At 40.4% G+C, this 72,089-nt stretch overlaps 2 protein-coding genes across 4 annotated transcripts; both read right to left on the bottom strand.

Annotated features, from left to right (window-relative positions):
- Positions 1-34,707: 34,707 nt before the first annotated feature.
- Positions 34,708-38,379, bottom strand: LOC131240899 (uncharacterized). Its single transcript, XM_058239424.1, has 3 exons — positions 38,054-38,379; positions 37,562-37,787; positions 34,708-35,285 (listed from the first exon to the last, which is right to left on the bottom strand). The coding sequence occupies exons 1-3, from the start codon at positions 38,309-38,311 to the stop codon at positions 34,864-34,866; spliced, it is 906 nt and encodes a 301-aa protein (XP_058095407.1). The 5' UTR covers positions 38,312-38,379; the 3' UTR covers positions 34,708-34,863.
- A 12,693-nt stretch (positions 38,380-51,072) lies between these two features.
- Positions 51,073-66,116, bottom strand: LOC131240898 (protein SPA1-RELATED 3). 3 transcript variants are annotated; one of them, XM_058239420.1, is made up of 7 exons: positions 64,874-66,099; positions 64,612-64,769; positions 55,827-56,775; positions 55,227-55,373; positions 54,781-55,092; positions 53,451-53,510; positions 51,073-51,923 (listed from the first exon to the last, which is right to left on the bottom strand). In XM_058239420.1, exons 1-7 carry the CDS (start codon positions 65,426-65,428, stop codon positions 51,735-51,737), a joined length of 2,370 nt encoding a protein of 789 aa, XP_058095403.1. In that variant the 5' UTR covers positions 65,429-66,099; the 3' UTR covers positions 51,073-51,734. The 3 variants fall into 3 exon arrangements, with proteins under 3 accessions (XP_058095403.1, XP_058095406.1, XP_058095404.1); XM_058239423.1 differs by having other exon boundaries at positions 64,612-64,752; positions 64,874-65,014; XM_058239421.1 differs by lacking the exons at positions 54,781-55,092; positions 55,227-55,373 and having other exon boundaries at positions 64,874-66,116.
- Positions 66,117-72,089: the final 5,973 nt, after the last annotated feature.

Genomic DNA, 72,089 nt, shown 5'->3' with positions numbered 1-72,089 from the left:
CCAATTGATTCGGCCCATTTGATCGGCTCATTCGATCGGCCCATTTGATGTATATGAGGTTCAATGAGACGTATGTGAGGCCTTTGTGTGGGCCGAGTGTGATGTGAGATTCTACCATGATGTGTATGATGATGTTTTTTTTTTTTTTTTTTTTGCGGTCACGCCTTGGGAGCAATGATGGTTTAACGTCCACATTGTAAGAGTAATGATGGTTAAATGTCCGCATTGTAACTCTCCCGAAGCCCCATTGTTAGGCCCATACTTGTAGTGTGTAGACCGTCTAGGCCCATCTTCGTTGTGAACAGAGTCCATCACCATATATAACATGTTTAGAATAGTTCCATGATTCATGATCATACACATCATATGTATGCTTGATATGAGGAATGACTGATCATAGCATATGCCTTCGGGCAGTTTGTTTATGGGCTCCCGGATAGGCGGTGATGCCCTACATGAGCGCACGATACGCACAGGATTGCTGCATGACTAAATAGTGTGATCCATGCATTTCGCATTGTGTGACATGGTTTCTGTACGCTCTAGTGACATTAGGGCCGTAGCTTCCACCGGAGTATCGTGGTTGGTAGGATTGGATATCAAAAATCTTGTTGTATATGGGGTGCTATAGATATCCCTGGGTGAAAGTCCTTAAACCCTTATGGTACCAAGAGGTTTCTCTAACGTCTAGATCGAGTGAGTGCATGAGCGTCGAGTGCCGATTACTAGAAGGCCGCGCTTTCCACTGTGTCGTGGTTGGTTGGAAGGGGGTGCGGCCTTACCTGCCCAAGAGGAGGGGGCAAAGCTAGGCTGAGTTTGACCAGCTTGAGGAATGGGTCCGCTATCGACGAGTCGAGTCCGATATTGGCAGGTAGATAGTGAGGTCTTTTCCACTCACCTTATTGCACGCGATGGGGCGACAATCTGCCTTGAAGTGTAGTAGACCCCGGTTATATTCCATAGTTGAGCTGTATTGATATGTGGATTTAGATGAAGATTTGTATGCTTGAGTTGCATCTCGCATTGCATGACCTTGGTATGACCGACATCATTCACATCTTGCATCGCATGGCCTTGGTACGGCTTATGGTATTCATGGACTCATCAGCATATTCCGCATTACTCTGATACTGCATAATTGTATTACTATCTTGCACACATACTTTCACCACCCTCTAAGCTTTCTATAAGCTTATGCACGACTGTTGCGTGCAGGTGATGTTGGACCACAGCAGCGCTGAGGCAGGAGCGCATAGCAAATCATCTTAGAGCTTTTTTCCATTATCATTGTAGGGTCACATCATTCCCAAAATTGAAAATTATACTTTAACACCAATACAACTCAATAAAATAAATAGGATTAATTACGAGTATTGAATTGACATTTTATATGACAACAATAACAAGTCATTTAAAATCCTTTTTTGTTTAATCCAGGGTAGAGCACCCGTGTGTGTTGATCCTTTTAGGGAATGACCCTCGACAGAGCACCGGTGTTGATCCTTTTAGGGAATGACCCTCGGCAGAGCACTTGGTGAATAAACTTTTAGGATAAATACCCAGGGTAGATTACCTGTGTGTGTTGATCGTTTTAGGGAATTGCCCAGGGCAGAGCACCCATGCCGATCCTTTCGGGTATGACCCTGGGCAGAGCACCCGTACCATGCTGATCTTTTTGGGAATGACCCTGGGTAGAGCACCCATATCAAAATAACATAATGGTCCTTTCAGGGCAGAGCACCCATAATATAATTAAAAGCATTTAACAATAATCAAATAAATTTATTCCACATATTAGAAATCAAATAAATGCATTCTACATCATGTAAAATCAAAATTAAATGTCTTAAATCAGCAATACGAAATAAATAATTAATGAAATGAAAGTATATAATAATGTAGTCTTTTCAATCGGAAAAATCACCTACCTGATTTAGTGTGACATATCCCATGTATGGCTGGATTAGGCGAGAAGATCTAAAATCGATACAAATGCGGTCCATTTGTCCCAGATAACTTCTGATTTGAATATGAAATAGTGCTTTATGTAGATCATGTGGTGGTTACTTGATAAAGGAGATGTTGTGGTCCTCAATGGCAGATTCTTGTATAAGATAGATCTCAACGTGCCTTTTGTTCTAGATGTCTCAGATGAGTCCTACGGGGCTGAAGGAAGGTAGATTTTGAAGCTTCAATGAACTTGGTTAGTGGTATTGTGGTTGGAAGCTTGCAGATGTAGCACATCTCTCGTCAAGTGTGAAGAAGAGTCGACATTATTTTCGGTTGAAGTCTGATACTGGAGCTAATGGTGGGTTAATGGCCAAAGATGGGTTCGGGTTTGCAGTTGTATTACGGAGAAGAAGGAGAGGAGAGAGAAAATTGGGAGGTGGGATTAGTTTTAGGTGATGTACACAAGCATGTCACTTTTGTTTTGTTTTTTTAAATATTTTTACAAAAAACACGGTGGGCCCCACTCATGATGTTTATGAAAAATCCACTCCATCCATTTATTTTTCCAGATCAAGTTAGGGCATTAGCCCAAAAATGAGGCTGATCTAAGGTTCAAGTGGGCTACACCAAAGGATATGGTGGAACCCACCGTTAAAAAAATGGGATGTTACATTTTTAGTCCCGCCGGGCGTGCCAAAATTGTTGGTGCTCAGTTGGTTTCCTATCACGTGTAATGTGTGTGGGTATGCCAGATTCGATAAAGCGGCTCAATCCAAACCGATCAACTTTGGCCCCAAGTACCGAAATAAGCAAATATGTTCAATATGAACGTATACGACCAAATTATGAGAAAATCGGTCACTTAATCATTCACTTGCAGAATTTTATATTGATAAGGTGATAGTTAGATGGTGGGGTTCTTCCTTCAAAGATAGGTTGCTTTATGCCTTTCATAAGAAATAATTTTTGAGAATAACAGTGTAATTAAACAAAAAGGAAAACTCGCAATCGGTCACTAGGGGTGACTATAAGAAAGCTTCTCTTAAAAGAATTATGTGATATTGGATAAATGACAAATCCAACATATGAGCGTATATTTGGATTTCAATTAAAATTATATCTAAGAATTACCTTTATGGATTATCGCTATTCTAAAGGTAGACTGAGATAAAGTAAATTGATATATTTAATTTAATTGTATGTTAGATATGTATATGATTCTTGCTTCGTGAATTTTTCCTTCTATTTATAGATCTTTGCCATATAACTTATTCTTCCGTGTGCTTCTTTCAATACTCCAGTAGTTACAATAATTAAAAAGTCTCTCTTTTGATTCTTATATCCGTTAAGTTTTTCTTTTGTAACTATTTCTCTTTTGTTAGCCAAGTTTATATTTCTCTATTACTACTTATATTTTAAATTACGTAACCACATTTCTTTCTTTACTCTATTAAACTTTTAGATAATTAAGCCGTATTACTCTATCAACCATCTAATAAAATGTAAAGTTAGATTCATGTCAATTATGACTTCACCAAAAATATTCCAAATATATTAAATTTCTTACTTTCATGGGATTAGCGGCTTTGATCTCGCATATCATTTATATATATATATATAGGTATTATAAATTACTTGCGCTCTAAAGTAGGTTACCATTAGTGCTCAAACTTTGTACGAGTAGGGCTACGTGGTCTGGCTAGTGACCCAAACAAAGTTCCATTGGCGCCACCATGATGTATATGTTTTATCCAAGCTGTCCATCAACTTTGCCCGCTCATTTTGTAGCATGAGCCAAAAATTAAGTGAGGTATGTGGACCACACTACACAAAATGGTGTCCATTGAACGCCCAACATTAAAAACTTCCTAGTATAGGGCACTCTTAATTTTATTTGTCATCGATATGGCTCCCACAATTTTTTAAGAGTTCAATCCCCACCGTTTCCTATGGTGTGGTCCACCTGAGATTTGGATCTACCTTAATTTTGGACTGATGTCCTAAAATGAGTTGGAAAAATAGATAAACGTCCTAGATAAAATATATACATCATGGTGGGGCCCACAGAGCTTTGACATCAGCTCACTGGTGTTAGGGTCACTAGCCAAACCGGCGTCCGTGGTTAATTGACCAAAGTGCTGACATCAGACAATGGAAAGTTTCTCCAGCTATCTGCAGATTCTTCGAATTGTTCTCCAACCGGTCCAAACAATCGGCATCAGACAATAAATATCTCACAAGTCCATTTGTTATTGTGGATTAAAGTTCTTACCAACCAGCGTTGGACGGTCCGAGATACTCGCCCGCGTAAACTTTTCGCACACTCATGCACACAACCATTTCCCGCCAATAAAAGGCCACGTATTCCGTGTACAGGGGAAACGGCTTGGCTACTCCCCCAGCCACCAGGCTGTTGGTCGGTGCTTCGTGGGTCCCACCATGATGTATGTGTTTCATCCATGCCGTCCATCTATTTTTATAGATCATTTTATGGTATGAGACCAAAAATTAGTTATATGCCAATCTCAAGCCGACCACATTACAGGAAACAATGTTGAATGAACGTTGACCATTAAAAACTTTTTGGGGGCAATAAAAGTTTTGGATCAAGCTGATCTTTGTTTTTTCCCTTCATCTGGGACTGTATGACCTAATCAATAGATTGGATGTCAAATAAACAGTACAGTGGGCCTTAGGAGGATTTTAATGGTGGATATCTAATCAGTATTGTTTTCCTGTGGTGTGGTCCACCTGAGATTTATATACCTCTCATTTTTGTAATTAAGCCTAAAATGATCTTTAAAAATGGATGAACGGAACGGATGAAACACATACATCATGGTGGGTCCCAAAGAGCACCGACCACCAGCCACGGGGCTGGTGGCAGGGGGAGTAGTGTTCCAAGTTCCAGCGCGTGGAGCATTGATAGGTCGAATTGGCCCATCAACCGACTTTTTGGACCACTGAATCATGTAGGCCCGCTCGTACAAACTGAAGTCTTTATTAATTTACTAAGGAAAAACCCTCGGCTGATTATTCTATAACGCACCCTTCATATGTGGGGTCCCACTGTGGTTGGGGCTGTCCTTGAAAGCTATACTAATCCAACGGTCCTCTTGCGGATGGGACAACCTTTGAGGATTTATATCACCTGGGACTCCGGGCCTATTTGATCTTCCAGCACTGATAAACCCAAGGTAAAAGAGTAATAATTAATTATCCGTGTATTTACATAATATCCGCTTACTTTTTTATATTGAAACTCAAAACATTACAAAATACATATTAGTCTTACCGTGATGTATTTTGCTTATTCATACCATTCATTTATTATGCCATTTGTATTTACAGTATGAACAAAAAAAATATGATATATTGAAAACTTAAGTAGGTCATACCATACAAAAAAGAGAATCAAATACTTATCGTTAAAAACTTCATGGGACTACTGTATCTCTTGATGTGGGCTACCTAAGTGTTACTTTACCTGTTTGTCATATTATAAGTAAAATAGATGAACGGAAAGGATATATTATATACGGTAATATATCATTCAAAAGTTAAAATTATTTCTTTTGAATTAGTTCCGTGGCATAAATATCTATAAATTTTTAAACACAGTAAATAATAATAATTTCTTATTTCTGTGTATTTACACTGGCAGTGAAAAAACAAACAGACCTCAAAAGTGTGGAGAGTCCTCCGTTCTTTACTGATCCAGATTGGTGTGCTGATCTAAGAGGGCCCCACAGGATGGACCGTAGATCATAAAACTACTCGTGGGAAAATTCCAATCCATCAAAACTTAGTACGACGATGCATACTCGACTCGAGTGATATTTGACCGAGGAAAACTTAATGATGCACGCGCAGAATTTGACAACCCATACACGTAATGTACATGTCGTTCAACCGAAAACCATCCCAGTCGTGGCCTACTTTATATAGGGGCGATGCATCGTCGGCAAATGTTCTTCATATACGATTTTGGGCGGCTTCGATTGGGAAAATGAACGTGGAAAATACAGTTTCTTTATGAATGGCTATGGAAGATGGTACTCCTGCAACCTAATTTAAAAAAAGATAAGAGAATAAAAAAAAACTGAAGACGAAGTGGTCGATTCTCTAATCATTATTACTCTGACGGATGAGATTCTGCCTTCGGCGGTTGCGCGCACGTCGCGCACGTCGACTTGGCTCAACTCCCCGCGCGGACGCGGATTGCCTAATGGCAGCCTGGGCAGCGATGTGGCTACCCACGGTAGGCCTGACAGTGATGTATTTTTATAATCCACGCCGTCTATCCATCTTGAAAGACTATTTTACGGCATGAAAACAAAAACGAGGCAGATCAAAATCAGATATGAACCACGAGCGAATACTTATCCTTAAATATTTCTTAACGGCCACAGAAGTTTTGGATTAAGCTGGTGTTCGCGTTTTATTTATTTATTTATTTATTCAAGCGTGCATGATGTAATCAACAAGTTGAATGACAAATAAAGATTACCATGAGCCTTGGTAAGTTTTCAATGGTGGGCATTCAATTGCTACATTTTTCCTGTGATGTGGTACACTCAAAATTGGATCACCATCATTTTTCGCTCATTTTCTATAATGGTTTTAAAAAAAATAGACAAATGAGGTGGATAAAAAACATACATCGTGATGGGCCCAAAAAGCAATGTACCAGGAAATGCCCACGCAATGGATTACTCATTATATTTGAATGGAGTGAATAAATGTATTAGAAATTTTAATATTATATTTGAATGGAAAAAAACGTGGAATAAGAATACATTGAAGAATTTCAACATATTCATGAGAATGTCTAAGGTATCCTTATCATATATTATATTTAATATAATAATTATAATAAGTCTGTTCAAATATATGCATACAAATGCGCGTGATACAAAACAAATGCTTTTTATCAAAGACGAGACTGAAACCCTGTGAGAGAAGCGTGCGAGATCTGATCCACGGGCTGAGATACGGAAGAGAAGCGTGCGAGATTCTATCCATGTGCTAAGATATAGAATGATGTACCTGCTCGCGCGAGGGGAGATTGAGTTTGAAGAAGTGTAATGTGGAACACATGCCAGCTTGGAAAACACATGCAAGATCTGATCCACGTATCAGGCAGTGTTCAACATGAGCATGGGCTGTCTCTGAAGTCAGTCAGTTCCACTCATCAGACAGGCCACACACGATCCCGCGCGTGAATTTGTAGTTCGTTTTGCCTCTGCCACGACCCAGGAATCAGCTTGTGTGGCCACCACCAACTGGGGCCCACATTCTGAGATGGTCCGGTTATTTGAAATGTACATAGTTTTGTTACTATTGTGAATAAGTTGTTATCTTAGATTTGCGATCTAACCTTTGATTTTTAGCGTTGAAAGTGAGCCATTGAAAATTTTCTTTTCATTGTTTTAAATTCATCCATAAATTGTGATAGCCACAATCATCCATTCTGTGTAATTTTCTTATGGTGGCCTCTACCCATTTGGATACACAACATGTACGGTCCTGATCATCCGACCACATGTTATGTGGGCCTGTTAGGTGGCAAGGCAGAGGCAAAACAGGACAGGGCAAATCTAAATTCGAATGTGCACAGGATTCCCACCCATCGTGACCCACAGATTCACGTTGAATGGGCACATCATCATAAGTAATCCCTTCTGACCGTTCATTTTTTTCTGATACACTTATGGCCCACCTTATGAGCGAACCGGACTTATTTTTGGGCCAGAGCATGTTCATGGTGGGCCTGACCTGATGAATGTCTCGAATCCCTCACGTGTCGTGATCTGCCACGTGTGCCATGAATCGACTCTTCAATATCTATGCCCACACATGACCAATAGTCTCAAAGCCACACGTCCTCCGTCAGCCACTTGCGGTCACGGAAGATCCACGACTTTGGCTTTTATGGCGATTGCCTCAAGATTCCGGAATTCACATTTTCGTGCGAGAGAATTTTTGGACAACTGAGGCAGCTCGGGATTTGCAGTGAGGTGAGATTGAAAGTGCGGTACACGTGCCAACATGACACACGTAGAAGAGATCCAGTTCATTAATTTTATTGGGCCAAATGCCAATCTGCCATGCCTCATGATTGGCCCGGATCTTACGAGGAAAATGGACAGTTACAGAGAAAATCAACAACGCCTTATATTCAACGTACACTTATGGTACACCTGATGAGCCAGTGGCAGAAAGTACTGCATCTATATTAAACTAATGGCCCACCAGATCCTAGTTTTATCCTATTTTTAGGATGTTAGAGCAAGTGGGGCCAGCGTCAATGATACCGGCTATTATTGTTGCATGTGGTCGTACCAGATCTTGGATGGAGTAAAAAGATACCTACTTTGTAATCATCCGTCCATACATGATTATCAAAATTAAATTCTAATGCGTGTTTTTGCAGCACCAAATAATTTCATGATATTTGGTACAACCAAACGCAGCCAACTCAATCCGAAGACTTTGCTTTTGGACATTAAAATCAGGTTTGATGTTCGGGAGTGGATTAGGTGTGGCCCCGGCCTCACTCAACCCCTTGTAATCCTGACCGTGGGCCCACCTCAATGTATGTGTAATATATTTGTTTTTTCAGCTGATTTTAGAGCATGAGTCAAAAAGTAAATCAGAAATTTGCAACGAGCCACCTAGGGCTGTACACGAACAGAATTAGCTCGCTTGGCTTGACTCGAAAAAGCCCAATTAGACTTGGTTTGAAACTGTGTTCAAGTTGACTGTTATTTTGAGCTCGAAAAAATTTCGAACCGAGTTTGAGTTTGTTCGAGCTCGACTCAACTTGAATTGAACTCGGATTGAACCAGTTTAGTGACTCAGTTACTTGGATATTGATGTTGCTCACCAAGTGTTTGATAAAATGAGTGTCGAAGGGTGCAAGGAAAGTACATTTCATCCAACTAATACCTTATTTTCTTGATTTTGATGTTGCATATAAGGTGTTTGATAAATACCTGTAAAACCACTGTTGTTTTACATATAGTGAGAATGTGAAGGTGTAGTTCATGTGTTTGTAAAAATGTTGCATGGGTGAACTTGGCTCGAACTGGCTGACCAAATCGAGCCGAGTTTAAGTTGAGGTCAGCTAGTGGCCAAGCCGAGTCTAGCTGTGCCTAGCTCCACTCAGATTGACTTGTGTACACCTTTAAAGCTAGCATTTGTTTTTTCTCCTCATTCGAGTATGTGTGACGTTATCAATAATTTGAATTACAATTAAATAATTTAATTGTCTTAGGATTTTTTTAATGGTGGGCATTCAATCACTCTTATTTTTTCATGTGCGGTCCATCTAAGATTTGTATCTAGTTAATTTTTGGGCTCATATCCTCAAATAAGCTGACAAAACGGATGAACAATGTGGATATACTACACATACATCAAGGTGGGCCACGGTCTAGGCTGCACCTAATCAGCTCCCTTTTAAGTTTGAGTAAGTTGGGTCCATGGTTTGGTGATCCAATAAATTGATGTGATAGGCCTCACCCTTAATCTTCCAGGCTGCAAAAATCTATTGTGATGGCGTGTGTACAAAGAGAGAAGAGAAAGGCGTGCTCACATGGTATCATGGACGGGTTGGATTTGATGCAAATATCAAGTGGGCCCCACTATAATCCAGTACCATCATAGTGATGCAAGGCATCAGTACCACGTGAGAGCACCTTATGTGTTTGATGTGAACTGATTGTCTATTTTTCTTTTTTAACCGTATGTTTGTTGGGCCACCTATTAAAATATTGTGATTTTTAAATGTGGGAGACTTTGTGGGTGGACCATCTCCTGACTTTGGACAACACATTAATGGCGTCACTTGTACGAACTACAAACTAAAACCTCAAATTGCGTAACACTTCTTTATTTAATTTTAAAAAGAGAAAACAATATAAAATAGGACTTTGGTGAAATGCTATTATGCGTCTCCTGATCAAGGACTTCATATGCAGCTCCCTTCTCATGGTAAATATGGAAAACATAAGTAAAGATCAAAACTGCAGATCTGGTGGGCCACCACATGGATATCCCAACTGCAATTGGATTGGACTTTGGTATCCATACAATCAGTGGAGACTAGCTCAAAATAGAACAATGGTCCCTTATCACTGCATTTTAGTCATAAGCAATAGATGGGATGACCCATTAGATCAATGGTTCCAATTTGATGTAGGGAGGAGTGTGAGGAGAAAGAACTTAGTCTACTTTAGGTATGCAAAACTTTGAATTCACAAGCTTATCCTTGAATTTACAAGATAAAAAGAAAATTTTAAAATTTTATTATTCATTAATGATTAGAGTTCTCGATTTCATCACTTATTTAAAAAAGCAAAAATCTTAATTCAATTAAACTAAAATTTATTTGAAATAATATTTTTTAAAAAAAATAAAAAGTCTTAATTTATTCACTTAATCACACAAATGATTTCTAATGCAATTAGAATCAATAAATAAAAAGGATATATGATAAAACTCTAAATGAAAAGGATACATCTAAATTAAAACTAAGTGCAAATGGTATTGGAAGAAAGTGTTTTCGTTATGAAACAGACCGAAGAATGGCATGTTATACTAAAGTTTTATAAGTGGTGTGTTCCATAATGATACTTAATAAAAAGTTATATATGATTTACGGTTCTCACTTCAAATAATTTTAATTTTAATTTTTTTAATTTTTAAAATTAGGAATGAATTTCTTTGATTTGTATGAGCTTGATGGACCATATTGGCTGAAGCCAGACTTCTTTTGGCCAAGCTATATTAAAGTTGGTATATGGGCTGATCTAAATAACGATTTGACATGCATACAGTGTAGAAAGAGCTGCATAGGTTGGAAGTTGGGTGGGTTCAACCTGGCTGACCTGGCATTGGGTTGGGCTTGGGTAGGACGCATTAGGTTTGGTCTTGAGCTTGGGCTATACAAACATCAACTCGATAAGAAGGAGCGGGTTACTTGGCCTAACCCCATTGATATATAAGTTATAAATTATAATTGAGTGTTGAGTGTCTATGTTAAAGGCACAATTTCATGTCATTTTCAATGTCTAAATCTAGTAAGATACATTAGATGTCTCTCTCAAATGGATTGCGTGCTACGCAATACAACTTTCAAAGGAGGAAATAATTATCTTGTATTTCAGATTGTTTGTTTAGAAAAAAAAATTCTTTACTATAAAAAATTATATATATAATTTTAAAAAATTATAAGTACAAAAAATAAGATGTCTATTAAAAATATAATATACTGATATAATAACGAAAGTATTATCTGACCAACCCAGCCAACTCGACAAGCCCGCTTGGGTTGAGAACTGCGGTATATGGGAACCTTGGGTTGAGCAGCAACCCTAGCCAACCCGCCCGACTTTCAGCCATAGAGCTGCTTACGGAACTGGCCTACTTAGTCCTTTTCATTGCACTTCCAAAATTAAATTTCTAAGTTTCCTTTAAAAGAGTACTTAAAACGTCCGTACTAGGTACGCTTCCCTTCCACCTAGGTACACGTCCAAACCATAGAATTTTGGGATCGCTACCATGGTAGTAGATGCCCATCATTTTCAAAAGGTGGTGATTCGTGTACCATGCACGTTTCATGCATGTGACACAATCAGGACCATCCTAATCTTGGGGCCCATCAATCATACCAAGAAACTTGTAAAGAAAGAAATGATCCTAACCATCCAGCGGCTGTCTATCTATTTGAATATTGAAAACAACATATGCTCAGTGGTACAAATTCAACAGCCAAAATCAGACGGCTAAGATTGGTTATCAGTGTTGTTAGTGGCTGATGCTCTGTAACTGAAGAGACCCATGATCGAGACGGTCAAGATCGCCGTAAATATGTGACACGTGTGTCTATGAGGGATGAATCACCACAATTTTAGAAGAGAATATTTTTGGACCATAAGTTTCTATCCACGTACCTGATAACTTCCAAAATACCACGTGCACAAGAGATGGAACCGTTACAGTAGGTTGGGCCCACCATGAGATCATCTTATACAGAAATCAAGCCCATCCACTAATCACGTGGGCCATACCGTAAGAAACAATGTATAGCCGCTGATAGATATCAGAGTATAAGTTTGGTCCACCTAAAGAGTGGATGTGGCTGATTTTTGCATAAGAAGATCCTCATGATAGAGTAAACCTAATGGATGGGTTAGATGTGGCAAGAACATAAAAGGTTGGAAGTTATTCACCAGGGAAACGAACTTGCAGTCCAATAGGTTGGACTTAGACCTCCTCATTAAAAAAAAAGAAAAAAAAAGAAAAAAAAAAGGAAAAAGATAAAAAGAAATAAAAGAGCCTAAAACCGAACGTGGTTGAGACGAAAGCGTTTCGTTTTCATTGCAAATTGCAATGGAATGAATGTATTTGGTTCATTTAAAATGCTTTGACGCTTCCAAATTAGGCAATACCTTTTATTTATTTTATATTTTATAAAAAAGAATCCAACTAAACCGGTTTTCACGACAGCGGATTAGGTAAGACCCCGGCCTCACCCAAGACGGTGCGGCCCTTACCGTGGGGCCCACCTTGATGTATGTATTATGTATCGGTGCTGTTTATTTATTTTTCAAGATCATTTTAGAGAATTATCCCAAAAATGAAGCAGATCCAATTATCAGATGGCCCATGCCATAAGAAACAGTGGATTGACTGTTCTATCATTAAAAGCTTCTTACAGTGCATTTTAATGCTTCCATAATGTTTATTTACCATCTAATTTATTAATAATAAAGTCATGCAAATTTGGATGAAGGAAAAAACACAAATATCAGCTTGATCCAAAACATTTGTGGCTCATTAATTGTCATTTACTACCGTTTCTTATGGTATGGTCCGTCTAATAGTTAGATCAACTTCATTTTTGTATTAATGCATTAAAATAATCTAGAAAAATTATTGGATGGCGTTGATATATAATACATACATTAAGGTGGCCCCACGATGAACCCATGGTAAGGGATGCACATCCTATCTTGGATGAGGCAGTGGGCTCACCTAATACTAGAGCCTTATACAAGCAAAGTTGAATTGAGTTCAAGCAAGTTTGGTTTGGCTTGTGTATGCAGCACTCTTTGTTCAAGCTTTATACAAGGGAAGCTTTGAGCCTATCTTCATTGCTTGGGCTTGTTTAGTTCAAATTATACGGGTTTGAGTTTGGTTCGATTTAGTCCAAATATTTGAGTCTAGCCAAGTTTGATTAGGGTTTTAATTTTTTTTTTCTTGTTAAATAAATAATATACATAATATGTGTAAACTTTATTCACCCACTATCATGTATATGTATTATCCATACCATCCATCCATTTTTATATATCATTTTAAGACATCTAAAATTAAAATCATATCCAAAACTCAAGTAGACCAAACCATAAGAAATAGTGTGCATTCATGTATATGTGTTATGGTTATATATGTCATCATGTGTATGTATTATCCACGTGTGCATTTATTTTTACATATTATTTTAGAACATGATTCCAAAATTGAATTATATCCAAAGCTCAAGTTGATCACACAGTAAAAAAAAAAATACAAGGTGCATACAATCTACGAGCCGAATCAAATTTAATCAAGCTCAGCTAAATCAAGCCAAGCCAAGCTTGTATTGTTTTGGTTTAAGCTTGATTTGTTTTTTTTAACGAGCTTGACTCCAAGGCTTAGTTTGGTTTTAATTTTTATTTGAACCATTCTAAGCTAAGCTTTTTCAAACTAATCTTAGTTGAGCTTTCAAGCTGGCTTAGTTTGTGTACAACTCTACATAATATGCTCTCAATTTTTACACTAGAGACCATGCTTTCAGAGGTGGATTGCGTCTGACCCTTATCGAACCTTTAAGCACCCAATTAGATTTGTGTAGAGGACCACATTGATGTATCTGTTTATCTATGCCATCCATTCCCTTTATTCAGATCATGTTAAGATATGGGTCAAAAAAGAGGCGGATCCAACACTCTAATGAACCACACCAGAGATAAATCTAGATTTTAATGCTATGTGCATTTAATGCAACCAAAACTTTGTATTTGGTGTGCTCTATTACAGGGTTGGATCTGCCTCATTTTTAGTCCCATAACCTCATATCATTTTAGTACCATAACCTAATCATGATCTTAGAAAACTAATGAGTAGTATGAATAAACAGATACATCAAAGTGAGCTCCTACAAAGATCTGTTCCAGCGCTTAAAAGTCCAACCAGAGTTGAGACGCACACTTGAGTGTTGGATCTACTTCAATTTTAGCTCATAGCTTGAAATGTTCAGAGAAAGTGGATGGACAACATGGATAAACAGATACATCATGGTGGCCCCGTAGGATCTATATTCAGACAACTTATTTTCCGACCGGCGTTCTTACGCAATCCGCTTCCTTCTTTGTCATTTTTAAGGTAAATTACTTACATCATACCCTTTTAGTTGACGTGACCGTACAGCTTGGCTACCTAAAGTACGCATCTGACTCCCTCGTTGGAAGCGGATTGCGTATCGTGCGTTACACCACCGACCTTCTTTTCTTGGTACGCTAACGTCACTGCGTGTTATGTTCCCATGTAGTTGTTATTTCCTAACCATACATACATTTTTTAAAGATCATTTTAGGGCATGTTATTTTCAAATTGTCCATCTGTTTTTTTAAGATAATTTTAATATTTATCTTTTTCATTCATCCAAGTTTACGTGGCTTTATTAACATTTTAGTGAACAAATAAACATCACGATGTGCCTGCGGAAGGTTTTAATGCTGGGTGTCATTGTCCCCACTCTCACTGCTTTTGGTAGTATGCTTCAATTTAAGTCTTAATTTACTTCATTTTTTATTCATGCCCTTAAATAATCTTCCAAAATAGATGGATGGTATATATATATATATATATAGTACATACATTATGGCCGGGCAATATAACTAGGTGAAGTCAATACATCACGGAGGTTGTGGTGCGAGCCACCTCACCCAAGATTGTCATGGTTTTACCATGGGTCAATGTATTTATTTCATATTTATTCCGTCTATCAATTTTTTTAAATTATTTTACGGCACTACCTTCTTAGGAAGGTGGGCCATATTATAGAAAACATAGGTGATTGAACTCCCTACAATTAAACATTCTTTGGGCCCAGTATAATGCTTTTGTAATGTTTATTTGGCATCCAACCTAGTGTTAAGGTCACATAAATCTGGATGAAGTAAAAAAACAATATCAACGTTGTGGCTTATTAATGGCTAATCACCACTGTTTCTCATGGTATAATCTACCTTATAATTGGATATGCTTCCTTTTGCCCCTAAAATGATTTGAAAAATGGATGGAGGGTGTGAATACCTAATACATACATCAAGGTGGGCCCCACAGTAATGGCCACACCTAATCCGCTCCACCAACTGAGGTGTGAGTATATATGAGAAAAACTTTGATACTCTGAGAGTGTGATCGATGATACGCATGCACTTACAAATTGCTTAGTATCTGCATATGTTCAATTCAGGCAATTCAAAATGTGGGTCCCAATTTAGATGCATCACGTATCAGAAATAGGTGTCAACGAATGATTGTTAGACAAACACGATTTTGGGTCTGTCACCCATCGACCGTGAGTGGCACAATTTAGGCAGTTTGATGTGAGTTAGTGGATGCCCTGTATACAATTTCTGAGTGCCTGCGTATCAAGCGTCACATGCAGCCAGAGTATCAAATAACTCCACGGAGTACGGATATCTGTTCTTCGATTCTTGAGAGGAATTTTATTAAAAAAGGAAATTAAAATATGGTTTGGACTACAAAAGGCTTCGTTTACATTACACGCCATTTGCTGGAAATCGAAGCGCTGCTACCCAAGAAAGCATTAGTGGTACGATCTTAATAAATTTTGCTAATCTATGATTATATAAACAGAAAAAGACCCTGAGGTGTCCGTACAACCAAAAAGGTGTACGTGTCCCATTTCACATTGTTAGGCCCACCATAGCTTGGGTACTTGTGTGTGTGTGTCCAGAAATCATTGAAAAAACAAAGTTATATGATGCTCGGGCTGCGAATGAGTCTTGCTGCGCAGGCACCTAGAAATTGCATACAGGGCATATGTTAAACTCAATTTCAACAGAATATGTTAATCAAGGGTGGGCATCCCCCTTCTAACTGTTTCCCTTGGTGTGGTCCAGATGAAACAAGAATCTTCCTGATTTTTGGTACCTGGGCCTAATATGGGTTGACGCACCAGGTGGTCGGAGTGGATTTCAAGTGACTGGAACGGTGGGCCTTGTACCAAATTAAGGGTAGGCATTCCCCTCCCAACTGTTTTGGTTGGTGTGGTCCATATGAATCATGGATCCGCGTGATTGTTTTTCCTCCCACCCAAACTTAGGAGACACACCTTATGGATGGAGTGGATTTCACAAAAACATCACGGTGGGGAACCTCCGTAGGCCATAGCAAGTAGAGGTGGGCAATTGGGCCCGATCCGGTGGATCCGACCCGACCAGACCTGACTCGGTACCGTTCCGAACAGAACCGACGGTTTGATCGGGTTTGATGGATTCTGATCGGCCAGATCCGATTTAATTTCAAATCAGGTTCGGATAACACTCTACCCGGACAAATCCGGTCCGAATACCCGGACCGAATGGGTCCGAACCGACCTGAACAGACCCGACCCGAAAAGGTATACCTATAAATACCCTTTTTTTCTCCAAAACCTAAAACTCTTTTTACCTTACCCGTTTTTTCCCCAAAACTCTCCTGCCCGATAGAGAGAGAGAGAGAGAGAGAGAGAGAGAGAGAGAGAGAGAGAGAGATTTTTTCCCCAAAACTCTCCCGCCCAAGAGAGAGAGAGATTTTTTCTACAAAACTCTCTCGCCTGAGAGAGAGAGAGAGAGAGAGAGAGAGAGAGAGATTTACACATTTCTAGTTGACGCCGACGAAGAACTTTTTGCCCATCTTTTTTCTTCGGTGAGACTCAGAAGAGAAGAAGAAGATGAGAGAGAGAGAGAGAGAGAGAGAGAGAGAGAGAGATCTTTCTCAAAAAGGACCGAAGTGTGATCGGCCGACCAACGCTCGTGTTTTGCCGCTCTGGCGACTCTAGATTCAGCCACTTTGCGGACGCGGTTTGGCGGGTGACCCAACACCCACTAGCAAGGATGGTAATTTGCCGACTATGCCACCTGATGAGTCAAATAGCCTGATTTTTTCTTATAATTTTTAGAAGAAAAAAATTAAAAATTGATAATTTGCTGACCATGCCATAATCTGGCCGTATATTTCTAATAAATTTAATTAATTCATATTCTAAAATTATAATTAATTAGTGCTGTTTTTTTAGTATGTATTTTTATATATTATTTCAATGTTTTTAATATTTGAGAGGTTACAATTTAGTACTCTGAAGGACACACAAATTTATGTGGCCCATCTACCATACATACGGTTTCACAGCTTGATGATCTGGACTGTACATTTGTAGGTCCACATAAATGAACCACTGCAACAGATTGTACCGATTGGATCATCCCAAATGGCAGCTTTCAGCCTAAGGTGTGGTTTGATTTTTGCACAACGGTTCACCAGCCGATGCTGAGAACCACTGAATGGTCCATACCTATCACCAACCAATGAGTACCGTGTCATGGAATTTGCGCGGGACACAATTTTGGTTGGCCTCTCTTGACACATTTGTAGGCAGCAGCTGATGTTAAAGCTCTGTGGGGCCCACCATTAAAATGCAATTGGATCCAAACCTTGCACAATCCGATCCGACTCGGTTTTTCTGACTGAGTCGGACTTGGATCGGTTCAGACCAGCACGTGTTCAGGTCTAACTGAGTCAGCTGACCCAGACTCGGTCCCGATTTTGTTCGAGTTCGGGTTGAGACATATAAAATCCGGACCTGGTCGGGTTGGGCCAAATCCGAGTCGACTCGGTCCGATGGCCACCTCTAATAGCAAGTACTCACAAGAAAACATTTCTCACAAGTAAAATAAAAATTTGGAACAGAGCCGGCCCGACGGGCTTGGCCCAACCAATTACATATCTAGGTCTGAACCAAACTCAGGACATAGCCCCATAATCCGACGGTCCTGCTCATCATGTAGGACCATGTGCATTTTGAATTGGCTTGCTAAAATAAAACTTCCAATTGTCCATAGTCAATGAGTAATGCGGGCGCCTTGTTAAGTGGGCCATTTTTGTTTTTCAGCTTATCGACATCTGAAATCAGGCCCACCTGATGAAAGATCATAATCGTAACTAGTACGGCCATGAGTAAGACCTGGACCTAAAATTTGGGTCGATAGATAAACGGCTGGCCTGGGCCTTAGCCTCAGAAATTGAACTTATGTTTGTCGTAGATCTGGGCCCATTCATTAATTCCAGGCCTGCTAAGTAAATGGGCCAGTCCTGGGCTTTTAAATGTTCTAGGTTGGGTCTGAGCTGAATCCCTGACCCTCTCTAATCAGGCCCATTGCCAATATATCCCAATAATCAAGCCCACAGAACAGCAGGCCAACCAGTGGGCCTAAACCCATTAAGGAAAATCAAAACTTTTGAAATGGGCCATCTCAAACAGTTGAAATCTAGGGTGGACCCGTTCATGCCTGTCCCAATAGAAGGTTGCCATGATCTTTACTGACGCTTTGATGCCCTCATTGGATGCGGTCCACTCCATGGGCTTCAATAGCTGGGGGCATGAATGCCCTAATTCCTCACATGTTAGCTGCCCTACTCCAAGTGAGCCCAAGTTCATTTAAATGTTGATGGATTTGCTAGTGTGGAAACCATCCAAAGGCCTTGGTAATGGGACCAACTCATGTTCAATTTATGGGTCCTATCATATTGGCCAATAGGGGCACGGATGGCCTGCTAGCCATTTTCTTCAAGTTGCAAATAGGTGCTTAATTACTTTTAAGTTGTCTTATTTGAATCTATAGAGGGAGAATCTATAGGTTTTCTTCGACAGTGTAATTCGTACTGATGGATATGGTGATCTTGACGTCCAATCACCACACCACCATATTCGTTTAATGCTAACTTTTCAAAAATACACTTTCACATTAAGGATATGTTTGGTTACTATCAAATAAGTAGCTTTTCTAACTTTGTAAGTTAATTACTTACTTTTTTTAAAAAAAAAATTTAGTTAGTTTAGTTATTAAAATTAAATAAGTAGAGTTTAAGAAAAAGTAACTTATTTTTAGAATATTTGTATTTATTGCTTTTTAACTACGGAAGGGAACTTTTTTTTTTTTTTTTTTTTCATTTTTGTTGGTGACATAACATATTAGGATTTTTTTTAAAAGGGAATATGCTCTAAGTAACCGTGAATCCTTTCGTGAGATTGAATTTTTTTAAGAAGGGAATATGCTCTAAGTAACCATGAATGCCTCTGTGAGATTGAAACCATTCATCCAATGGATGGATAAATGATCAAGTGGGTATATGATCTGGTCGGACTAATTAACCATTTCCTAACAAGGATGGCAACGGTCAAAAGGGCCACTAGATCAGATGCTTGATGCAAATTTCAACGGTCAAAAGGGCCACTATATCAAATACTCTATGAAAATTGAGTGCGGATCCTCTGTTTCCTGGAGTCAGGAACTCCTTGACTCCAGCGTTTCATTGGTCAACATCATTGTAAGTGCCACGTCATCAGATTATTTAAATATATTAAAAAATTATATTTAAGAAAAGTATAACGCCGTTAAATATATTAAAACGGTTTCGCTTGGAAATCGGATTGCATACTGATTACGGCAAGCTCTTGCTCTCACCCTAGTTGGGCCCACCTTGTATGCATGTTATCTATCCAAGTCATCCATCCGTTTTTCCATCTAATTTAAGGGATTGAGCCTAACAGTAAAGTATATCCAAATATCAAGCGGATCATACCGTGGTAAACAGTGGGGATAATGATTTCCACTGTTGAAACCTTGCTAGGCCCCACGGTGATGTTTATTTGTCATCCAACCAGTTCATAAGATCATAAAGGCATGGATGAAGAGAAAACACAAATATAAGCTTGATCCAAAAATTTTGTAGCCCTGAGAAATTTTCAATGGTAAACATGCAATTCAATTGTTTCCTATGGTGTGGTCCACTTGAACATTGTATATGCTTTATTTTTAGTCTGAAGCCCTAAAATTATCTGGTAAAATTTATGGACGGAGCGGATAAAATACATAAAATCATGGTGGACTCCATGGAGTTTACTCAGTACGTTGACGCAGTAAGTTACCACGCAATCAGCCGAAACGAATTGGCTACTCCCCTGCCACCAGGCAATGGCTGGTGGTTGGTGCTCCGTGGGCCCCAACATGATGTTTATGTTTCATCCATGCTGTTCATTTATTTTTCCAGATCATTTTATGGTATGAGAAAAAGAATGAGGTATATCACAATCTCAAGTGGACCACATTACAGGAAACAGTGTTGAATGAGCATCGACCATTAAAAACCTTTTTGGGGCCATAAAAGTTTTGAATCAAGCTGATCTTTGTTTTTTCCTTTCATCTAGGCCTGTATGACCTAATCAAAAGATTGAATGTTAAATAAATAGTACAGTGGGCCTTAGGAGGATTTTAATGGTGGATATTCAATTACTATTGTTTTCCTATGGTGTGGTTCATCTGAGATTTATATACCTCTAATTTTTTGGATAAAGCCCTAAAATTATATGTAAAAATGGATAACCACCAGCCACCGGGCCGGTTGTGGGAGGTCCTTCCCACAATTAGCTACCTTCTATTTGAGGATTCAGCACACGGGTTAAGTAGCGAGATTACTACTAAAGTGATGTCATCTAGTTATGTGGGATCCACCATGTCACGCCCCAGACTCGGTAACCGGACTCACAAGGAACCCGATGGCCGGTTCTGGCCGCAACAGCCTCCGTAGTACTCCATTCTCGGCTCCTGAGGTAGGTTCCGATCCTGGGATCCTACAAGGAGGATTTTCATAACAGTATAATCATTTTCAATACGAGCATACCCAAGATCACAACAAGTATATCTGAGAATAACAAAGGCACACATCGCAAAATCCACTAAAAATTTAAACTTTTACAATCATCCAAAAGGTCCAAAAGGACATACATGAGAATAAAAGGAAAAAAGAGAGAAATCAGCAACACTGGAGTCCTCACTGCTCAACTCTACTCCACGCTCTGCTGCTACGGCGCCTACCTAGAGTCTCCTGCACGCATCAATCGTGCATAAGATTATAGAAGCTTAAAGGGTGGTGTAAGTATGTGACAATGGTGCACAAAAGAATAGTGGGAGGTATAAGGAGAGAAGCATGATCATTGAACATATCATTAGTCTTACCAAGGCTTCACATGAATGCGATGCAATAAGTAATGGGTGCCATACCAAGGCAATGTATGAAGGGGGGCTTGTACAGCCAATGCTAATGCGATGCAAGTAATGTCAGTACTCATATCCAAACCATATGTCAAGTACATTTTCAATCATAAGGAAATCACGGGGGTCCATTACACTACTGAATGACTGCCGCTCTGCAGACCCCGCACAGTCAAACGAGCGTAAGAGACCTCACTACCCGCCTGTGGACAACCAATCACCAATAAGGCATGAAGGTAGCGGACCCATTTACGAGCTGGTCAAACTCAGCTTAGCAATGCCTCCTCACACCAGGCAGGTAAGGCCACAGCCCTATCCAACCGATTACACGATGGTGGGAGTCGCGGCCTAACGGTATAAGGCCTTCGTGCGCTCATGTATTCCACCCGGTCACGGCGTTGGAGCAGATCCTTGGTACCATGGAAGTTTTGAGAATTTCACCCATGGGCATCCTATGCACCCGGTATGCTCAACTAATATTTTCGGTGTCCACACATATGGCCATCCACGAATACCCCTGTGGAGGCAAGGCCCTGATGAAGTAAGGGCGGATATCCACAAGCTATGCAATGCCAGATGCATGAATCACACAATCACCCATGCATCAATTCCAGGCATCCATCTCTTGGGGAGATAGCAACATGTCCTATACAATGACATAGCCATGGCCAATCATACCTCAACCAAGCATGCATATGATGCGTATAGGAGTGGCCCATGAAGATGAATAGGGGTGCCGATGAGGTGAAGATGAACTCTCTACCTAACTATGAAGGGTCTAGGTACTTAACCAATTCCTCATAAGGAATACAACCTCTAGTGGGGGTCCATACACCTGGGGTAGCCCACGAGACTAAGGACCTAGACTAAGAACCACGAGACTAATGGTATAGGCCTATATAGATGAAACGGGCCTAGCAAAGGTCTATGGTGGGCCTTTAACCACCTATAGAAGCCCATGGACCTACCTTAGGGCCACTAATGTGGACATCCAACCACAATTGGTCCCCAAGAGTTAGCCCATCTCTAATTGATCATGGATCAAGGCCCAAGGCCCACGCAACCTCAGAAATAAGAAACGGGCAGCCATAATCATATCACAAATACTCATGTTGGGCTTCAGAAAGGCGGCCCAAGGCCTATCTACAACATGGGTCCAAGGGAAACACACATAGCCCAACCCATATATATCGCTATGGGCCTATAGAGGAAAGGTTAGAGCCCAACATAAAGGCCACTAATCCCATATATTGTGGTGGCCTAGTGGGGAGCCCATTGCTCAAACTACATGGGCAAATGTCATGCTCTTAGTCAAGTAAGTTGGGCCTACAACCCGGCCCAAGTATTAAAGTTGATTTGGTGGGCAACCAAGGGCCCATCTACTTATGTAATCCAGCCCACTAACCCAACACAATAGTATGGTAAAAATGGCCCAAGAGTTCAATGGGCCTATCTGGAAAGTTCTAGCCCAATTGGGCCTAAAGAATTCAACAACCAGCTACATCCATGGACCTGATTAAATTTAACTGTGGTTGGCCTCAAAAGTGCATTTATCAAGCCCAACATTTAAGGAACCAAAGGTACAAATTATTCTCTCTAAGATCTTCACAATGTGGTGGGCCCCACTCCTCAAAATTTCAGCCCAAAGGCCAATCATAATTATAACAAGTTGCTGGATTTTTAACCCAACAGGTTTATGGGCTTATTGGAGTCCAGTTGTTGTTTCATTTGATTAGGACATCAGCCCAAGTGGTCCAGCTATCAAGTCAGAGGGCCCCACCACATAGGGTTACATCATACTACACAAGGGAGTAGGTGGGCCACACTGCTAGACCAAAGTCCAGCAGGTAGCCCACATGGGGCGTCCCATATGGGCCTGGGTATTTGGCCCAAACTGACCTGAATTTGCAGGCCGCACCACAGTCAGCTCGATTGTCCGTTGGGCCTAAAATTTTGTAGAGTGACACTTCTATAGGTGAGTCACATCTTCACAAAATTTCATAATTTTTGAACGCTTAAAAATATTTTAATTTATTTAAATGAAACAGACTGTCTAGAAAATCGGACTGATCTGGACACCATATTGTAATGGGCCGGTCCAGCCACCACCATGGTGTGTACAGGTGTCCATTGGGCCCCAAATTTTGTAGGTGGGTCCTAACATGAGTGAAACACCCCTCTACAAAATTTTATGATTTTTGGATACTCATAAATATTTTAATTAAATTAGGAATTTCAATCTGTCCAGGAAGAGATGTTGCTCTCCATGCATTGTTTACCCAATAAGGTGGGCCCAACCTTCATCCAAGAGGGGGAAAATGGAGATTTAGTATTTTCTTCATAAAATAAAGTAAGGTGGGGTCCATAAAAGTGGCCCATCCTTCAGAGAAACTAAGCTGAAGTGTATGTTTTCCCTCCATACATGTGGGTTGGACAGCCCAATAAGGTGGACCGCCCACCCCTATGGGCCTCCTTTTTGGGTATCATATCATGGACCATCTGAGGTATGACCCATCACACCTCATGGTGGGGTCCACACCTTCTTATTACACCCCATACTTATAAAGAAAATAATGACAATCATGATCCAAAAATCCATGCCAAAGATTGAACATGACAATCCATGCAACAGTCCAGGTTTTTGGACAACAATACATGGCTGGACACATCAGCCTATATTTCAATAATCTCAGCCATAAAAAGGGTGTGTGGCCTTCCTCAGTGGGCCCCACATAAGTCCAGATCACATACTAGGACTAGGACACTTGCATGCATTGATTAAGGTGTCCAATGATCATGGAGTTGGGTGGTAAGGGCATCCAACCTTGCTGGATTTTTATTTTTTATTTATTTTGGGACATCCAAGGCTCACTAAATGGGCCACACACATATTATCATCCATACATCAGAGAAAAGAGAAGAAGAAAAGAGAGTAATCCGGCCATGGGGGTAGGGCCCCGCCACTAGTGGGCCCTCTCAAGAGTGAATCATACCCATACAACTACATTGATTGTACATGCAATATAAAATCACTACATGCATGATCTATAATTGTTATGAATGGTTGGGATGCCATCCCAACATGATCCTTAGGGTCTAAATGGCCTTAAGATGGAGTGGATCATTAAATACATCATGATGGGATCCATGGAGAATGGCCCCATCATGGATCATGACGTGCATGTAGGATGGGCCAAAGGGCCACATCCATGGGATCAAATGGGATCCCCACCATGGATTGGTGGGTCCCACATGATCCATCTAGGAAGAAAAATAAGATCAAAGGGTAGAAAACAAGATTAGAAATTATAATCACCCACCTTAATGGATTCCACTCCAAAGTTACATCAATCTTCTCTTTACGCTCCAAGGGACATGTTTCAATGGGTGAGATGGATTATTGAAGGTTAGATGGGAGGGGATTTGAGGGAGAAGGGAATGGAGAAGAGGAAAAATGGGGCTGAATTTTTTTCTAAGAGAGAAAGAAAGAGAGAAGAGAGTAGAGAGAAAATGAGAGGGAGAGTATGAAAATTGCTAGAAAAGAGAGAGAGAAAAAGTAATCATCACTCTCTCTCCTAGATAAGAGAAAAATCATCATAGCCTATGGTGATATAAATTATGTTGCTAGGCTAGAGTAGGGATGGGTAGTGTGTGGGTGGTGGGTGGTGTAGGATTTGGGCGTTTAGGTAGTGTATGGGTAGTGTGTGTTGGAATTTGCACAAAAGAGGGTGGCCACCTTAAAAAATGTGCCCTCCACACTAGGTGGGCCACATGATCATGCTCAAAGGCTACAAATGAGATGCACATAACTTATGATCCACACATCGGATGGACACACAAGACGCATCATTGGAACCGCGGCGACGATGCGGTCACAATGGCATAGGTCTCAACTCAATCCGAGTTGGGTCTTCACGACTGGGCTCACGGATGACCGTAAATACTATTCAAGGGTTACAGCGCACTGGTAGAGTAGCGAGACTCGCTACTAAAGTGACATGATGTAGTTACGTGGGTCCTACCATGATGTATGTTTTGTATCCACACCGTCCATCCATTTGGAGAGATCATTTTAGGGCATGAGCCATAAAATGAATCGGATCCAAAACTCGAGTGGACCCCGACACAAACTGTGGAGAGAGTCATGCCTGCCATTAAAAACTTCAAAAGGTCACAAAAGTATTCCATCAAGCTGATATTTGTGTTTTCCCTTCTTCAATGTCTATGTTAACTTAAGGTCCACTATGATTTTTATTTAAGTTTTCATTTAGGGATTCAGTGCACAGGTTGAGTAGCGAGACTCGCTACTAAAGTGACGTCACGTAGTTATGTCAGTCCCACCATGATGTATGTTTTGTATCCACACTGGCCATTCATTTGGAGAGATCATTTTAAGACGTGAGCCAAAGAATGAATCAGATCCAAAACTCGAGTGAACCCCACCATAAAAAATAGCGAAGAGAGTACGCTCACCATTAAAAACTTCTAAGGGCCACAAAAGTTTAAGATCAAGCTGATATTTGTGTTTCCGCTTCTTTAATATTTGTGTTAACTTATGAACAGGTTATATCTCAAATAAAAATCACGGTGGACCTTAGGAAGGCTTCAACAGTGGACGTCACTCTCCTCACCATTTTCTATGGTGGGGTTCACTCCAGCTTTGGATCTACCTCATTCTTTTGATCATGCCCTAAAATGATCTCTCTAAATGGATGCACAATGTGGATACAACACGTACATCATGGTGGGCCCCATAGAACTTGGTAGTGTCACTTTAGTAGCGAGTCTAGCTACTCAACGTGCCGGTAGCTAATCCACCTCTAATTTCTTTCTTCTGAAATTTAATTAGGTCATGTCATCTCAGGACAATTTTATAAGATAAAAAAAATATATTTACAAAATCTGCTTGATTAGCAAGGAATATTAGCTGCGGCCCAGGATGAGTGATGTCCGTAGTATCCTCATCGTGGGCCTACCTTGATCTATGCATTGTATATCTACTCCATTAATCCGTTTTCTCATATTATTTTAAGACTTGACTTGAATCGGTACTTGTGATTGGGTCAGATTCAGTCTGAATTAGTCTAGGATAGACCCGGACTTGGATCGGGTTAGGCATGTTGGACTCCATACCGAGTTAGGCCTATTTCAAAACTGAATCGAGTCGGATCGGCCCTAACTCGGTTTGAATCAACTCGATGCCCACCTCTAACATACATTATATAGGGCACAATTCAACATGGGACTTGAATCATGTGAGGCCACCGACAAAATGACGGGATTCATTGGACAAAGTGACGAGGTTATTAGACGAAGTGAGAGAGTTATATTAAACAAAGTGACGAAGTTGCCCGACAAAGCAACATGATTCCACTAAACAAAGTAATAAGGTTAAACAAGACAAAGAAAATAGGGTTTCATTAGATAAAGTTACAGATTCTTGGAAAAAGTGATAGATGTTGCCAGACAAAGTGACCCGGTTCCACTAAACGAAGTGACGAAGCTGGAAGACAAATTGATTGGGTTTTACTAGACAAAGTTTTGAGGTTGCTGGACAAAGTGACGAAGTTGTTGGACGAAGTGACGAGGTTCACTAGACAATGTGATTGAGTTACTGGATAAAGTGATGGGGTTTTACTAGACAAAGAGACTATGTAGTAAGACCAAGTGACAAAGGTCTACTATATCAAGTGACGAAGTTTTACTACACAGAGAGTGACGAGGTTGCTAGAAAAAGTGACAGGATTTCACTAAATAAAGTGAAAGAGGTGCTAGACAAAGTGACAAGGTTCTACTAGACAAAGTGACGTGATTATTGGACAAAGTAACGAGGTTCCATTAGACAAAGTGACGATGTTTCACTAGATAAAGTGATGGGGTTGCCAGACAAATTGATAGGGTTTTGTTTGATAAAATGACAAGTTTTTGAATAAAGTGACTTGGTTTCACTAGACAAAGTGACGATGTTACTGTGCAAAGTGAGAGGGTTTCACTAAATAAAGTAGCTGCTTGTCAAATAAAATGACGGGGTTTCAATAGACAAAGTGACGGGTTCATTTGATAAAATGATAGGATTGCAACACAAAGTGACGGGGTTGTAGCACAAAGTGACGGGGTTGCAGCAGAAAGTGACGGGGTTGCAGTATAAAGTGACGGGGTTCAGTAGACAAAGTGACGGGGTTGTAGCACAAAGTGATGGGGTTGCAGTAGAAAGTGACGGGGTTGCAGTATAAAGTGACGGGGTTCAGTAGACAAAGTAACGAGGTTGCAGTACAAAGTGATGGGGTTTAGTAGACAAAGTGATGAGGTTGTAGTACAAAGTGACGGAGTTCAATAGATAAAGTGACGATGTTGTAGTACAAAGTGATGACGTTCATTAGACAAAGTGACGAGATTGCAGTACAAAGTGACGGGGTACAGTAGACAAAGTGACAAGGTTGTAACACAAAGTAACGGGATACAGTAGACAAAGTGACGATATTGTAGTACAAAGTGATGGAGTTTAGTAGACAAAGTAACGGGGTTGCGGTACAAAGTGACGGGGTTCAGTAGACAAAGTGACGGGGTTGCAGTACAAAGTGATGAGGTTCACTAGACAAAGTGACGAGGTTGTAGTACAAAGTGACAGAGTTCAGTAGACAAAGTGACGGGGTTGCAGTACAAAGTGACGGGATTCAGTAGACAAAGTGACGAGGTTTGGATTGGATTCAGTTGTAATAAATGGTGGGCGTGACTCTCTCCACTATTTTCTATGGTGGGGTCCGCTCGAGTTTTGGATCTAATTCATTCTTTGGCTCATGCCCTAAAATGATCTCTCCAAATGGATGGATGGTGTGGATACAAAATATACATCATAGTGGGACCCATATAAATAGGTGACATCACTTCAGTAGCGAGTCTCACTGCTCAATGTGGCACTGAATCCCAAATAGAAACGAAAGCGGATCGGCCTATCCCCCTACCACCAGCCCGGTGGTGGTGGTGGTCGGTACTCAGTGGGCCCCACCATGATGTATATGTTTGATCCATTCCGTTAATTTATTTTTACATATAATTTTAGAGGTTGATCTCAAAAATGAGAGGGATATAAATCTCGTATGGACCACACCACAGGAAAACAATGATGATTGGATATCCACCATTAAAGTCCTCCTAAGGCCCACCGTACTATTTATTTGACATCCAATCTGTTGGTTTGCTCATAAAGATCCGGATGAAGTAAAAAAACAAAGATCAGCTTGATCCAAAACTTTTATGGCCCCCAAAATTTTTTTAATGGTCAACGTTCATTCAACACTGTTTCATGTAATGTGGTCACCTCATTTTTGGTCTCAGACCATAAAATGATCTAGAAAAATAAATGGACGGCATGGATGAAACACATACATCATGGTGGGCCCACATAGCACCGAGTGGCAGGGGAGTAGCCAATCCGTTTCCAACGGAAACCGTGGACGCGGATTCACCGGGGAAAGTCTTTTGCATGAAGTTCCAGCGCTGAAATGTATGGTGGGGTCCATCGTGATGTTTATAAGAATTCCAATCCATTTATCCATTTTTAGAGCTTATTTTAACACTTGTAACCAAAAATTAGGATGATCAAAAACTCAACTGGGCCATACAAGATGAAACAGTGGAGAAAGAAATTCCTACCGTTGAAACCTTCCTAGGCGTCTTGATGTTTATATGCCATCCAAACTGTTTATAAGGTCATTATTATTATTATTATTATTATTATTATTATTATTATTATTATTATTCTTATTATTATTATTATTATTATTTTTTAAGGTCATTTCTACTAAGATAAAGTGAAAACACCAAAATATTAGACCGATGCAAAACTTTTGTGGTCATATAAATATTTTTACGGTGGACACTAAATCCCTACTGTTTCCTCTCATGTAGCCCATTTGAGTTTTGTATACACCTTAGTTTTGGTGTTATGTCCTAAAATGATATCTAAAAATGGATGAATGAGTTGGATTTATCACAAACGTCGCAGTGGGCTCATCCGGAATCCTTTCGCTGAATCTTCCTGCAGAAGGCTTTGGCAGGAAATCCGCGTCCTGTTAAATCGGATTGCGCACCGAGTCTTATCTTAATGAGTAAACTCTGTTGGGCCCACTGTGAATTCATGTGGTTTATCCATGCTATCCATCCATTTTTTCAGATCATTTTAGTGGTTGAGTCCAAAACTGAAGTATATCAAAAGCTCAAGTAGACCATACCAAAGGAAAGAGTGGAAGTATTGATTTTCACCATTGAAATGTTTCTAAGCCCCCAATGATGTTTATTTTTCATCCAAACTGTTCATAAGTTCACGAAGACATGGATGAATGGAAAAAAACAAATATCATCTTGATATAAAACTTCTGTGGGCTCCCAACAACTTTTCAACGGTAGAATTTAATTCACACTGTTTCAGGTGGTGTGGTCCACTTGATCTTTGAATATGATTAATTTTTGTTGTAAAACCCTAAAATTAGATGATAAAAAAGATGGATGGAGTTGATACTATGCACGAATGACAGTGGGCTCCACAGACTTTACTCAGTACGCTTACCATACTGATTTACTCAGCACGCAAACCGCTTCCGTTTAACGTCTCCGTTATACTTCTTATTAAATGTACTTTTTTAATATATTAAAAAAAATGGTGACGTGGCACTTATGGTGACGTGGATCAATGAAAACGCTGGAGTCAGGGAGTTCCTGACTCCAGGAAACAGAGGATCCGCACTCATGAAAATTATGCCATTTGAACTGCAAAGGCCAGTCATGAGTTCGTATGTTAAAAATTCCAGTAGTATCATGAGTTTCACCAAAGCGCCAACCAAAAAATATTCTATACATGTGGCACATGCATGAGCTACCAAAGACCATTTATCTGGAGCGCCACCATGTGGATGTGCTACGGGCTTGAAATAATTGACACGGTTTGAGTGAAGAACAGAATAACAGTCAAGAACCAATATCCGAAACACACACCGATAGGCGTTACAACCTATCCACATACGACCCACTAGATCAACGACCCAAAACAAAGTTGATACTTTCATTGAGTGTTCCACACAAGTGCATTGATGTGGACAGCGGACCAGCCTGATTTTTTGGACCACGGCACATGACGGGCCTACCTGATGAATGACGAGGATCTTGCACATTCGGGTTGAGTCCCACCAAAAGTCCAAATGTATGAATGGATAGGATCTCTAGCCGTTCCATGTTGGCACTTTGACACATTGCAGCTTATCGTTGACAAATCCATTGACACAAATGATGAATGGCTCGCATGCAAGGTGGGCCCGACATGATGGAAGGCCCCATCTAAGGTGGGGCCCACATGATGGACGGTATGCGTCGAAGGTGGGCTCCACATGATGGGTGTTAGATATTGAAGGTGGGCCCCACATGATGGACAATAACATTGATGTTGGCACCATATGGTGGATGAATAACATCAAAGCTGGGCCCTATATAATGGACGGTGACATTAAAGGTCGACCCTTAATAATGAATGGCCCACATCCAAGGTGGACCCCGCATGATGCATGTCCCACATCAAAGGTAGGGCCCATACAATGAATGGTTCACATCAAAGGTTGGCCTCGCACGGTGGTTAGTGGATGTAAGGGTGACTAAGTATACTTGAGGGATAAATAATTATGAGGTTGGAAGCTAAATATGTTTTTATTTATTTACTTTTTGGCTTATAAGTATATACTAAGCATATTTATCTCCTTAATAAGGAGAAACCACGGTAAGTTATTTATAACATAAGTAGCTTATCTATAGTAACTTACTCTCGAAACGCCCTTTAAATGTTCATTCCTCAATCTTTTTCTTATGTTCAAGAATCAGTTATGTCGCATCTTGTCTTGTTTTCTCTCGTTTCTTCTCAAACATTGTCATCTTGATACTTGAAGTTATATATGACATTTTGTTCATGCAAATCTTACACGATAAAAATTGATTTATTTCTCTTTACACAATGCCTTTTTTGTAGTAGTCCCAATATGGTTTCTAATTTCATCTTTATCTTCTTAATCAAAACTTTTATAAAAATTGTTATCATTCTTTATATTAGAGTCAATGCAATCAAAACTCGAAACATTAGAATCTAAAGATTTAAAAAATAAAATCAAATCAAATCATGCAACTCTTAGTCTCAAGTTCATCAAATTCACGTCTTGTGTCTTCAAAATCTTCTCCAGTCGATTCTCCAAATCTTTTATAAACTTTGCTTTCTTATCTTTATAAAAAGAGCCTTCAACACCAACATTTATCTTCATCTTCACATCCTTTAAAATGTCTTTTTCTTTTTTTCTTTTACACCCACACACCACATGGGCACTCGAATCCCCCATGTTGAAACACATACCATCTACCGTTAATCCGTGAGTAGGGACCCATGCGCTCTAAAATGTCATCCGTTTCCAACCTTTATTTTCTCTTCGTTCTTAGTAACGACAGAAGCATCATAGATTCTTTCTTCTCTGGTCTCATTCCATTCATCACATCATCTTTAAACTCATGCCCTGTAGTTTTATCTTTACGAAATCCACTATTTAAAAATTTACATGTTAAATAGCAAATCGGTTTTTATAAAACATTACATTTTAAAGAAAGTTCGCCTAACTTCCTGACACACTACTTTTATTAAAACTACCACTAAATAGACCATTGTTTGACTATCTTTTCAACATTGTTTCCACCAATCACTCTGCAAAAGTTAAAAAGCTTTTCAAATATGCATGCATCTTGCATACTCAGTCGGGCATATCAACTTCATCATGAGATGATTAATATTTTCACATAAGCAATGACAGACATGTCTATAATAGGAATAGTCTACTATTGTATTAGAACTATCTAGTTCTATACCTACCCAATGAAGATGTCCATGAAGAACGTCTACGCTGAAATATGAATTAGTTTACCTAGTGCTAATGCCACTTGTACGATTGGAAAACCTTTGGAGTGGGCCGAAAGCCCTTTCGTTGTTATTCCGGAGTTCTAACCTAAGATATATAAGACCTGCTCTTCCGTGAGCGAGCTTGTGCTGTTGTTGAAAAACCAATCCAAACTTCTTTTTGACTGGCTTCTTAAAGGTAAGTGATTGAGGGCACAATAATTTCGATGGACTTCGGTCACGTATTATAAAAGGACAGTAGCTAAATGAGCGGGTCCCACCCAAATTCGATTGTTAGTTACAAACATATGAATTGAATCGGCCACAATATTAGTTTCGAGCTCAGTATTTCTTAACAGTTTCAACCATAGGCCATGGCTTCAACAAATACAATGAAAAACTCTAGTTTTTATAATCCAGGAACCTACTTGAGTATATATCAATAGAAGTACAAAAGCTTGATTGGTGACAGCTCAGTCTAGACAGAGAGCAAACTTGACCCGATCAAACTCCTAGAAAAATAAAAATAAAAATAGACTAGACAACTCTCCGAAACATGACAACATTTGTATATTTTTATATATCAAATATTAAATATTAAATATTAGGGCTTATTCGGTAGGTTAAATTTGAAATATAATTGGAATTGAAGTGTGATTTCGAATCGTCGGTTGCATCCAGAGGCTTGTTGTATGGGGGGTGCTCAAAATTATAGAGCTTACTGTGATGAATATATCATATCTATGCTATTCATCTATTCCACACGCTCATTTTAGGGCATGAGTTCAAAAATGAGGCAAATCCAAAAGTCCAATAGGCCACACCACATGAAATAGTGATATTAGTGTATCTCAATTGTTGAAAGCTAAAACCTTTTTAAGATCCACATTGATATTTATTTGTCATCTAACCTGTTCGTAGGTTCATATATACAGGCATGAGTAAGGGAAAACATAAATATCAGCTTGATCCAAAACTACTGTAGCCTTCAAAGAGTTATGAATGGTAGAGGTTCAATTCCCACCATTTGTTATGGTGCGGTTCACTTGTGCTTTGGATCTACCTCGTTTTTTGATTCATGCCCTGAAATGAACTATTGGAGTGAATGAACGGCATGGATATGACATATATATCAAGGTGGACCTTGCAAATATTGTTTTCCTTCCTCCCTTGTGCACTAAAAAAGTGAACTTGTCAACATCAACTTTAGGATAAGAGCCATGATTAAAGGCATTATGATTGCTATTTTGAAAGCTTCTTCAAATCCCATTAATCATGTAAGTAAAAACACTCGTAATAGTTCCAAATACAGTGGATTCCAGCTACATCCAATTTGAAACAAAAATATTGAAGAAACTTGTTAGAGTTACTTGACAGATTTTAAGGTCAAATTAAGTTTTTATATCACGCTGCTTCTATTCACCACCACGCACACTCACACCATAGTGGAATTTGACCTCAATGGGTACTTGAACCCATGACCTCATGTGGAAATACTTATAAGTCTACCATCAAAGCATAGTAAAGACCCTATTTTATGTACTAGAACTGTGTAGATATACATGGTATAAACTAACACAGAGTTAGACTGAGTAGGTCAAAGCCTGAAAAATCAGATATTTTTTCATTTTTGCACACTTGTTTGTTAAAATAGGATCGTGGGTTATTTTTAATTTTTAACCATCAAATAAATTGTTCACCGGTCCATTGATTAGATAATCCAGTAAGGGATGGGATTCTGTAGTGACCATTACCAGTCAAAGCTCTGTGGGTCTCACCATGATGGATGTGTTTTATCCACGCAGTCCATTCATTTTTTTCCATATCATTTTAGGTCATAAGAAAAAAAGTGAGGCATATCCCAAGCTCAAACAAGCCACACCAAAGGTGACATTGGAGGAATGAACGTCCACTGTTGAAAACTTCCTTGTGCCACAGAACTTTTAAAACAATATGATTTTTGTGTTTTCCCTTCATCTAGGTTCTTATGCTACCATCAGGTTGAATGGAAAATAAACATTATAATGGGCCCTAAGAAGGTATCAACCCCGGCGTAAAATTCTACTACATCAGATTTGCCTCATTTTTAGACCATGTCCTATTATGAGCTCACATAATATTCAATTAACCGCGTGGACAAAAACACATATAACATGGTGGGGCCACGGAGCTTTCCAGTCCCGGACGGAGCTTGGTACTGGAGGGGTTACTACCGAATCCGACCCTCGTGATAAATCCAAATTAAATGGGACCATAGTTTGGACAGTTTCAATTGAATTACCTGTATTTGATATTTGATATGTAATTTCTAAATACCTGCATATCATTTATCGGACTCTGTCAGAGTATATCATTCTGTCTTGAGAGAGTATGCCCAGGAGTCAACCTGAAATGCGTCTGGGATCTAGCAGTACTAGCACATTTGCACATTTGCAACTTGCAAGTCTATTGACAGGAATCCGTTTTGTATTTCTCACGTGCGAATGATTTTGCCCTTTCCATTTATTGTTACAAGCCAAATATATACACTAACAAGTGATATACACGTGCTGCACAAGCGTGTCAAAAAAATCATAACCGTACGTACGCTCCTACACTTACAAGCTACACCACTTCCACCGCAGTGCAATGCAGGCTCGGCAGCTTCTCCACCAAGTCGAACGTCAGCATGGAAGCCTTTAGCTTCCGCTGCCGGTCGGAGAAGCCCGTGGAGAAGAGTGGCACGGGTGCAATCCTCTCACACGTGCCCAGCCACTTAGCTTCCATGTACTTGTGCTTCCTCCATGGCCCCATGTGCATCTTGTTCTCTTTCATGCACTTCTTCGCCGCCCCACACAAGATCTTGATCATTGTCCGTAGCCTCTCGGCCTTGCCGACGAACACTTGTGGGAGGTGGTCGATTAGCCCGTTGTACTCTGGGCTCGCTCTCGCCATCTCGAATTCGGCTCGGAAGTCCAGTTCGATGATGACCCGCACCATCGCCTTCTTCGCACTCGTAGCCATGACATCGATGTAGGTGTGCTCGCCTGCGGACACCAGAACAACGAATGTCATCCATCCATTCAATATAATTACTGATCAGATTACGAAGTTGATTAGATTTTGATAATTGAATCATCATCCTTCATTGGGATGGTTCTACACGTGCATGAAATCCATGCCACTAATCTGGTGGTTGTAAGACTCTTATCAGGTGGGCTACACACGATCATCGATTTATATCTGACCATTGGATTATTCAAATTGAGCGATGCAGTGGGGGCCCACTATAGTTGTCATCATTGTAAATAAGTTTGGGAAGGGATGCTTGGACCGTGATCTTTGTACATGGTTATTAAGCTGAATATAAAAACCTACTGTGTGGAAACCCTAGAGGAAAGAAATATTATAGGTAAGCTTCTATCCCTCTTTCTTATATATATATATATATATATATAGGAGAAGGTGCTATGCGCTCGGCCTCACAAGTCTGTCCCATGAGGTCGAGTTGTGTGGGCTCCACTGTGATGCGTTTCGAACATCTACCCCATCAGTCAGATGCACCATTCCATCGTGGGCCTAGGTCTCAAAAATCAAGTCAATCCGTTACTTGTATGGGCCACACCACATGCAGAAGTGGGGAGAGGCCGTGCACCATTAAAACATTTATAGTCATTTTTTGGGCCCACCGAGATATGGTTTGCAAATCCAGCCCATCCATTATGTGTGTCCCACTTGGATGAGGGTTTAGACCAAGTTTCAGCAGCATTCAAAACTCAGGTGGGCCCCACCAAGTGCTTTTATATGTTTTAACGGTGTCTTCACATGATTTTAGATGGTATGGCCCACCTGAGTTCCGTATACGGATGATTTTTGGGATATCCCATAATTTAGAGGGCACCCATCAAATGCACGGTGTTGATGGTCGACACGCATCACAATGGAGCCCACATAGCTTGACCTCACGGGAGCTTATCATGAGGTCGAGCGCATAGTACCTTTTTCACACACACACACACACACACACACACACACACACACACATATATATATATATATATATATATATATATATATATATATATATATGTCTTAATCCCCTAACCAACATAAGAGAAAAAACTCTAGTCCCGTTAAGAAATTTTCCGAGTGTGGAAGATCATAATTCCATTGAGGAATTAAGAATGTCTTCCTAATCTAGTAGGCTTTAAGATTAATACGTTAAATCTCATACATAGATAATCCTTCAATTCGGCAATATAGATCTAACAGTGGGCTCTACCGTCTAGGTTTAATGGGCATGAGGCTGCACAAGTACATTGGATGTGGAATCTCGGATGGATTTTTAAACGTTAGATGGAGGCTCACGTCTCTTGCACGTGCTATCTAGTCATGTCTGAGCAAGGAGTGCGTGGACCGAGCACTTGGGTGTTGTTGAATTGTGGGGCCCATCGCACGCCACCAAACAAAATAGGTGATGTTGTGCTGGTGGGCCCCGGAGGGAAGCGGTGGAACGACCGTGTTATGCTGCCGCGGCTACCAACCCTTCCTTGATATTGTCTTTTACTATGAAAACAAAGTGCCCACAGCGAAACTTTTGCTGTTGTTGATCAAGGATATTGATCATCGATCGACGTGAAATGAAGGTGATCTGGAGTGGCCCCCACTGCCCCATCCCGATCTTTCGGCACGACAATTAACATTCGTAGCAAAATTTAGCTGGTGATTCCAATAGGATCATGAAATGAAGGGCGTGTTTGGTTGCACCAAATTTCATGAAACATCATGAAATTCTTCTCCACCTAAGACTAATTAATCATGAAATATAATGATATTTGGTGCAACCAAAAACATCCTAAGGGAAAAACTTTGATACTCTGGCAGAGTGTGATGGATGATACACAGGCACAAATTACATAAGTGGCATACAGGTAATTCGAATCAAATTTCTGGGTCTCAGTTTAGATGCATCAGGGACCAAAATTTACTTTTATTTGATTGCAATTTAGTCGGTTTAAATTGAGTTATGTATGCCGCGTTTATAATTTCTGAGAGCCTGCGTATCAAGCGTCGTACTCAGCCAGAGTATAAAATAACTCCCCATTTGTTAATGACATTCATCCACAGCCAACGTCATTCTGAGTGTCTTCTACGCAATACAAATGTCCCATCTCGGAAAATGACTAGAATACCCTCGTCTAACACGATGTACGTCGAGGGCATTGTGGTCATTTTAACTAAGACGCTTGTTACTCTTGAAGGCATTTTGGCCATTTGCATTCGGATACGAGACGAGTAACGGATCTTTCGCCCGTTTTTTTACCTGACGGAATATCGGGTGACCTCCTCCACTTGGATTTGCAGATATGGCTTTCGAATCCTGCGTTACGAAGCCTCTCTGATACGTCTCTCAGCAAGCAATTCCGGCACCCACCCGTAACGGGTCTCGGGCAGACGCAAACGGGCCCAACCGACCGCGATTCTCTCAGTGCCTGCTCCGTGTCGTGTCGGATCCTCGATTCCAGTGAGCTGCTCCGGCACAAGATACCCTGAAACATAACAGAAAAAATACGAACCAAGTGACCAAAATGCCCTAAAAAACTCGTTTAAGCTGGGATGATGCCTGGGAGGTTTTCGTAATTTCACATTTAAAACTCATTTATCTTCCATTTACCCGACGAAGGACGATAAAAAATCAATAAAATACAAGAACAGGACCAAAATACCCTCGGGGAAAGACACAAAGAACATCCACTGAGAAAAATGCCCTCGCTCGGCAAAAGAAAAGAGAAACGAAGATCGACACGGAAACTACCTTGAGCAGCTGATCCTGTTCCAACCAGAAAGCCTTCTTTTCAACCTCACCGCCCGAATTCTGCCCGTCCTCACCGTCTCCGTCCTCATTCTCGCCGTCGTTCCCACATCTTTCCGGCAACCCTTCGCCCTCCTCAAAGAACCCAAGAACCATATCTGCAAGGCTCACCCCTTCGCCGGCAAATTCAACATCACCCTCTAAACCCGCCGGATTCCAGCGATCCGTCGGAATTTTCCCTACCATCGTCATCTTGGCCATCCCAATCGAAAAGCACGTGCTCTGTCTGTATGTCTCTCTCTCTCTCTCTCTCGATGCCACCCAAATCCGAGCCCTTTGATTATCCTATATATACAGACGAAGTTTTCACATCTGACTGGGCCCCATATGTCAACGTGGAGGAACGAGCCGCCGCGAACATGAAGATACAGGTCATCATCCACGTGGACGACAGTGATTGGGCGCGTTGCGTCCGGACTCGTTTCGTTTTGTCGCGCGCGGAACGGATTAGACGAAGCGTAGCTCGTGAAACAGCACGGATCCACGTCAGCTCCAGCAGCAATAATTCACATAGTTGGATATACACGAATATTCTAGTTTTCCATTTTACTTACTATGTCGCCCTTTCTCTAATAAAATAAGTACAGGTTGCTTTCGTTTCGATGAATTGAATAAATGATATAAATGATTAAAAGGGACGGGTCTTATCCTAATCTCCTAGGCGAGGGGCCAGTGCCTAGCCACTATTCAACAGATCTGCTGCCAGCTGGAGCATTCATATGTGATGACACGTGGGCTTATCTAAGGACGTGTATATCTGGGTTTTATCCGATAGTGTGGGGGCCACCATTAGATGGGACCTTGTTTTTATTCGTTTTCTAAAGCAATGAAAGGTGTCTTGCGGGAGGACGAGGACTCCGTGGGTCCCGCCGTGATGTATGTTTCTTATCCACACCGTTCATTCATTTTCCCATCTCATTTTAAAGCATGTTCCTAAAACTTAAGCATGTTCAAAACTCAAGTGAACCACACTACATAAAACAATGGGTATGATGACATCCACCGTTGAATCTTCCTAAGGCCCACGGTAATGTTTATTTGTCATCCAACCTGTTAATAAGGTCCCATGTCGAGTGAAAACACAAATATCAGCTTGATCCAAAACTTCTGTAGCCCATAAGAAGTTTTCCTCTGTAGGCGTTCAATTCTTAGGGCCCGTTTGGCCGGGTGGATTGGAAGGGATTGAATGGTATTAGGGTGGATGGCATGGATTTCTAGGTAATGATGGTGTTGTCAGTGGATTGTCTGGAGATCCATGGGATTGATATATCCCTGGATGGCCATATCCAGTCTGTTTGGCGCGCCCGGCCAATCCCGGTATTAAACCTTTTCATCCCTTCGAATCCCTCAAACCAAACACGTCCCAGGCAAATTTGAAGGATTAGGGTGGATTTGATGGGATTTAAACGTAATGATGGTGTTGTCAGCAGATTTTCTTGAGATACATGGGATTGGGATCAGATCACCGACTCTGTTTGGCACGCCAGGCCAATCCCGGGATTTGACTTCCAATCCCTTCCAATACCATCCAATCCCTTCCAATCCGACCGGCCAAACGGGCCCTTAGAGTTTTCCCTGATGTTATCCGCTTTAGCGTTAGATATACTTCAATATTGAGATCATGCCTGTAAGCTGGAAAAACAGATGGACCCTCACAAAGTTTACTCGGCATGCTGTAGTTACTCATACGCAATCCGCATCCTTGCGGGGCTACTAAAAACTGTAGCGTGCAGGACCTGTGCTCTAAATGGGGCCAACCCTAGGTGGTTGGAGCCGTTTGTCCAGTGGATCCCACGTTGGATGGCTGAAAATGCAAAAATTTATCTGAATGGACATCTTTGGGCACTACCATGGCCTGAAAACAGAAGTTTAAACTGAAGCTGTTTGCCCACTGAAACGGCCGTTATTTATGTTCAAACAACACAAGTTTATCGGTTGGAAAATTAAGGTTTGCTGAAGGGTTTACTCTTTCAAAAGAGATACTTTGATACTCTGCCATTGTCATGAGGCAACAACTTAGTCTGATCTAAAACTAATAAAGTCGAAAAGGAGTTTCAATTGTGGCCATTCAATGGGAACTGCTTCTTGTTTTGTGGTCCACTAAAGAGTTTTAAATTGACTTGTTTTTACAACCACATCTAACAAGAACTGGGCAACCATGAAGAAAGCCAATATCACAGAGACATCGTGTCGGCCAACAGGGACGTCGATTGGCTGGTGACCCTGCACCAGCCAACTAGCCAGTGGAAAAGCTTTGTGGCCAACAAGCCGTTCAAGGCTAGAGACCGGGGGGGGGGGTAGGACGTACGCAATCCGCGTCCATGAATTAATTCGTTCAACCGCCTTGGCTGGTGAATGTCCTTGGACCAATATTTCTGGTAATGCTGTATACTACTGAAGTGATCGCTTTTCTTTTGAGACCTGAGAGTATGACCATTGGACTTGTTTGGATGATAAAAAATAGCCTCAGTACCAGGTCACAGTTTATGAAATCTAAGGAAAATGACATTCTCAGCACCCAAACATGGAAAATAAAATATTTTAATTTCTTGGGATTTTTTTTCTTTTTTTTTCTAGAAAACCAAACTTTTAGGTCGTTTTTAATTCCTCACGTCCAAACAATCCCTACTTACCAAACAGAAACTGATTGGCTATAGGTATCTGTACCACAACGTTTGGTACAGTGACAACTTCCCTGCCAACATTCTACCTGTTTAGCAAATCAATATGATATAGAAACAATAAGCGTACCCTTCTCTAAAATAAGGTTAATCTGCTCTCTAAAGCTGTATATTTAGTCAAACCATCAGTGTTCCATTGATTCCAACAGTGTGGTCCACCTGATTAGTGGACCACACTGGTGGACCACACTGATTCTTGTGACAGGTGATCTTCATGGTGAGGTCTACCACTGTAATGGTGCTGATGTCCTACATAAGTGCTGTGCCGGCAGGAAACATGGTACAGTACCACTAGAAGTGGCACCTGGCCTGTAGGTGACCAGTTCTCATTGTGAAAACTGAAAAGTAGAGGTGTACGCAAACCGAGCTAGCTCCGTTAGCTCGCTTGACTCAGGCTCGAAAAGCTCAATTCGACCTGAAGTTGAGCTTGAGCCATGTCGAGTTGATTTTTTTAACTCAAAAATGAGTTTGAGCTGAGTTCAAGATAACCCTAGCTTGATTCAACTCGGATCGAACTCAGCTTAAATCGAACTTGGATCAAACCAGTGACTCAATTACTTTGATATTAATGTTGCTCACCAAGTATTAGATATTAATGTTGCTCACGATGTATGGCTAGCGGCAAGAAAGGCATGTATATGAAATAAGTACCTCTTTTTTTTTCTTTATTTTTATGTGGCTTCGAAGGTGTTTGATAAAATAACTTTAAAATCATTGTTGTTGTTTCACATACAATGAGATTTTGAAAGTACAATTCAGGCGTTTGTGAAAATACAGCATAGGAAAACGTGGCTCTCAGCTTGAACCGGCTTGAGCTACTGACTGAACTAAGTCGAGCTGACCAGTCAGGCTCGAGGACCAAGCTAAGCCGAGTTTGAGCTGAGGTCAGCTAGTGGCCCGACTCGACCCGGTTCGACTCGATGTACACTGTGAAGAGTCAAGCAGCTCATGCTTGCATTATTAACACACGAAGAACTGTGCTATGCTCGGGCTTAATTTTTTACAGAACGGCTTTCAGTTTGTGCAAATAGGTCCCATGGCTCACCGATCCGAACCATTGAAAATATGGGCCCACTGTGGATGGCTCAAGCACTGAAATATCGAGATGGAAAAATGTTAATCTTTCAATTATTGGCCCAGTAAGTAGAGCGTTAAGAATAAATTAAAGCAACGGTTCCCAATCAGTATTAACCATCCCTATCAACGATCCTAGCCACAGGATTGTCCCCAAGATCACCGACCCATGGCAGCACATGCATGGCCGTGGATGCATCTGGACAGGAATCTGTATCCGTCGTAAGGTTGAGGACCACCTGGATCCGGTTTCATCATACGGAGGTATTTATGTTATTGTCCGGGTGATTGTCATTGGAGCTGTCCTAGCGTACTTTGTGCTGGGTACCTCGCGCACCTAGAGCTACAAGAGTGGAACTTTCATCCGATCCACTCCGTCCATCAGGTACGTTGCCTCATTTTCACTTGTAGCCTAAAAATCATGGCCATCCAGAACTCGGATAAACCACAGACTCGCAAAAAGTTGGAATGTGACTCGTACCATTAATTTTGTGTGGGCAATCATGTTGTTTATGTTCCATCAAATACATTCATCTGTTATCTCCCATAGGGATGAAATAATTATAAAGAAATAAAAGTATTCCAAAAAGTAGGTGGACCACACCAAGTGAATTTAGGTATTTTAGGTATTACTTGTAGGAATGGATTACATGAGTGTTGAATCATTCTGATTTTTGAGATGAAGGTCAAAAGATAGGTGATTCACTTGATGGACGGCGTGGATTTTATGTACATTAAGTCCCTTTCCCACGATAAAGAAAGTGATCGGTAGGTAATTATGCGAAGCACGCAAGTGTTTTTCTTTTCGTTGTTTTCGTTGGGTAGCCTGATTATTGAAGACGAATGAATCTCGTCATCATTGGTTTTACTTATAAAAGAGAGATAATCACATCCAACCAGTTGGACAACAAGTTACTGTCCACCCACCTAATAGCTTCCAACCAATTAGGTGCACAGGACATCCAGCCCGTCCAGTAGGTTTGTCCTACCATAAGTCTCTGCAAAAATTAGTCGTATCCACTGTTAGATGAGTATACCATGAGAATATTTGCAGCCGCTGATAAATAGTAATATAGTCCTCCTGATGAGTGAAGGAGACTAATTTTCACAGGAGTGGATTTTTATAGTGGACCAACATATTGGACGGTTTGGATGTCACACGCATAAATGTGTTGAAAATTATCTACTGGGTTGTAGAAAACTTAAGGTCCGACCGGATGAATTTGAACATTTCTCCGTGAGACAATATATAATGAAAGAAAGATTAAAGGCCTTGTTGGGGTTGGGCTTGGTGAAACAAATGCTATAAACCATCCAGCTTTTATATATATTTGTAAGGAAAAACATTGATACTCTGGGAAGGTTTGGTAGATGATACGCATGTAATTACAAAATAACTACAAAATGATTACGTGGAATAAACTTCACCCAAGTTAAACCGTCCAATTTATGTGCACAAGCTTAGATGTATCATAAACTAATATTTGATTATATTACTATCAAATTTTTGGACATTTATTGGACAGTTGAAAATGAGTGGTTGGGATCTTGCTACCAAACTATTTTTTTGATTGGATTTAAAAACTGATTTTCACAAGTTAGTCGGTGTAATGTGATCAATATATGCATGCCACTGTACCATTTTGAAGTGCCTGCGCATCAAACGACATAGTACGTAGCGAATGTATCAAATAATTCGTTCTCCTTTATTTATTTATTTATTATGGTTTACATTAAAAAAAATAATAATAAAAAATCGACGTGTTTTCTGGACGATAACTGATCACCTCCACGCTTAATAATCCAAACTTCCAACTCCGTACCATCTATTCCATCAAGGTGCAAAATCTGTATGATAATCAGTACCGTTAAAATGGTAGGCCCTACGATTACATTCACCTGGCACGAAAGTCAGGCCAAGGCCAATTCAATTAGTATTAGGTGGACCATGCTGTTGGAAACAATGGACAAATCTAACTTAAGAAACAAGGGTGGCCCACCCAGTAAGAATATAAGTCTGATTTTTAAGAAAGGCGATCTTCACGCCTGGGCCTGCTGTTTTCATTGTACTGATTTCCTTATGAAATTGGACGGGGAAAGATGGTCCGGTAGTTAGAGCTAGGATGCGGGTTGCCTGAAACGGGAGATTCCTGTAACCCCAAGAACAGTGGGGCCCACTGTGATGTCTGTTATATCCACTCCTTCCATCTGATTTGCCAGCTCATTTTCGGTCATGTCCCCAAAATATAAGATATTCAAAATTCAGTGGGCCACACCAAAGAAAACAGCAGGGATGAAAACGCTCCAAAAGTATCAACGGTGGGTGTTTTCGTTCCCATGTTTTCATTCAGTGTACCTACTTGAGTTTTAAATCTCTCCTTCGGTTGGTTTCACGTAGAGATATGAACACACAAACATCATTAGTGGCTCCATAGAGATACAGATTGCCTGCTGTCGCTACCGATAGCGAGGTGGCTACTAAACAATCCTTTTTGAGCTCTATCTTCATGCATGTGTTTTATCGTCATTTTATCTATTTTTCTATATCATTTTAAGGTAGGGACCGAAAAAAAAGACGGATTCATATCTCAAGTAAACCATCACGCCACAGGTATAACAATAGTAATTGAAGACTCACCAGGAAAAACTTCCTTAAAGCCCATTGTAATGTTTATTTTCCATTCAACCTGTTAAGTAGGTCATAGACCTGAATGAAAGTAAAACACAAATATCACCTTCATCCAGAACTTTTGTGGCCTCAAAAGAATCTAATGGTGGGCATTCAATCATAACCATTTCTTGTAGTGTGGTCCACATGAGATTTGGATTTGTGTCATTTTCAAGCTCGTGTCTTAAAATGATATGGCAAAAAAATGGATGGATGACATAGGTAAAATATATATAAAGGGATTGAAAGATTCGACCTTTCAAATATTCCGAGGATAGCCTTCTGACAGGTCTTGATAAGTTTTTTTTTTTTTTACATAAAATTGCCTTTGTCATTGATTAAGTTGTTGTACGTTTTTTTTTTGAATGAATAAGAAGTTACGTAGTAATTAATGCTGAGAAAGTTACATGAAGGGAAGCCTTTTTAGGCGCGGGCAAGACCCAACTCGTGGGGCCCACATTTATGTATGTGTATAATCCACGCCGCCCATCCTTTTTGCCATGTCATTTTAGGGCTAGGGCCTAAATATTAGCCTGATTCAGAGCTCATGTGGGCACATAATAGAAAATAATGGTGACAATGACATCCACTGTTGAAACTTTCTAGGCTCACCGTGATGTTTGTTAATAGTGGACACAGCCCAAGTCAGGACTTTTTGGGCCCATGGCTAGCTGGCCGACAAGGTGGACGAAACAAATCACCCAATTATTTAAAAATTATCAAGTTATTAATTACATCAACCCGACAATCATAACCCTTACTATATTACAACGATGACCCTTACCCCATTACAACCACGCCAACGCTTACCACGTTACAACTGCACCCTTACCACATTACAACACGACCCTTATCCCATTACAACCACGCCAACGCTTACCACGTTACAACTGCACCCTTACCACATTACAACACGACCCTTACCACATTACAACTATGACCCCGACCTTTATATAATGACAACCTCCACACTTAACACATGACAACCTCGACTCTGAACGTTATTTTTATCTACTATTATTTAAAAATAATTAAGTTATTAATAACAAGAGCCTTATAACCTCGACCTGATCTCGACCCTTAACACATGACAACCTCGACGTTTAAGGGTCGGGGTTTTCAGATTCATGTTATTAATAACTTAATTATTTTTAAATAATAATAGGTAGAAACAACATTCAGGGTCGAGGTTTGTCATGTTATAAAGGTCGGGATCGTGGTTGTAATGTAGTAAGGGTCATAGTTGTAACATGGTAAGGGTTAGTAAGGGTCGTGGTTGTAACATGGTAAGGATCGTAGTTGTAACATGGTAAGGGTTAGTAAGGGTCGTGGTTGTAACATGGTAAGGATCGTAGTTGTAACGTGGTAAGGGTTGGCAAGAGTCGTGGTTGTAATGTAGTAAGGGTCGTCGTTGTAACATGGCAAGGGTCATGGTTATAATATAGTAAGGGTCATGGTCGTCAGGTTGATGTAATTAATAACTTGATTATTTTTAAATAGTCGAGGCTCACAATGGAGTGATCTCTTCTGTCCACATTGTCGGCTGGCTGTTCGTGGGCCCAAAAAGTCCTGACTTGGGTAGTATCCACTTCTAACAAACATCACAGTGAGCCTGAAGAGTTTCAACAATGGGTGTCACTGTTACCATTATTTTTTATTATGTAGCCCACACAAGCTTTGGATCAAGCTAATATTTGGGCCCTAGCCCTAAAATGACATCGCAAAAAGGAAGGGCGGCATGGATTATATACATACATCAATGTGGGCCCTATAAGTTGGGCCTTGCACACACCCAAAAAGACTTTCGTCCACGCCACTTTCTTAGCATTAAATACGACGTAATTTCTTATTCATTAAAAGAAAATGTACAACTTCTTAAACAAGAACAAGGATAATTTGGTGGAAAAAACTTCTCAAAACTTATCAGAAAGCTACCCTCGGATTATTTGGAAGGTTGAATTTCTTTGAAGAATTTTACCATACAGCGATGCCACGGTATGGTCAAAATCCCAAATACATACATCAAGGTGGGGCCGTAATGCCTGTGGTTGCTGGAATTTCCTGTTGCTGGTAATCTATATCCCGCTGAATTGCGGTCATAGCTGCCATTCTCGGCTTTGCGAAATTTCTAGAAGATTAATTTGAAGATTTTTCAAAAATCTCACTAAATATAAAATATTACATAATATTTATTAAAAATTAATAAATTATCTTTAAAATTTAAATATATAGGAGTAAATTAATTAGTAAATATTTTTTAGGTGAAAGTTGATAATGAAAAATTAAAAATTACCAAAGTTCAACATTATCGTGATTATTTTTCTTTGAGCAATTTTCTATTATAACACCGACGCATTTGAAAAAGCTGATGACATCAGTCGTAGTGGTATGTAGGCCTGCAGGTGGTCGGGTCACTTTCTGTAAACCCCACCTTCAAGAGAACTCACCGCGAACAGGCACTGCAAGCATAGCTACCGTTGTGGGTGTATCCTTCCTTTTTTTTTTAAAAAAAAAAAAAATGCCAAAATGCCACCTGTGGAGACAGGGAGACATCCGTCCACTATAATGGTGTGCCCCATCATGACTCTTCACGAAAATTAGGCTGACTCGTTCACTAGGTGGGCCATACCTATATGTTAAGTTAAAGAACCGCTTGTACCATTGATTCCATCTGTGTGGTCCACTTGATATGTGGAACGACCTGATTTTTGGCTCACTTTGTTGTATAGGTGAAATCCACTCCGTCCATTAGGCAATCTCTTCAATGCTTAGGCCATAGGGTTTAAAAAAAAAAAACCAAATCCATCGGTATGGTGGGCCATACCACAGGGAAAATTACGGATTGGGTGCCGACTATAGACTTGTGTGTGAGGTCATCATGGTGTCTATATTTCATCAATTGTGATTCACAAAGATGAAAGAAATATACAAAAATAAGCTTGGTAAAAATGAATAGAGTCTATTTACATATCCAATAAGTAGGCCCCAAAGGGCTTGTGGGGTCCACAATTTGCATGAAAGCCATGTTGTAGATGATTTCGGTCCACTGTGTACAAAACAAAACAACAAGCTAGTCTTATTAAAAATTGTATTTTGATTATTTAAATAAATTTATTCTGGTCATTTAAATAAATTTCCTTACACCGAATGTATAAAAGAAAGTACAATCAAATTCTTAGGGTATGACTGTAATAAGAAGATTAATAGGTGGATAATTGTAACTATTTGTAAATAGAGGTGTCTGACTGTAATTTTCCCTTCTTGGATTTCTATAGAGAGAGAGAGAGGCTCTTTCGCCACTAACATACGACAAGCCACACATGGGGAGAACATGGTTTTGAGTTCAGGAGCATCCAAATAATAGGTCAAGCCGTTGATGCATGATATGTCAAAAAAATAAATAAATAAATAAATAAAAATCCAGTAGATGATTATTAAATGAATGGCAAAAAATTAGACAATGGGTAATTTAAAATGTTAACAGAAAAAAAAATAATAATAATAATGAAATAAACTCGTTAGGGCTGTCAATGGGCCAGGATCGGGCCTAAAAAATTAAAAATTTGATAGGACGGCCCAACAGCCCAGCCCAAAACAGTTCAAGAACCCAGGCCGAGCCTATACCCAGGCCCGGCCCATTGACACCCCTAAAACTCATGTATAACTTAAAAAATAGAAAGTAAAAAGAGTAGCCACTCCAAGATTTTTTAAAAATTGAAATTGTGGGTGTCAGGTGGCCCATGACTTTTAATTACATGCCTTGTGAAGGGAGAAAAAGGGAACCAAGATGTGTTCGGATGGTTATAATAGAGAGTTATTGCAATTACATATACGTATTGTGCAGTATGCGTTTAATGATGTCTATTTGCTATGCAGAGAAGTCCTTGTTCGATTTCACCAAAGTCTATTTTGATTTGATCGAAAATTAGTGATTTCTCAGGTTGCATGCTGTGATGATTTGTAATCGAAAAGTGCATTTGGGTCGGTCCGGTCTGACCGAATGTCCCATTTGGTTCAACCGAACATGTTATGCAGATTAGCAAAAATCGGGCTATTTAAGTCCTATTCACGATTATGGTTGTTAATTGGAGTGTTTTCTCTCCAAAGGCAATGGTTTGCGATGTGAAAGGGTTTCTAAACACTTGTAAGGGCTTGAGAATGATTTTTGCTTAAAGGGTTGCACATTGTAATGAGAGATCGGATGCTTTTGTAATCGAAGAAGGTGAGTGTGTAACCTTTAAGAGCATATTTGGTCCATGGAATAAATTGATATGGAATTGCATTAGATGGGATTAACACCATTTTGCACAATGATTGCATGCTTGAAAATAACATGATATTTGGGTCATCCAATCCCATGTTTGGGATAAAATTCTTACTACGGGGAAAATACTAGATTAAACAAAACCCCGTTTGGTGCACCATTGAATTGTAATCAACGAACCAAATTCACAATGGATGTTGGTGACTTGTACACATATATAATTAGAATGTTACGTGTAAAGGGCATATATGGATGGACGGCATGGATAAAACACATGCATCAATTCCATCCCACCTAATCCCAACCTTTACCGTCCTCCCCAAACACTAGATGTAATTTTCACAGGACCAAATGCAATTCAATCCCACCTAACCTCATCTAAGCCCACATACCAAACATGCCTTAAGGTTTTGATTATATTTGATATTTGTCGCTTTGTGCCATAGTTTTTTTTTAAAGGGTTTTTTACGTAAAATATCTTATATTTTGTGGTTGTTTACTTTATTGTTTGGTTTTTCTATTTTATTATATTATTCTATATTCGTTGAATGTATTTCTATAAAGTGCACATATTGACAATGGTATCAAAGCGTCGGGTCTAAAGATGTTCATAAATTCAGCGAAGTTGTTTGAGTCGAAGTTCGATATATAAAAATTCAATGGGAAGAACAATTTTATTTTGTGACAGCAAAATGTTAAGAATATTCTAGTATCACAAGGGTTGAGTGAGGCGTCGTTGGACACTAAACTAAAGAAGATGTCGGATAATGAATGGAGCGATCTTGGAGAGAAGGCTATGAGCACCATCTATGTATGTCTTTCGGATGAAGTCATGTACAATATTTTGGATGAGGAAACTCTACGAGAGATGTGAAAGAAACTATAATACCTATACATGGCGAAGTCCCATACAGATAAGTTGTTCGTGAAGAAATAACTTTTCAAGTTATGAATGAAGGAATGATCGGATCTCTCAGAACACATGAACACGTTTACAAAAGCTTGCAGTGAGTTGTTAAGGCTGGAAGTGATGATCAAGGAAAAAGACAAAGCGGTGCTACTTCCAACATCGCTTCCCATATCATACGACCATTTTGTCACTACTTTGCTGTATGAGAAGAATACAGTAAACCTGGGAGATATTACCGCGACTCTTGTTTCGAATGAGATGAGTAAGAAGTCGAGCGATGAGAACACTCAGGCAGAAGGGTTAGTTGCGAAAGGGGATCAGAGATGTGGGAGATCCATTGAGCGATCTTGATCTAACAAGATGAAAAGTCTATATTAAAATTGAAGACAAACGATGGATGCTTCTGTTATGGCATAGAGTGGCACTTCAAGAGAGATTGCCAGAAAATGAAAAGATGACCTAGAAAGTAAAGGAAAATGTAACATAGGTAAATCGACTAGTGTGGCAGAAGAGATCTCAAAAGGAGACTTCATCTCGGTCTCTTCAGGTATGAGTCATTTCTTAGACACATGCATTCTAGATTTAGAATATTCGTATTATATGTGTTCGAATAGGACTTGGTGACCAAGTCCTATGATGGTGAAAGTGTTCTTATGAGGAATAATGTAGTATGCAAGGTGATCGCAATATGAACTATCAATGTAAGGATGTTTGATGAAATCATATGAACTCTAAGTGATGTTAGGCATGTCCTAGATCAAACGAAAAACTTAATATCCTTGGGAATATTAGATTCGAACAGGTGTACGTTCACTACATCCGACAGTGTAATTAAGGTTACCAAAGATGCAATGGTGTTAATGAAGAGACAAAAAATAAAAAAATATGTACATATTGATTGAGAGCACAGATTATTTTAAGACATTAGACAAAAAATTAGGTGGATCCAAAACTCAAAGTGATTAGCAGAAAGAAATGCCTATCGTTGAAACCTTCTTAGGATCACCTTAATGTTTATATACGACCCAAGCCATTTATAAAGTTATTCCCATGGGGATGATCTCAAAACACAAAAGCTTATCCTGATACAAAGCTTTTGTGGCCATACTCCCTTTAGGATGATCTCAAAACACACGCTCAGACTGATAGACAACTTTTGTGGCCACACGCAATGTTCGAACAATGATAATTCAATCCCCACAGTTTCCTCTCGTGTGGCCCACTTGAATTTTGGATCTGCCTCATTTTTTATCACGTCCTATAATAAGCTCGCAGAACGGATGAACAAGGTTATAATTTCTCACAAAAATCACGGTAGCCCCACCAAGCTTCCCTGCGCAGGAAATCCACATCTAGTGGACAGGATATATCAAACCGATAGTTAACATGGGTCCCACCCACAGCAGCCCAGTACCACCATAAGTGGTGTTGATACCAGTGCCACATCAACATTTCGAACTAAACATATATTCAAACATTTAGAAAGCACGGTAAATTTTCTGGGGAATGATCTCATCCGCTGTTCACGCTGTGTGGGGCCTACCCGTGATGTGTCTGGAATCTAAACCGTGAATCCGGTGAGTCTCCTCATCTTCACCTCACGTCCCAAGAGCCATCCCAAATCCAAAACTCGGGTGGGACAGACCAGAAAAATGTCTGTCCCACATTCTATCTAAAAGTTTCTTATCGTAGGCGTCCCTCTCCCCAATGTCCCTTTAGTGTGGCCCACCTGATTTATGGACCAGCCTAGATTTTTGGATTGGGGGTGAACACATATCACGGTGGGCCCCACACCGCATGAACACTGTATATTCATAGTGATTACATCACCATGTTTTTCATGTACATTTGTGACCAGGACAACATCGTGCACTTCAATCTTCTTCTTTTTTCGGTGCATCCTCCAACATCCAATCCTTGCATAGACCGCCGGATTCCGGTAGCCAGGCAGAAGCTGCTTCAAGAAAATATTCTCCGGCCACAATGCCCACATCAGCAAAGGAGAAAAATCTCATGGGGGAATGAGCTCAAACCATTTCAAGAAGTTTAATGTTTCCAGTGGAGTTGGCTGCAACTAAGATGGACGACTGACCACGCCAGCAGACGCAGGAGATGAACTGGGCCACACCGTCCACTTCGTGGCCGGTTAACCGATCTGAGCCATCGAACTTGTAGGACAATGCTGGCATTGGGAAAGCCTTATGATAGACAATGACCTGATCCACAAAGATTATTATAACATGGAAATAAAGGGACAGATTTATAACCGTCTATTTTGTGGGTGAATCTTTTCACCTTCGTACTAAGGTTGAATGGTGGGGCCCACTTTTCGTACTAGCCACAGGTATTGTCTATTTTATGAAAGTGTAGGAAGGGAGATGATATTCCCAAGCAAGTAGAAGAGCTAAAACATGGTTGAGCCATTTCTTCACAGTACAATGGTAGACAGATACATTTATCACGACCGTCCATCTACTGGACCCAATCTTGTTTGATCAAACAATCCTAGCCAGTACAGAATAAAACAGGCCGGGCTTGGGTTGGTGTCAGCCCAGATCTTGAACTGTTTCGACTGGGCCTACTGACGACCCTATTCAAAAATTTCGTTTTGCTTGGGCCCAGCCATCCCATGTACAGCCCTCTCAGTATAAGAATTCCAGTGCAAGGGTACCACCGTAAGCTGTGGTGGCACTGGGCAGATGTGGGACCCACATGAGGTATTCACAACATCCAACCCATCCATCAGATGCTTTGCCGTACACTACCTGCAATTCCCAAAAATCAGCCCAAACAAATACTAAGGTGGGCTGTAGCATAGGGGACAAGATGAGAGGGAACACCCACCGTTGATTTGCATGGGGGAGCATGATGTTGTGTATATGGATCCATCATCTAGACCCCTCATCTGCCATGAAAGAAGAGTAATGGTTGTTCTGCAACTCAAGTAGGGATCCCCTCCCACTTTATTTCACCCACCAGAGTTTTGGATTGAGCTGATTTTCAGATCTTGGGGGTAACCTGAGGGGATCTGATGGACGGGTTAGATGCAATACGTAGACCATGTGGGCCCACTTACGGTGGTACCAGTACCACTGGAGCGCACCTCTTCCAGAAAAAAAAAAATCCGGTACCAGGCCCAACCATGACTCTTTTGGTGTAAAGAGAAGCGTATTGAAGATTATGGTCATGCATTTATATTCGGGCCTAATGATGACCGTTGGTCGAGCCAGCCTATCAAATCTCCAGGCCTGGCCAGTCATGGAACATTCTCAGGCCTAAACTACTAGGATCATCAGATCAGATCTGGCCTAAAAGTTCAGACCAAATTAGTAATATGCACCAAACTGTGACGTGATTGTGTCCAGATTCACGAGAAATCCCAACTAATTGGGTTCCATTACCTGCCTGAGGTTTGGGCCAATGACTAGTGTGGTGGGTTTGCTCCCCACAGGCGTGAGTTCGATTCTCCTCGTAAATTACCCGATGCATGTGGTTACCTGATACAACCCTCCATTGTGCAGGGTTTGGACCAGCAATGGGAGTGCCATAACTTACACTAGTAAAGTTCTTGTGGGCCATGTGCTTTTCTGGCCTCTGGTTTTCAGTCAAGGAACATATGCGGCATTCGTTTCATATTCTTGACTATAACTATGAGTGATCTATCAACTGATGGGCCCTTCAAAGCTACTGAATTCATTTGCATTTTCATTGCATTGATCAATTTATGGGGGGAAATAAAGTACCTCATTTGTTTCCGACCCTGTTGCAATGTAACCATCTGATATGGATAGCCCCACAAAATTCTGGAAACAAAGAGAACAAACATACTAATATCAGCAACAAGGTCTACCAAGAACCAAACAATGTACTGATACATATGATGGCAGATATAGATAGGAAATATGGGACATTCAAGCACACAAGCAGCTGAGACTTTTAAAAATTTTCACTACAAATTACATATTCCCCATCCCTTACATTATTTTCCCATTTAACTAGAATGATCAAGGTTCGTCAAAAAAAAAAAAAAAATACCTGTTATAAACTCGATAAAGACTAGAATAAGATTTAAGAGGGTAATACACAATGCTCAGGCAAATAGCAGTACAGTACCAATGGGAGTTTGAGCAATTGGGCTAAGTGGGGCCCACAGGTCAGTGAAGATCAAGACTATGATGTTATCGGCCTCACTATGGAGTCCATGCGCCAAAATTTTGCTAGATAGGAAGAATCTGAACCCTTCAACAGGTGGTCAACAAATAGACGGTTACAAGAGAAAATAAAGCAAGGTTTCACATTATTATACAGCTAGGATCTTCAAACATAGGGGGTTTTTTGGTGCATAGGCCATCCAAGGTGCATCCACTGATGATAAAACAATGGAACCCACTTGTAAAACTGAAAACCAAAAAAGGATCTGCACAACCTATCTGACTTTTTTTTTTGCAACTTGTTTATTAGAAACATAGTGGTGGTAATGGGCCCCTAGCCCCCAAGCCCTGGCCTACCCTAATTGGGCCAAAAAGGTCCTGGCCCCTTAGGGAAAAGAGTGAAATGATTAGAGGTTCAAAATAATCCAATCTAAAAAATCTTTGGGGTCATCCCCTCCATCCATGAAGGATTCCATCTTATAAATGGTTTTGATCATTAATGAATCCAAATTGCTTTTAAACTACACATATGTTGAATGAAACTGACCGCACGTGTCTTTAAACCATCCATTTGTTTTGTATAACAGCAGCCCAGATTTCAAGCCCAGGGGCCCAAGGCCTGGCCCTTCATGGCCGGGTTGGGCCGTCCGGCTGATTGCCACCCCTATCAAAACATTGTACTTTCCAGGGTTTGGGCTCTAAATTACAGTTATATTACTTTCAAGTCTTAACTTGAAAGGAACATAACTGCAATTGGAATTTGAGAACTACTTCCTCATGATGAACACTAGGAAACATCATTAATCTATTATCATTTCTTCTCAATTAACGTGGATGTCTGCAAATCTAATGCACTTGTGCATCCAAATGCAGCCTAAATACATGCACCAAAAAGATTGTTTCATTATAACGAGAAATGCACCTTTACATTCGTGTGCCCAGTGAACGTCCGGATAGGATTATCAACAACCCTCGAAGCACTCATCGTTAAATCCCAAAGCTTCAATGAATTGTCCGTAGATGCAGACACGAGATTCGTGGAATCAACGAATCTGACATTGCTCACTGTCTTAGTGTGGCCAATGAATGTGCACCAAGGTATTCTTGTGTTACGAAGATCATAATAGTAGAACTTATGGTCCGCCGAACCAATCGCGAGATAGCGGGCTGAACCAGGAGGGAATTGAACAGAGCACACGTTGGCCTTGATTTTGATGGTAGCAATGCTTCCCCTCTGCAGTGACAGCCATGTAAGAGAAATCACTTACTATACGTCGGGATTCAAAATCAAGATGATCATAGTAATTAGATGAATGCAGTATGTTTAGTTCAAAAGCTGACATCCACCAAGTGAAAGAATATAATTGCCTGATTGATATTCCATAGCTTAACAACACCGTCGTCGCTTCCGCTAGCCAAATTTGTAGGATCTCCATGTGAGAAGTCGACGGACCATACACGTCGCTCATGCTCTCTCATTTCCACGAAAACCTGGTGACTTGTGACATCCCAGATCTAGACATGATTTAAAACGGAGACAATCACAAGATGATCAATAGGAGGAAACAAAATTTCCAATTCAACTCAGCAAGGGTACAGGTGGGATCCACCTTTCGGCAACATAAGCATTTGATCTAGTGGGCCCCTTCATGAGATTGGCCATGATCCAATATCTCCCTAATCAGGTAATCCTAACTGTCCAATGAAAATGGACAATTGCAGTAAATCAGCCACATTTAACAGGGCCCAACTGGAAAATTAGGGTTCTCTGGTGGGGAGCTTTTATGGGGTGGGGCCCACCATATGAATGATTTGGATCACTGAAATGTGGGACCCACATGTAATAATTTATTAGCCCAAATAGATGCTTGATAAAAATGCATACTTATTAAAGAGCTAGAATAAGTAACAAAAACACCAGACGAAGTTACAAAGGATTAGAAAATGAAACACTAGCTTAGCTGTTACCTGAACAACTCCATCGAAGTTACTTGAAGCAATCTGACTTTTGATATAACCATTCCAACAAACACTGCTAATTGTTGATCTACCACCCATCTCAGCTACCGGATAGTGAATATCCTGATCCTCATTTAAAATCGCATCGCAATCAAAAACTTTAATTTTCCTATTTAGACCAGCTGCTGCGAAAAATTCCTTGTCTCGATCAAAACTCAAAGAGCGTACTAAGTTTGATGACTTCAACAGATCCCCTTGATTTAGATCAGCCCGGACTTTCAACTTGCTGAAAGATAGATACTTGCACAAACCATCTAGGAAAGAATCTATCCATGCACCTTTTCTTCCTTCAACATGGCCCGCCTTAGAGGCGAAGTTGTCAACCGAACTTCCTTCGGTTTGCACAACTGACCCTTTACCAATACTACTATCTTCTGAATTTCTATGCATAGGTTTCAATGCTGGTGTGATTGGTTGGCATCTTGTTGAAAGATAAGTCGACTCGAGTTTCTTTAAGTTCTTCATCACACGAGAACTTTTGGACTGTATACTTTCGGGAGAATCTGATTGGAATTCAGACCACTGACCGCCTGGATTGAATTCCTCTTCCGTATGAATCCAAGGGGCCGTTGTGAGACGCTTTTGGGAACACAAAATGGTTGAATCCTCTATACCTACATTATCTATCACTGTGTTTTTATCCTTCTTTGACTGAGAAAAAGAGCTTCCCTTTTTATTGAGGATCGGTTGCTGCTTCCGAATTTCATCTATGTCGGAGGATAAAAAGCAGATGGTATCATGCAGCTTATTGGCCGTTTCCTGTTTTATCTCCTGCATCTGCAAAAGGAATTCCAGCAGCAATTCCTGCTCTCTTATTTCCTCTCTTAGCTTTATTGCTGCTTCGCGATCTTCCAAACTATCCCTTGGTTGGTCGAGGAACTCGCTTTGTAACAAATCACTATCCAATTTCACACCCAAAAAATATAATCAGAATGTAAACATCCATTACATAGAAAGCACAAGATTCTTAAAATTAAAAAAAAAAAAAAAAGAGGAAAAAAGGAAGAAGAAAGAAATTGAATGATATATTTCAGTCCTGATTCCATTAACTCTTCCAAATATAGGAATCTAAAAACATGCCTAGCTTTATATTAGATGAATGAAAGGAGTTATTGTTGGCGTGAGCTGTAAACAACCAATAGAGTTGTTGGCGTGAGCTAAATAGCCAAGAGAGATTTTAGTATTGTAAACAACCAAGAGAGTTGTTAGCGTGAGCTAAACAACCAAGAGAGATTTTAGGCATTTGAAATTTGTAACATCCCGTAAATAAGGAAGGTTAGCATGAATGTAGGAGACGGAATTGTATAGCATAGAGGTTTTATTTTTTTATTTTTTAAAATGTATATAACCTACGATTAAATGGAAAAAAAAAAAAAATGAATATGAAAAACAAAATTTCTGACATGTTATCAGAGCAAAACGAGTTCTGACTTCCTGTATTACACCCTAACTATACCTCCGTTCATGGCAGACTCTAATGATCCGAACTCCTCTGGCGGCACGTCTGTTCACTCCCCAAGTATAAGGTTGTGATGTAGTAATAAACTCGGTGAGACCGAGGCCGAATCCCAAGGGACTGAAACCTATACGTAATCTGAAACTAATTAGAACTAGAACTAGAATGAAATGAAATCTAAATCAAGTGTAATTTGAGGAATAATACTGAAATAATTATCTACAACTTAAACAATTCAGGGAAAGGAACTAGGGATTCAGAGGATCCACTTGTAGAGATCAGGGCTTAATTCACGAACTCAACTGGACTTCGAGTCCCATCTTCATCCAGCTGGAAGATGTATCACTAAAGCACAGCCTGAACTACCTTCAATCGAGTTTTCAACGAGATGAAAAGTATGAGAATTAGAATTGATTCCATCACAAAACCATGCCCATGAGACAAAGTAAACAACGGAACTAAACCAATCCACAACCACTCAATAATGAATGTAGGAAAAGTTCTGTCATCCAACTATATCCAAGGGGCAATGGTGAACAACAGGACTTCCTAACATTAAAATAAAGGAAAAGGAAATACTCAAGCTATCACAGATCTATTGCAATTTCAGTCACAACAAACCATTAACAACTAGAAGAATTCCTTAAAATCAAACTAGGATCAAATCAGTTCAGGCATGAATCAGAGCGTAGAACCTTCCATCACATTACAAGCTTCACCTCTTAGCCCTAGCTAAGAGGTTTATCCCGTCATGGATGGACTAGATCTCTCCATAATTATGAAAAAATAAAATAAAAATAGACCTAAAGAAACCAAACAACTCTCTCTTTTGTCAACTGATGTTCCAAAACTTCGCTCTTGAATCCCACGGCTCCTCTCTCTTTTATAGAAACTGAAGTATAGGTCGGTGGAAAGGTGAAGTCGGTGAAGGAGTCGTGCGTACGTTTTCGCAACGAAAGATTCCTCGGCGTAAATCTTGTTATGCAGCCCAGCAGATGAGCAGAACACCGCCCACTTTCCTCTCTTCTTTTGGAAAAATCAATGTCCCTTGGGGCGTTTTTGGACTAGATACACGATGGACGGTTTGAATTATCCATCTGATTGAAGACAGTGGTGCACAGAATTCCGGAACATCTGGAACTCGCGGACGTGCGAAAACGGGGCCCTCAGACTGACGTTGGACGTTGGTGGGGCCCACTTACTAGTGTTTCTAGACAAATCCAGTCCGTTCATTGGATTTCTCACGGAAAATCAGTCAAGAATGGTGAAATTGGAATGATTTCGGCGTGGCCCACAAGTTCTTCCAGTCAGTCGTCCATCTTGCGTTTGAACGGTTGGGAACCAATCCTTGCTTGTCTTTTGCAATTCCGTCACCTAGATCTTGGTGATATGGGCCGTATAATTCTGATAGACGATCTGGATCAGATCATTGCAGCACGGTGGCGGGCCACAAGGATCACGCGCAACCTCTGTTCGCAGGGGAAAAACATGGTAGTTGCTATTTTTGAAATAGGCTCGGTCAATACGCAGTTTGATTGCGTTATTGGTCTGGTGCAACCCGAGTGGACGTGCACTGTGTGCACGCCAATCACATAAGGTGAGTCCCTTGATGTTTTTATAAAATCCACACCGACCATCTGCTTATCCATCTCATTTTAAGCGTTAAACCCAAACTTGAAGCAAATCCAAACATCAGGTGGGCCTCAAATTGCTGATGTGTGGGCTGATATGTCTGTTGGGCCACTTCCACAAGGATACAACGGTTGAAATTTGACTTGTACGGTTCATTTATGGTCATCATGCCCCGTATGGAGTTTCAAGCTGAACGGATGGTGGGTACCCTGTGATCTTGCATTCTGGCAGACTTTCAGGCCACTTAAGCTTTAGTTTCTTGATTTTCTCGGATTTCTGGCATGTAATTTCCTCAATCTTGGTCCCCTGGAGTCCGTCCCTTGCCTTGGTGATTTCTGAGCGTAAAATTCATGCTTTTAGCATCCTTTTGCAATCCAAGCTCCTAAATTCACCTTGCAGCAAAAACACGATTAAATTAGGACGTTAAACGGTACCATGTTCGTAAATCCAGACAATAAATGGAGTTCTAATATGCAATATTTGACCCTCAACACAGTCCAATCTCTCTGACTCTATCCTTGAATTGACTACAAGGATGGCCGAGGTTTTGAACAGCGCTCGGACCCCGACCATCACCATTGAAATATCCACTGCTCCGATCGGCATTAAGTTGGATGGTTCCAACTATGCATTGTGGTCCCAGGTTGTCAAGATGTATATCTCTGGCAAGGACAAACTGGGGTACATTAACGGCGACTTTCCCCAGCTGCTACCAACTGATTCCTCCTTTCGCAAGTGGCGCACCGATAACGCCATTGTTAAAGGTTGGTTAATTTCTTCCATGGATTCGTCCTTAATTGGCAATTTTATTCAGTTTCTTACGGCAAAAGCAGTTTGGGATTCCATTGCAACTACCTTCTTTGATGGTAGTGATACCTCACAAGTGTATGATTTTCGACGGCGTGTGACACGACTGAAGCAAACTGCTGGCTCGCTGGAAAAATATTACACTGAGTTGTAGGGTTTATGGTGTGAAATTGATTTCTGCCGGCCAAATCCTATGGAATGCTTTGTTGATATTCAACACTATAATCGAATCATCCAGGAAGACCGTGTTTATGTGTTTCTGGATGGTCTTGACGATCGGCTAGACAAAATACGGACTGATGTTCTACAGATGAAACCGTTTCCTATTGTCGAACAAGCGTATGCGCATGTTAGACGGGAAGCTATTCGACAGCAGGTTATGACTTCCCATGACACCGATGGGCTCCAGGGAGTTGTCTTGGCCTCCAAAGCCCTTACGTTAAGCACCTCTGCCCCTGGTAAATCTTCCAAGACCCGGAATTCTACTGATGAGAAAAATGTTCTCATTGTGAAAACCAGAAACACACACGTGAAAACTGTTTTAAGTTGCATGGTACCCTGATTGGTGGCATGATCTTCAAGCCCGTAAACGTCCTGATGGAACCGGAACCAATGAAAGTTCAGGCACAGTTGTTGTTGCTGCTGCAGAGCCCCATCTTTCTCTTATACAACCAGCTGCAACATCCACGGATGCTCTTCCCAACTTGAACTCAAGTATCCCTGGTCTTGCTCTTCTTACCTCCCACAGAGATGCGGACTGTAATGCATGGCTTCTTGACTCGGGAGGCCACTAACCATATGACATTTGCTATCTCGGACTTCTCTCAGACCTCTCTTCCGCAACGCACCAGCATAGCCAATGCAAATGGTGTTATCTCACCAGTCAGTAGAGCTGGCTCTGTGACCTTATCTCCATCCTTGCATTTATCTAATACTTTACTTGTTCCGTCTTTATCCCATAAATTGTTGTCTGTAAGTCAACTTACTGCAGACATTGGGTGTGTTGCACTTATTTATCCAAATTTTTGTCTTATTCAGGATATTCTCACCAATGAGATAATTGGACGTGATACTAAGAGGGGGGGATTATATTATGTGGAAGACATCAGTATCGGTCAGGCCAATAACATGAACCATCCACATGCTGATAAAGAGGCACTACTTTAGTTGTGGCATCGATGCTTGGGACACCCATTTAAAGCATGTTTTTCTTGATCTGTTTAAGCATTTACAGGCATCTGATTTGAAATGTGACACTTGTATTTTGGCTAAGAGCCATCGCGCTACTTATCCATTAAGCATGACTAAAAGTGACACTCCATTTGCGTTAATTCACTCTAATGTATGGGGGCCCTCACCTGTTACTAATATGTTTGGCTTTCGTTGGTTTGTTATTTTTGTGGATGATTGTACCCGTATGACATGGCTCTACTTGATGAAACACAAAGATGAGGTTATCAGTGCCTTTGAAACATTCCATGCTATGGTTAGTACTCAGTATAGTGCCACCATGAAGGTTCTCCTCTCTGATAATGGTGGAGAATATGTCAATTAGCACCTTAAAGCGTACTTTACTCAACATAGTTTAATTCATGAAACTTCATGCTCACAAACACCTCAACAGAACGGTGTCGCCGAGAGGAAGAATAGACGTGTTCTTGAGACTGCTCGTGCTTTGCTTCTTAGTGCTCATATGCCCAAACAGTTTTAGACCGATACCATCTCAACTGTTGTCCATCTTCTCAACCGAATGCCTTCCAAGGTTTTATCCTTTAAGACACCACTCTAATGTCTTTCTACTTATGTGTCACTACCTACCACACTGATGCTTCCTCCTCGTGTCTTTGGGTGTGTTGTCTATGTGTATCTCCACAAGAACCAGCGCACTGAACTTGATCCATGTGCACGTCGGTGTTTGTTTTTAGGCTATGGCGTCCATCAAAAAGGGTACTGGTGCTATGATCCTACCACTCGCAGACTCTATGTGACTATGGATGTCCAATTCTTGGAGACTGATATATTCTTTTCCTCTTTGGCACCTACTTCTACTCTTCAGGGGGAGATACATAATGAAGAGTTGAATTGGTTCCAACATAAGATGTCGAATGATAACTCAGGCGTTGTGAACTGTGAAGCCGAGCCACAGGAGCATGGTGGGCCGAATGATAACTCAGGCATTGTGAACTGTGAAGCCGAGCCGTAGGAGCATGGTAGGCCGAATGATAACTCAGGCGTTGTGAACTGTGAAGCCGAAATATATCCTAATGTAGAGCATGTAACATCTGAGACCGAACCTATATCCTCTCCCTCTGAAGTGTCAGCCAAATCATCTCCTAAGAATACTCCTGAGGTAAGTACTATTACTACACCCTTACATACCGATGATATAGATGCATCTGCGGGATATGTCTTACCTCATAGGTATAATCGTGGCAAGCCACCTAACAGATACTCTCTAGATATTGAAGAACGAAGGTCAAGGTATCTAATTGCTAACTATATATCCATCAAGGAACTCTCTGAACCTCTCAAGAAATGTGCACAGGAACTCTCCATATGTCAGATTCCTATCAGTGTTCATGAGGCATTGGCAAATCCAAGATGGACCCAAGCTATAGAGGAAGAAATGGAGGCACTACTTAAAAATGATACATGGACTCTTGTTCCATTACCTGAAGGAAAACAAACCGTGGGGTGCAAATGAGTGTTCTCCATTAAACACAAAGTAGATGGATCTATTGAATGGTACAAAGCATGGCTGGTAGCAAAGGAATATACGTAAACGTATGGTGTCAATTATCAGGAGACTTTCTCACCTGTAGCCAAGTTGAATACAGTTAGGGTGTTATTGTCTCTTGCAGTAAATCTTGATTGGCCTTTGCATCAATTTGATGTAAAAAACGCTTTTCTCAACGGTGATCTCCAAGAAGAGGTTTATATGGATGTTCCTCTAGGTTATATAGCATCTTCAAAGAATGGAGTGGTGTGTAAATTACAGCGAGCGTTGTATGGACTGAAGCAATCACTACGAGCATGGTTTGGAAGGTTTAGCTTGGCAATGAAGAAATATGGCTTCCAACAAAGTAACTCTGATCATACTTTGTTCTTAAAGCATCAGTTGGGCAAGGTTACTGCTTTGATAGTCTGTGTAGATGACATGATTATTACAGGAGATGATGAAGAAGAAATCTCTCTGCTTCAAAAGCAATTAGCAACTGAATTCGAGATGAAAAATTTGGGAGGACTCAAGTATTTCTTGGGAATTGAAGTTGCCAGGTCTAAGCAAGGTATATTTCTCTCCTAACAAAAATACATATTAGACTTACTAACCGAAGTAGGGATGTTGGAATGTAAACCTGCAGACACCTCCATGGTTTAGAATCACAAGCTTAGAGAAAACCCAGACCAAGTACCAACAGATAAAGGAAGATATCAAAGGTTAGTTGGTAAACTCATTTATCTCTCCCATACTTGTCCAGATATTGCATATGCCGCAAGTGTTGTAAGTCAATTTATGCATAATCCAAGTAAGAGTCATATGGAAGTAGTGATTCGAATACTTCGATACTTGAAGTCATCCCCTGGCAAGGAGCTTAAGTTCTCAAAACATAACAGTCAATCGATGGTTTATGGATACACGGATGCGGATTAGGGAGGTAATATCACTGACAGAAAGTCCACCTCAGGATATTTTACATTTGTTGGGAGAAATCTTGTAACCTAGAGAAGTAAGAAATAAAAAGTGGTAGCTTTGTCAAGTGTTGAAGCTGAGTTTAGGGGAATGACTAAGGGTCTTTGTGAACTCCTTTGGCTAAGAAAGTTACTCACTGAAATCGGGTTTGCCCCCACTTCCCAGATGGATCTCTTGTATGACAATAAAGCTGCAATTGCCATTTCTCACAATCCTATTCAACATGATCGTACTAAACATGTGGAGGTAAATCGACATTTCATCAAAGAGAATCTTGAAGCAAAAATAATTAGGTTTCCGTTTGTGAAATTCGAAGATCAGTTGGCGTTCATCCTTACAAAAGCTGTATCTAGCAAGGACTTCTACAACTCACTTGACAAGTTGGGCATGCAAGACCTCTATGCATTAACTTGAGGGGGAGTGTTGGCGTGAGCTATAAACAACTAATAGAGTTGTTGGCATGAGCTAAACAACCAAGAGAGTTGTTTGTGTGAGCTGAACAACCAAGAGAGATTTTAGGCATTTGAAATTTGTAACATCCTGTAAATAAGAGAGGTTAGCATGAATGTAGGAGACGGAATTGTATAGCAAAGAGGTTTTATTTTTTTGTTTTTTAAAATGTATATAACCTACAATTGAATGGAAAAAAAAAAAAAGCATATGAAAAACAGAATTTCTGACAGTTATCGGGTCCCGATTCTCCCCAAAGATACTGCTGAAGTTGTAAAGACCAGATCGCGTGAAGGAATTATCAGGTCCAGATGCATCAGAACATGTATATGTCCTGTTCTGCACATTCAGAAGAAGTGGGGCCCGTGCTTCAATTATCTGGACCATTGATCTAATGTGCCCCCACCATGGACCAGATCACACCCACTTCAATTTGAAATTGTTGTTTATTTAGAGAAGTGCGTTAAACCATCACCGAATACGCATTCTCGCAATGAAAACAAGACAGCATCCAAACACACCCTAAATAAAAGCCTTTCATACTATGATTTTGAAACAGTTGGGAAAAAGCCTGAAAACAGTAAATAGATATCCAAATTGGATTTCTCATCAATTACAGCAACGAAAAACAGAACGGACACTGAAATCCAATGCAAGAAGGAACAAATTGTATCGAAATCAAAGATAAGCAAGGTCACCTCATCTTCGGCCGAGTATTTGGTTGAGGATGCAACAGCCATAGACAGAAGGAAGCTTCCTTTGGCCATTCCAGCAGCACCTGAGGAGGTAGAATACGAAGCCAAAGGTTCGACATGGCTCCAATCTTTTCTTCTGCTGAACTAAACGTGCAAAACAACTAATCATGAAGAAAACCCGCTTTGTTGGTAAGAACACAGTGCCAATGAAATTCACCATCCAACTTGAGAATTTGAAAAAGAGAGAATTGACTCGCATACAAACCTCAAAAAGAAGAACACCCAATCGAAAAATATCTGAAGAAAACGAACTCGAAGCACCAGCAACTTCTTCAGGACTAGTATACCACTCAAGCTCCAAAACCAATATCTGTTTAAGTGGGAATATTTCATTCCTCTCAATAATTCCTTCTTCCACATTTCCTGTATCATCTGATCTTCTTTCTCCCAACTGTTTTATAGACGATAGGCAGAACCCATATGCCAAACTTGATTGCAGGAAAATGTCTTCCAATTTGCTATCCAATCTAGTTCTCTGTTGATGGCGAATTGGCGAGAAGGAGATTTGACCGCCCCCAATTTTGCCAACACCATCATCAATGAACGAATCGGAATGCGAACTGGACCCTATAAATGAGACACGATTGAACGAGGAAATTGCGAAACAGGACGGCCGCACGTTATGAAAAACGACTCCTTGTGAATGTGATCGTTTCACAATTTCCACAATCTGTCTGAATATGTGCAAGCACTCCAAGAGGTTGATGGACCGCTTCGGATCGTCTAACCACCGCCTCAAACTAACACTGCCTGCTTCCATGATCTGATCATTGGACCCACCACCTCATTGCCACAAACCCCAGAAGAATCAATCTAGTTATCCAAGCTATCAGAGCTCAGTAGACCCTGATATTTCTCCTTACCCACAAACATGCACCGAGTGTTAGTGATGCAATTTTGGCTTAGGCAAGCCTGCTGTTACTCAGAAATTCATGATCACCATTCAATTCCCCTATCCAACGACTCATTGTGACCTTCTATTTCACCCATCTATGGCTAATGAAGGGCTGTCAGTAATCCCAATACTCCAAATTCCATAACACCAATGCCATTATTGTAGTAAAAATAAAACAGCAACTACAGAATTACCGCTGACAGTTTATCTCAAACACCAATTTCCAAAACAATCTATTGGATTTCTACAATTCATCACAGATTTTTCCTTCTCTACATGAAGATAAGATTAACAGAGAGAAAAAAGAAAACGAAGACTATCTTTATTTTCTCAGCAAAAACAACATAAAACAGATCAAATTAACCCCCACCCACAAACAGAAAACACCATTTTCAATGATCAAACCCAAGAAAATCTAAGGAATATTACAAGCAAGAGAAACCAAACTGCTCCCATTTCACAAAAATGCATACATACATTTCTATCGAGAGAGAGAGAGAGGAGAAGTGCCATCGTTCACTTGAAAACATCGTTCTTTAAAAAGGGAGACTAGATGATACAGTACACCTAGTAGAACCTGAACATGTACAAGCATCTTTACATGATAGACTCAGCATGATTTTGTATCAATCGGGACTGTCCATTTAATGGTCCCTATCGTAGATGGCCTAATTTTTAAAAATGGTACCTATCAGACAATCTCATCCATCATTTTACTTCACTTTCTTACTGTGAATGTTAACCATAACTGTTTTTTTCCTCTCTTATGTTTCAGATGGCTAGAACCATACGATCTACTTGTAACTTTAAAAACTCTCCATTTAATGTAATAGAAGAAAGATGCACAGTCCCGATTAATTGATCTCTATGTATCACTTGTACCGTGGAGATATAGCTTTACAGTATTCCAGTTCTCCCGGATCTACCGTATGATCTTCCTCCTCTGAAAGAACCTACCCCTCACAAAACCGCACGTCACTCTTGTAGTTTTTGGCAATATTTTCTCTCTTTTTGGTAATTTTGGGATGCGGTTATGTGAAGGCCCGTCGTTTCAGTGTTTCCAAATTGGGTCTAAAATTTCAATGTTCGGTCGAGAAAACTCCACGTTTGACTTCGACACAAGATAGAAGCGACCGAAAAGGGCCGCCGGTTAGGTACTAACCCCGCCTGTTCCGAGCTCGGGACAGGCGGAGGCCCCGCGGGCCACTGAGGGTCACCGACATGTATTACTTTTATCCACACCGTCTATCCATTTTTTCATATCATTTTAAATACCATTCTAAAAATAAGGCAGATCAACGTCTCAAGTGGACCACACCACAAGAAATAGCAGTGCTAAGGACACCCACCGTTGAAACTTTCATAGGGACTACAGTATCATTTATTTTCCATACAACCTGTTGATATGGTCATATATAACTGGATGAAGTGAAAAAATAAATATCACCCTGATCCATAACTTCCGTTATCCCTGAGAAATTTTCAATGGTAGGAATATAATCCCCACTATGTGGTCCATTTAAGCATTGAATCTGCCCGTATTTTTTGTACCTTATTCTACAAATTTATGAAAAAATGGATGAACGGTGTGGATAGAAGTCATCCATCACGGTGGCCGCTCGGTGGCCCGTGGGGCCTCCGCCTGTCCCGAGCTCGGAACAGGCGAGGTAGTACCGAATCCCCCCACCGAAAAGAGGAGAACACGGAAGCGGATTGGCTGGTGTACCACACACCAGCTATATAGCTGATGTAGGTACGGTCGTGCGAAGACGAGCGCTATGCTCCTCGATCTCCGAGGCTCAAAAGAGATCAAAGTTACATGGCCCCACAGCGATGTATTTGTTATATCCACACTGTTCATTCATTTTTCGAGATCATTTTAAAGTATTATACAAAAAATAAATCATAGCCAAAGATCACCTGGACTACACCACAAATAGCAGCATGATAATGATTTTCACCGTTAAAAAATTCGCAAGGCCCATCATAACGTTTATTTTCCATCAAATCTGTTCATAAGGTCAAAAGGACCTTGATGAAGAGGAAAAAGAAATTTCATACTAATCCAAAACTTCTATACCCCTAAAAGGGTTTCAATGGTAAACGTTCAATCCTCCACTGTTTTTTTGTAGTGTGGTCCACTTGATAATTTGATCTGGCTTAAATATAACACATATCTCATAATAAGACCCACAAAACTCGCTGACATAAATACACCAGCTATATAGCTAGCTGGTGTGTGGTACACCAGCCACTCCTCTTCCTAACACGTTGACATGGGGAATCGGATTGCGTGGCCAGTGCCACACACTACCACCTCCGTGGTCTATTGACGTCACTAATTTCTGTAGGCCCTGTCACGATTTGTATTATATCTACACCGTTCATCCTCTTTGCGAGATTGTCTTAAGGCATCTTCTTGAAAAATTGAGGTAGATCCAAAGCTCAATAAAACCACACCATAGAAAGTAATGGGGAATTCAACACTTACCATTGAAAACTTCCCAACGCTACAAAAGTTTTGGATGGCGCTGATATTTGAGTTTTCCCTCATCAGGTCCATGCGACCTCCTAAACCTCCTAAACGGATAGATGGCAAATAAATATCATGGATAAATGTAAGAAGCTTTCAACTATGCATATACTAGTGTGGTCCACTTAAGCTTTATATCTTCATCATTTTCAATTGAATTTCATGTAAATTGAAATCCAATTCACATCATATATATTCAGAAATATTTTATTGAAATCATAACAAACCGTATGAATTCTAATTACCATAAATTTAGAAGTCACAGGTATATCTCTCACCCTCTATTTTCCCAACAAAATTTGGTAGTTTCAATTATTGGATTGCCTAATATCAATGGATTTTAATCACGGACTGTTAAACATAACTAACAATTTTAATTCACATGAATTCTATGATAATTATCAATATATATTAAATACAAGTTACTAATAACCCATTAGTCTATTTTTCATTTTAAAAAGAAACAAGGGGAGTATTCTTGGTCATTTCTTTTAGCACTGGTGATTCATTACCATCCGTGTGTGCTGTACATGTGCGATCATCGCAGCCACCCAAATCAAGGGACGGTCGATGTAGCATGACATGGATCCTAAATAGACAATTGCACGATCTTAACCATTGTAAACGTAGTTTTCCTCTATGGGATGAGAGAGGGAGACAAGATCAACGGAGAGGAGAGTGGGCAGATGAGAGACTGCTAGAGCAGATTGCGAAGGTTGGTGGAATGTGAGTCATTGGTTAGGATTACGGGTTAGGTAAGGTTAGGTTAGGTTTAGTTGTGTTAGCATTGAAGGGGCCTTTTCAAAATTACTTGAATACATTATCTAACCAATTGTATAAATACATAACAGTGCAAAAGTTAGGCCCTTGTACAGAAGTACCTAAGATAGGCACTTATTCGAAATTCCACCAATGACAGGCCCTTACATGAAAAAATGGAGGGGAGTCGTCCTCTTCACCTGTGACACTGTTATAAGGCTATCCAGACCATCTAAATTGTGGGTCCCATCGTGGATGGCTCATATATCTAAAATCACACTGATAAAGGAATCCTGGCCATTCAATACACTGTAATAAAATGAATGTTAAAAGTAAACAAGTGAGTGGTTATGAATTGATAGAGGGAGCATCAGATGTCGGCATTAGCTGGTCTGTGGTCACCCCGATTTTCTATTGTGTCAGCGATTTCAGCGGTCTAGATTTCTCCGGTGTGTGTTTTGTACAAACTAGAGAACTATAACAACTCCGTGAATGCACACGTAGCGCACATGCAGGGCTGATCCAGACTGTCAAATATGATGGGGTGGACAGATCATAGCATGTGAAAATACGAAGACCGTGTTGGTCTTTTCTTCGTTTTGATCGTCCATTGATTTTCAGTCAATCTAAAAGTTAAAGAACTTTGGATCATCTGATGAGTGAAATCTTCAGGTAATCGTCCATCTACAATCCGGACTGTGATTTAGACGGCCTGGATTTCTATGCGTGTTTTTGCCACGTGTACTGTGGATAGTTGCCACAACTTAGTGGGTTTCGTGGACTGAAGAGATTGTGGTTACGACCCGGCTTGACTGTGCCACTTCCTGCTTTATTTGTGGCTAAACGGCTACGTACGTGGCAAAAGCTGGTCCCTTTCTTCTGAAAGAGAAAAACTTCGATACTCTGGTAGAGAATGATAGATGATACGCAGGCATTTATAAATTACTTACGAATTGGTAATATTTTGTATTAATAATTCAAATTAAACGGTTCATATAATTTATAAACGTTTAGATGTATCATAACTATAAAGGAAAGTTTAGGTGACTATCAGATTATTGGACATTTATTTGGACGGTTCAAAATGAAAAATATCCAATGGTCTGATTTCAACAAACAAGTGTCCCCGAGGTTAGGATTATGCAACCAAGATGAGTTTTATTATTTAAGTTGAAGAAAGTTTTATTGTTTCCTTGTTTATTTTGAGATTTTATTTTCCACGTGTACCATTTCGAGGTGCCATAGTATCAAGTGTCAGCCGGAGTATCAAATAACCGTCCTTTCCCAAAACGGAATATCAGATGTGGTCTGGAACAAGAGTGGATTAAGTGTTACCGGTAACACCTTGGTCGGTGTTACTCTTACCGTGAGGGGCCCACATTGGTGAATTTTTTGTATATCAAATCCGTCCATCCATTTTTAAAGATCATTTTACGATGTGATCCCAAAAATTAAGAATATAAAAATCTCAGGTGGACCATACCATAGGAAACAGTGATGGATGACCATTAAAATCCTTTTATGGGGATTAAGAACATACAAATATCAGGTGGACCATACCCTTCATCCATGTCTTTTTGATGTTATCAACGGTTTGGATGGAAAAGAAACATTAAGGTGGACCCTAGGAAGTTTCTAATGGGATACTTTCAATCATCACTGTTCCCTGTAGTATGGTCGACCTGAGATTTGAATCTTCTTAATTTTTGACACCACGTCTTAAAATGGAATGAAAAAACGGATGGACGATTTGGATATGCAACACATCATTAAGTGGGGCCCACGGTAAGCGTAACACCTAATCCGCCGCGGGGTATGTATACAACAATCCAGCTCAGAGGGCCCAGCGTTCTGTCTCTTTGCCATCCGTTCTGTACATCAGGTGCATCATCTGATTTTAGTGCCTGAAGCCAAAACTCAACCAGGTCTACTACTAAGGAAGGCTACGCCACAGGGACCAATGGAGAGGGAATGCCAACCACAGGTTGCTTCCGAGAGCATAACGGTATGTATATTCCATCTAATCCGTTGAGCAGGTACATCTCACAAAGGACGAACGGATGATAACAAAAGAAGCCGGATCTAAAGCTAAAGATTGCCATATCTGGTGAACTTAGCTATTTTAAGTGTGATGTTACCTTTTTTCGTGTGTCGTCCATATAGTTTTTGTGCCCCCGTAAAAATAAGAAGCCCAGCCAGTGGATGGTGTGGAAGATACATGACGAGCATGGTGGGCCCTATAGAACTCAAAAGTACTTTATCCTGTACTTATAGCCAGTGTCGCAGAGAATTCCAATTAGTGCTGTCAATGGGCCGGGCTAACCAAGCGAGCTGAACTTGGACTTAACTGTTTAAAAGCCCATGAGCCCAATTCGGCCTATCATATTTCAAAATTTTTGAAATTTAAATAATAAAAAGTTCCCCTTCCTCTTAACTCTTTTTCTATCACTGTTTGGTCTAAGAAAAAATGTAAAACTCTCTCCCTCTCATTTTATACTCTTTTAATGTAATATCCCCTGCAGTCCAGGAAACTCAAAGCTCTAATTAATGGATTCTCTCTTCATCGAAATCCTCCTCATCTTCAACATCTCTTCCCCTTTTCCTTTTACACATATCTTCCTCTTACCTTGTAAAACACACCTTCTCCACAAAAACCCATCTCCTTTCATTCCAACAAGCAGTTAAAGAAAAAAAAAAAAATCATTTCTCGGCAAATCCCTGTTTTTACATCCCCACAAGCTTGCCCCTCTGTCTTTCTCAAAATGCCGGTGAAGACGATGGATGCGATAGTCTCTACCTTCAATCAGGCATTCGAAATTTTCAGATTAGAAGCCCCCAAAAATCAAGGAAATTTTCTCATTTTCTTAGACGAGGAATACCATTCTTAGCTCTCTTAGCTGCCCCCCCCCCACCTTCTCTGAAAATGGCTGGGCTTGGGCTCGGGCAACGCCCTGTATATATATCACGGGCGGGCTCGGGCCTGGGCTTGGGCATATGTTGAAATATACATGGATAGAGCTTAGCTTGGCTCGTTAACACCCGCACTTACTATCTGACAGAAACGAGGGATGAGGTCTCGATGTTTTAAAATCTGGATTAGAATCCTACAAGCTTGAGTGGCTTGTTTGGCCTAACCATCAAACCAATAGATTTACCTGTATTTAGGTACGCAAAATGTTTATTAGCCACTGAACAGAGCCAAAGCCCAATTACAATCAACAAGGCCAAAGCTCA

Source organism: Magnolia sinica, chromosome 3 (assembly GCF_029962835.1).
Source record: "Magnolia sinica isolate HGM2019 chromosome 3, MsV1, whole genome shotgun sequence".
Lineage (NCBI taxonomy): Eukaryota > Viridiplantae > Streptophyta > Magnoliopsida > Magnoliales > Magnoliaceae > Magnolia > Magnolia sinica.
Note: the sequence above shows the minus strand (reverse complement) of the source record. Positions and strands in the feature narration are given on the sequence as shown.

Bases quoted from the DNA above. Each gene is read 5' to 3' on its own strand.
- LOC131240898 (XM_058239420.1), bottom strand. From the start codon at position 65,428: ATGGAAGCAGGCAGTGTTAGTTTGAGGCGGTGGTTAGACGATCCGAAG. The intron at 64,770-64,873 runs GTTTGTATGCGA...CTTCATGATTAG, and splicing joins TGGGTGTTCTTCTTTTTGAG to TTGTTTTGCACGTTTAGTTC. The intron at 53,511-54,780 runs GTGCATTTCTCG...CTTTGTTTCCAG, and splicing joins CTGGGCACACGAATGTAAAG to AATTTTGTGGGGCTATCCAT.
- LOC131240899 (XM_058239424.1), bottom strand. From the start codon at position 38,311: ATGGCCAAGATGACGATGGTAGGGAAAATTCCGACGGATCGCTGGAAT. The intron at 37,788-38,053 runs GTAGTTTCCGTG...GTTATGTTTCAG, and splicing joins AACAGGATCAGCTGCTCAAG to GGTATCTTGTGCCGGAGCAG. The intron at 35,286-37,561 runs GTAAAAAAACGG...TGGTGTCCGCAG, and splicing joins GTCACCCGATATTCCGTCAG to GCGAGCACACCTACATCGAT.